The following is a 72,089-nucleotide window of genomic DNA, read 5'->3' on the forward strand; positions in this document are numbered from 1 at the left end:
CCTGGGCATTAAGTTATCCATCGTCGCAGGAGTAATCCTGATGTTTCAGTTGGACTTAATACCTAACCCATTTATTCCTTTGCCCATTCACTGTAAAAGTTGCCTAATAAATGACTACAATATAAAGTTTCAGTGTGTTATTGCAAATCTTGTTTTTATTATCTAAATGTCTTAAACTGTATTGGCTATGATGTGCACTGAGCTAGATGAAGCTAAACTGTCCTGAAGCTCCTTCTAACAGATTTCACCAGCAAGACCACAATGTCTTCTTTTTGTCATGAGAGCACCATGTGGGTTGCCAGACATTTGGTCGAAAAAAATTGGTCGACCAGACAAATGGTCGAACCAATTTGGTCAAAAACCAAATGGTCGAAATTTGTTTTTTATTATTTTAACCCTTTTTTTTTTTTTGGGGGGGGTCCCCCCCAACCCCCTTTTTTTCTCTAAAAACCCCTTTTTTAACTAAACGAAAACCCAAAAAATAAATATATAAATTAAAAAAAAAATTCGACCATTTCGTTTTCGACCAAATTGCGTCGACCAAATTGCAGTCGACCAGTTATTTTTCGACGAGTTGACTGGACACCCACCATGTGTGAATGGTGGAAGACCTATGAGGACAGTACTGGGCACATGCATACCATTGGGGCCTAAATACCACAGGGTTATTAGGTAAGATTTTATAATTGCAGAGTCCTTTGTTCTCTATCATGGCACATGGGCTGAACTAAAGCAGCATCAGAAGAGGGAGGTGACTCAAGTTTCAGAAGTTTCAGTTGGATCATGGCAGGGGGCTTGGTAGACATCAATCCACTACTTGGGTTATCCTTTGAATGGGGAGATCCCCCACACTGCTGGTTATCTGTTGGAAAAGTTGACAATTGAAAGCCCCTTCCTTAGGAATACAGATGGCTGATCAGAGAAGGGAGAGAGACCCTTGGGTATAGAAGGAACATTGGCTGAAAGAAATTTGGAGCTTGCCTGAAACAGAGGGCCAAGAGACCAGTACACCTTGTAAGGAGACAATGAGTCTGGAGACATCTCAGTATACTTCAGCGCGTGGGGGATGTGGCAAAGAGAAATCCAGGGCGGTATGTGTGCTCCTCTGTGCTTCTTATTTAGTGATTTTACTGTTTTACTCTGCGTGTTGTTTTCCTTTTAGGTGCTAGATGGTTTGCTGGGCTGTGGCGAGCGAGTGGGCACCTTCCTTCACTCACGTATTTTTATTTGGATCATAGCATTTATTTTAATTAATTATTTTAATTCTATTTGGTTTCCTTGTAGCTGCTTCAGCACACACCGGGGCTTGCGCTCGGTTACTACGCTAGTTACTGCAATCCTTTATTTTCTGAGCCACACACACTGACTGATCTAAGTGTTTTCACTGCCTATCAGCAGCAGGATGGGATTGGCTGTGGTTATAGCATGTGCCTCTTTAGAGATACAGTGCAAAGGAAGCACAGTAGACGAGCACAGCGGAAACGGGCTTGTCATGCCAAAGTTGCACCTGAGTTAAGCCAGTTTGTGCTCGTACGTGCAGAGTACGTGCAGGATGCCCCCTTTATACCTTCCGGCAATAAACTGACCCATGATGGCATATTGAGCTTGGCGCTGCATGGTACAGTACTGACTTCTGCTTTTCAATGTTTCAGTCTAGTAAATCCACATGCAATTACTATAATAATTGTTCTTTTATTATTATAATTGTTATTTTATAACGTGCTTAATACCAGAGATAGGTTTCTAAGCACAGGATCAGGATTCGTACCTGTGTTGCACTACTCTGTCTTGCTTCCAAGACAAACACGTTGCTGCTGTCTTATCCCCCCTCACCAATGAACCGCTATAATGGATACCTGGTTAATGTTATGTTATGCTATGTTATTGGGCATTTGTATAGCTCCGTTCACCATTGGTATGATCTCAACTTGCTGTGCGTTGATCACCCTTAGGGACTGTAGTCCAGGTCAGTGGAAAAACTAGGGTGGTAAGTAATGCATGTCTGCGCTCAGTATGTGTGTAGCTAGACCAATATGTTGTGGTGGGTAGCTGCATTATGATGCTAAGAGTAGTGCAGAGGTGGTGTGGTGCCGGTTCTATGCGTGCAGCTAGGCTGAATTGTTTTGGGTAGCTGCATCCCAGATGAGGTGGTTGTGACAAATCAACTTCTGGAGCACCAGTGGTCTAGGGATGAATATCAGTTTCTAAACCATCAATCAGCCCCACACCTCTAGTACACCAGAAGGGATCCGAAACAAAAGGGAAACACAAGTCAATTATAAACCTCATTGTCCAGTTTTGGTAATATGGACGGAATAGCAGGCTTATCTCCCCAAGGACGTGGGTCGCTGGTTAGTTGCAACATAGTGAAAACTACAATTATTTCCCAATGATAAAAAGGGATTTTTCATTCAAGGTGGTAAACAAATTTCTATTTTTATTATTATTCAACATAAAGTTCTAGTACACTACAAAATACATCCCAGCCTGTAAAGGAATGCAGAGGACAGAAGGAACATGGGTACACTCTGGATACTGAAAGGATGGCAGTTGGTAAAATATTAATCTCAATAGTTCAAATATACTTTGTTTCAGCACAAATGAAGCAATAGGTCATAAAATGTCACTAGGGGCCTTCGGAGAAGGACCAGGGGGACAGAAGCACAATGCAATCTGTGCATGTAGAAGTTCTTGGTGCTCGACAGTGTCGAGTCAGTTTCAGGGTGCTGTGCTGCTTCTGTGACAGAGTTCAAGATTGGAGACAGCTGCAGGTATCAAGTGGCAGGCAGTTCAGCGAGCGAGACTGGATGGACGGCTGCAGCCTGGCCTAGACAGCAGCTTGGGGTCAGGAATTGTTGTCTCAATTCTGGTTATCGGGTCTGAAGCGCTGGTCGAGGCGTCTCTGATGGTGTGAGTGACTGCAGAGTGACAACAGTCAGTGGTGCATTCGGGTGCAGCTCGAGGGGCTCGAGTGCCCATAAAATGTCCTTTAAGGTGGACGCTGGTTGATGCTTGTCGGTGCACTCCCCCTAGCTTCTTCGCTGGGCTCATGCCATCATTTAAGGCGAACATCCCAAAGCTGAGGAGAGTGTTGCAGGCACTGGCCATGTCCTTCTTTCAGTTCAGAGACTCTCTTGCACTTCCCAAGTAGGAAGCTTGCTTGCAGAGCCTAGCAGGGCATGCTGTGTGATGGTTGGGTACCAGTTCTTTGGCTGCTAGAAGGTCCTCTGGATTCAGTATCTCCTTCTGTTCCCTGGGAGACATTTAGGGGAGGGTTCTTACTTCCCTCTTAGAAATCCTGGCCTTCCTTCAATGGTGGAAGCTGTAAGGCAGACTGTACCTTCAGCCAGGCTCCAAATGAGTCATTCTTGTTACTCTTTGGGAAGTCTTTAGATGATCTGCTAAGAGAGGAGCTGAACCCTCTTTTAAAGCCAAATTGGCCCCAGTTATTGGTGCAGGCTAAGCCTACCTCTGTTATGTGTGAGGTCATAACCAGAGTGCTTTGCAACAGGAAACATGAACAGGAAAGGAAATGGGGTGAAAACATGTACTACTAAGTCACACCCATCTTCCTGTCTGTTGTGGATCAAAGGGTCTCACTGGTTAATTGAGCTCTCTGTGGTTCCTGATCAAACTGCAGGTCTCCCTTGAAGTTGTGGCATGATCGGACGTTCTGTCTCCATCAAATCACATATTTCAACCCCCTGAAAGGGGTCCTCTTGCAGGAATTGGCCACTGTAAGCATTTGTGCCAGACATGACAGTTCACTGCCCTCGATACCAAGGGGCGGGAGCTGACTTCAAGTTGACACAGATGCATATCAAAAAGGTGTTGAGTTTCCTGTCCCCTTTCTCAGCTCTGTGACTAGGCCACCCGCAGGCCTGCTCAACTAATCTCATCAGTGTGCTCTGCCACCAGCAGAACGGACAATGGGCAGAGCGGATCCATGGAGCCTTTGTCTGTTAATGTTGCTGGCCATGGCAGGAGGAAGGTTTTGCCTTCCCCTTTCTTGAGATGCTTTGATGTACCAGTGGCTGTCACATTCCAGCTGAACATGACACGGGGACTGCACTTTTAGGCTGTGTCCCCCACAGTACATGTGACTATGTGTTTGTTGTGCGGTGAGCATAGTAAAATGTGTGAGGATTAGCCCCACACATTTTCCGTAGGTTGATCTCCCAATATTCCATTTCATTACAACATTTTTAAAAAGTCCAGGTGCACACTCCCTGTGCGGATGGTCAAATTCCTCACAGTGGTTTTTATATATGAGATTCTGTGTGCAGCTAGGCCAATTTTCTCGTGGGGGATAACTGCATTCTAAAGATCGTTGAGGGGCGCATGGTGGTGTATGTGTGCAGCTAGGGCAAAATTAATCATGGGAGATAGCCATATTCTATTGTTTTGTGTTGCAGAGGAGAGAGTCAGCAAATTGGTAGGTATGTGTGAGTATCTCTGCAGTTGGAAGAGGTTCCCTGTTCCTGATTGCCTTCCTGTGCCAACCAAATTAACTTTTGCTCCCTATTATAGAGGTTTGGTGCTTTAGTTCACAAGGAACTTCTCGGTCTAGTGTGAACTCAATTCTGTTTCGGAAAGCATGGTCATACCTCTCAATCTCCTGTGCTTAACAATATCATCAATGTTGAGTTTGGCCATTTCTCAAACCCGCTGTACAAGGCTATTAGCTTCCCTGTTCTTTGGAGTGTTGGGTGTTTATATCTAGGCATGGCAGAGCTGTAAAGGGTTGTGGCCATTCCAGTGGTAACAGTCCTGGTGCTTTACTGGGCCAGGCGATTCCAGATCTACTGTCTGCCATCCCTGTGTCTACTTGAGCGGGAAATTGCTTACAAGCTTAAAACTTTCTCGAAAAGCAGTTACATAAAGTTCTGTTCTGTTCGAATTACAAGTAGTTCCTAGATATGTGGTTGGGTATTCAATGAACCTGAAAGGTCCAGTGTCAAAACCAGGCCGTGCTGTTAGTGCTGTACCGTTCTGACATTTTTAGGTGCAGTGGATGGCTGAGTATTCCAGGTTTAGTGTGCAGTTTGATTTGTAGGCAACAGCTCCTCGTTGAAACTTACAAGAGCTGGCCTTGGCAGATTCCTTACCTGTTATAAGAGTGTAGCCCATTGCCAGTGAAACAAAGCCAGCCCAGTCATAATGTTAGGACATTGCTCGATCTTTGGTCACGTATGCAACATCATTTAATTAACTCCATTCTGAACGTGTTTCTGGATGTTCTCTGTGTCAAGGAAACATGGCTTAAGGACTACTCCGGCCCAGCAGTGGCACTAGCCCTTCATGACAACTATTATATTCTCCACATGGATTGTATATCAGTGCATCAGGGTGGTGGGGTGGCCGTCATTTTTAAATCCCATCTTTCAATGTCAGTCATACCTTTCCCGAACAAAATCAAAATGGAGGCCCTTCTAATATGTTTTGCGATGTCAGCCTGCTTTTCTTCACATATATTAATTGTATATCAGCCACCTGGCACTGATCCGTGCTTATGTGATTCATTTTTAGAACTTGTGGCAACTCTGCAAGTTAGTTGTTCTAACCTGCTAGTTGTAGGCGATTTTAACATCAAGTACAATATGCCTGACTCACTGGCGGCTGCTCAGTTTTTTTTAGCCCATAGCCGATTTAGGCCCAAAACAGCATGTTTCTGGAGCCTACTCATCATCATCTCCAATGGCACCTGTTGTTCCTCAGGTACACAACATTGTTAAGTGTAGTTGACACTCGGCCGAGATTGGAATTGTTGTGGTTTTTGTCAATGACAAATGTAAAGGCATCCCTTCTGTCAATCTGACAACCCTATCTTGGGTGCTTAGTCTGGCAGCAGATCGCTTTGCTGCTTTCAAACCAGTTAGACGTTGTGGTTGGCCCTCAGAGCCATGGTTCACTGATGATTTGAGGGCTTTTCATCTAAAGCGGAGATAAGCTTTAAGTGGCGCTCCTCCAATTGGCTAAATGATAAGGTGTTACTAGGCCATCTAACTAAACAATATCATTAGGCTATACACCAAGAAAGTGGAAACTGCCCTAAACCCACCAAAAGAGTTATTTTCATTAGTTTAGTCAATTTCCTCTAATGCCTCTTCGTCAACTGGAGTGACTCCTACCCAATTACTCTGTAACTCTTTGTCTGACTTCTTTATCCCTAATATTGAGGGCATTCATAGAAATATTGAACTGGCTAGTCTGAGTAATGACCACTCAGCCTCAGCCACGCAGGAGGCTCTTTTGTCTCAGCCCTCTTTTCCTATGGTCAAACCCGAGGCAATATTGACTGCCTCCATGGGTCCTATATCAGCAGCCCCCTATGATCCTGTCCCTGTAGGGGTGCTCAAGGACTTTATATCAGAGATATTTACTTGGGTAACACAGACAGTTAATTTGTCATTCCGATCTTGCTTTATTCCGGCTTGATTGAAACAGGCCACTGCTAATCCCCTTCTCAGAAACCTACTCTTGACCCAGCTATTTAGCCTAATTTCTGTCCCATCTCACTTCTTCCTTTTTATATGAAGCTTTTGGAGACTCTGGCCTCTCCTTTTCTTAGTTCTTTTCAGAAACCGTCCGGTTCTCTTAACCCCTTTCAATGTGGCTTTCGCCCTGGGCAGGGAACTGAAAGTGTCCTGGTCTCAGTGCTGGATCACCTGGCTCGGCTAACGGACCAGGGAGGAGTGGGAGCGCTGATTTTATTAGATCTTTCTGCAGCTTTGGATACTGTTGTCCACTCCTGGCCATGGCTTGTCTTTCCAGTGATGTAATAGATTGGTTTGAATCTTTCCAGACTGATAGGGACCAATATCTTTCTCTTTCCCCTTTCCGCTCTGACTCCCGTTCTTTGTCTTGTGGAGTATCTCAAGGGTCCACTTTGTCCTCTATGTTATTTAACATCTATATGCAGCCTCTTGTTCCTCTCATCTATGCTTACAGCCTCTACTGTTACTCCTATGCCGGTGACACCCAGATTATGGTTCGATTTGATCCTAATCAACCTGAGCTGTCGTCACGCTTTAGTGGATGTTTGGCAGACCTGGGTTGCTGGATGAACAGCAATTGGCACAAGCTTAATGGGGACAAGATGATGGATCTGGTGGTGGGATCTTCTTCTGCTCTCACTCTTTGGACTCTTTTTTTTGGTACCTGCTCTGAGTGTCTTTCTAGCACCGGTGACGGCTGTAAAAAATCAGGGAGTAAAACTTTCTACCTCACTCTCTATGGCTGCCCAAGTAAGCGCTTTAAGCCAAGACGGCCACTTTCATCTTAAGGTTCCCTGTAGAGTGCTGCCTTTTCTGCCATTGTATCTACAGCCTTAGGTTGTAGCATCACTTCTTTTAATTTGGATTGATTACTGCAACTCATTGTTCTTGGCTCAGCCTCTCTACCTTATGCGCCGGCTGCAGTTACTTCAAAATCTGGCTGCTCGGATTTCAACTGATATCCCCTATGGTACTCATATCTCCCCAGTGCTTCATTATTTGAATTTGATTCCACTTGAAAAAAGGTTTGTATTAAAATCTCAATGTCTGGTGATTGCCTTTCCTCGAAATCAACTGTCTAGGACCGGAGGACTGGCTTTTTCGGTTGCAGCAGCAAAGCTGTGGAATGCTTTGTCACTCTCTCTTTGGAGTAATGAGAATCATTATGAGTTTAGACACGCATTGAAAACTCTGTTATTTTGATGTTGGGGTAATCCTATCACCAAGAAGCCCTCGGGTGAATGGGCGCTCAATAAGTGTATATAACATAACACAACATGATGGAAACACCTCTGAGCAGAGTTGTGATTTTTTTCCCCTGATGACATATTCAACTCCTGCTTTAATGGCTTAGGCACTAATTACAGGAATAGAGAATATCCATAGGGTTTGGGATTGGGTGGCTCCCTCTAAGCTAATAGTGAAGTTGTATCCTGGCCTATTACATGTGAATGAATTTACCAATTGATTTTTCTTGCTTTCCTTCTATAACGCAGCCTGGGGTGAGTTTTTGGTATTCGTCCCAACTTTCCTCTGAACACTTGGCTATCCTATCACAGAGGTTGCGGGTAGATTTGAGGGAGGTTGGAAGAGATTTCCTCAGAGACTTCCCGGATAACGACAATGACTCACTCTGAGAGTGAGGACTGAAACAGATGTGGATGAAAGTCGTGAATATGGTTTGGATTCATCCTTGAATACAGTGCTGAGCGAAAGCCTGCATAAATGTCTAGGAATGTTTGAATGTGGGGAATCCCATTGATCAGGTTACCCCTAAAAAGCTTGTGTTGCAAGCTCCAAATGTCCTTTGTAATATGAGAAGCTGCACCCATAACTTGTAAACCCAGGGATGAGCCTGAAGAAGACGAATCATGTGTAACGCTCTGCCAGATCGCAACCTTCAAGATTCCTTCTAATGGCAAAGCTCTGCTAGTATATTCGAACACTGAATTTCTTCATTGAGAAGAAAGAGGCCAAACCATAGTGCTTTCTTCCCTTGGTCTGGTGGGCACAGACAAGTTGCTAGCAGAAGAAATATTGCTTCTTGTACCTTCACTGACTTTCCACAAAGTGAGGGATGCAATAAAGAGAATTGATAACCAGCAGAGCCCATGACTTATGGTTACTGAAAAACTCTTCCTGCAACCAAGTGGGATATCTAGAACCTTTTGCTCTAGGAAAGCCTTGCTTGTTTCAGTCACTGAGCTGGCCTGACGATATGTAGGTGAGCGCACTTGCCAAGTCCGCTGATGATAGCAACTTAGCACTTTCAGGATGGAGGTTGAAAAGACACCAGGACCAGGCCCTCCCTATTCCCCCACCCTCCATTGCATCTCTGTAAGGACATTGGTAGGTCAACTGCAAGTAACCTGGGCTAGCCCAGCAGAGAGATGTGACCTTGTGCTTAATATGCTAAAAATACTCGAAGAGACTTTCCAAGCAGCTCATATTCATCCTTGTACCAACATCATAATCTTCTCACGACAGTGTATGAAGTATATTTTCATAATATCACTTTATGGACTTTACGTTATTCAAAGTAGTGTTGTGGTATGCTGTACTTATGTCTGCCCCACTACTCTCCTGGTATTTAACCATGGCTGCTAATACATATATGCCAACTTTCAGCATGTCGTTCAGTAGACACTCACTAAGTCTAGTTTTTTCTTTGCATTCTGAGCCTTGTAGTTTGGCCATTTCATTATAAAGCCAAGGGTACGAATCCAACAATGCAAAGAACAATACACGACTGTGTGAGAAATACCCAAATAACATGTGGCATGTCAACAAGAAAACTGCCACTAGTTGAGATGTTTATTTTTTATTTTTTTATTTAATGCGCATTTGTAAGACGCTTATACAACAAGAAATTGTGTTTCAAATAGCTAGGGAAAGATTGTGAGACCCTGGCTGCATAGGTTTAGTATGCGTTCTCATTCCCAGTACACAGGACTGAATCCTCCTAACAGCAGGTCACAGGACTGGCATTTGCCAACAGCACTCAAGGCACAATTCATATGCCAGCTCTCACTCCAAAGCGGAATGCTGAATCTGCACGAGGCAGAGTGAGGAAGCAGGCTGTACTGCAGCCACAACTACCACCTGTGCCCTGTTCTCTCTCCAGTTGCCTTCCATCTAGGCCAGCATTCCATTTTTATTGTATAACATAGCTCGTGCCAGACTCCAGCTTCTAAGCATGGAACCAAGCATGAAACCTGTGCCACTCGGCACTGTCTTGTTTCCATTACCTACGTGCTGTTCCTGAGCTATGCTCCCAGCAGAATACAAGAACAGTGAGATGCAGGGGAAGGTGAGACAGGCTGGGGCAAACAGACCTCCATTTTACAAATTATATTGACGCTGGGGAGTATTCAACATAGCAGGCATGCGAGGGAGGGCGAATTTTGGACAATTTCCTTTTTTGGTGGGGCAATTAGGTTCTCTCAATGTGTGACTAAAGAAGGAGACACAACTAAACCAGCCATTTCCATGAGCTTGCATGCCCTACTCTGACAATGCCACCACATTGTAGAGTGGAAGCAGCTGTTGAATTTGAGCTGTATTATGGTTTTCCCTGAATTGGCCCCATTAAGTGCACCTGAGCCAATCCACTAAGGGTTTGAGTGGTGCTTCCCCTTATAATTTCTTTACTAATAATGGGTTGAAATTGGGCATTTCTCAGCAAAACATTCAGAATCATTGGGTAACACATGAAATACTCCAGTAGCTTCCAGGTCATCAACAATACATAGGAGCGTTTTGCAACACGTTTTATTGCTACTTGCCCTCTCCCAACCATATATGCCCGCATTGTCCCGCTTTCAAGCAGGTTCATCCCAAATCAGATTGTAAGGTCATTCCCTTTTCATTGCTGGTTGTGTCCAAAGAAAGTAATGAGGTCTCTGATCTAGACAATACATTTTAGTATTGCCATGATAAAACATAATTTCTTGCTACTTGTGATAAAGTGATAAAAAGAAATAAAAAAAACATGAGGCCTGTCTCACCAATATATGCTCGCGATGGCCACCTTTCATGCCGCTAATGCCCAACTCAAATTCTTCACTCTGTCTCAATACATGCCTGCATGGCCCCCAGTTCTGCATGGTCTTGCTTTCGGGGCCCACAAACTGCACCTTTCACTTCGACACACACCCACACATACACACACACATTCATACAAACGGACATGCATACACATATATCTTTCTAAACACACTGTATTTCTTCTTCATGAGCCCTAAAGCAATCATTGTTAATTATTGCAGAGCTGCCATTGAAAAACGTGTGATCTCCTTAAACTGTCCAATGCATTTTTATTAAATTCAAAACTAAGACTCCCCCAGAAGAGATGTGTGTTAACTCCTGTTATTTAATCTGTTTATAGTCATTGTTTGACAATAATATGCTTCATGTACACAACACTTGCACATCAGAAAATCAGCTGTAATACTTAAGGAGGTCTGACGTTTTTAAGAGAAAGGGCTACTACTGCTGTATTGTTTGCCATGTCTGGGAGCACAGCTAGACTGAAACCTTGGGAATGGGGGATGGCTTACCTTTCAAATGGTGGAGTGAGGCTCTCTCCAGAGACTTTGTGTTAGCAGTGCAAACCTACTTGTATGAGGTCTCCTTCCAGTTCTCACCGATGACTGTTTTGGTAGCAGGCATCAAATTATCTGCAAATAGTGCAATTTAGAGGACAGTTGGCCAATGACATTTCCCCCAAAAAACTGATAGGATTTGAAGGCAAAAAGCGCATTTTGAATGGTACCTGCAAGTATGGCAGCTCTGTGGTTGTGATGTCATGCATGGTTGACCTGGTCTATTACTACTTCATGGTGTATTTCCATGGTATACTGTCCTTTGATCGCGGGACTTTTCATCGCAGGGTTTTTTACCGCGGATTTATTTTCGAAAAAAACTCATTGTTTTTTTTTGGGGGGGGGGTTAAAAAATGAAAAAAAATTGTGTAAGGGAATAAAACAATAAATAAAGTGAACGGGGGGTTTCGGGGGTAACCCCCCCAAAAACAAACAAAAAAATTTGATGGGTTTTTTTTCCGAAAAAAATTCGCGGTAAAAAACCCCGCGATGAAAAGTCCCGCGATTAAATAACGTAGAACCATTTCAATATGTATGGTACCATAATCCTATGGCAACTGAGTGGCTCTACAATTGGATTGTCTTCAAGGTGTCAGTGGGGCGTCACAAGGGATCTTCCAGGCAACAGACAGAAAATGTGGGCCCGGAATGTGTGCCATGTCATGGTGTCACCTCACAACGCATCATTTAGCCTAACATCACATAGCATGGCAATAATGACATAGAAACTGGATAAATAATGTTTTGCATGGATGTAAACAAATAAATGTGAACAACTATGATGTGTCCAATGTAAAAAAGGCTGTCCCGTTTATTGGGCGAACTATTGGGGAAGACATGGTAATACTAACCACATCAAAATCATTCTACCTATCACCCTAACTAACAACACATCTTTAAACACATCTCTAGCACCAAAACCACAGTTTAAACAATGGAATGTGCAGTTACCCAAGACACGTGTCTACACTAAATTTCCCAATACACTAGACTAATCCACTACAGATATACAAACACAACTCTCCACGGGCACTATAGACAATCACAAAACAATGTGCATTAGCAAAGTAGAGAGCACATGAATCACTGCTCCAGAAAACTCCCAAAATATCTAAAACGTACACACCACCGGGATCCCTATTTTTTCAGATCTGCGCACATTAACATTGCAACAAACTTCTACGTTAGTCCCCTACCCTTTGCAGATCATGAAATTCCAAGAATCTGTGAAAACGGCATATGGTGTGCTATACACAACTACATAACATAGGATAATAGGGCATATGAAACAGTTTTGCTCATTCTCTAGGCGGTCAGCACTCTGGTTGGCACAAGAAACTTTGGTAATTGGAAGCGACAGGGAAATACATTGATGTGGGCTCTGCCAACGCCAATAAGCTATACGGGAATCTCTGGCACACTGACTGGCAGGTACAACCATGCAATTTTCCTGCCAAATCAAGTTATATGGGACTGAGGGAGACCCTGTGCAACAATGTTATAATCCTGTGTGACAGCCTCACGGACCACTAACAGAGGAGCATGAGAAGATGTAATTTTGTCCGTTAAATGATTACATCTGCCCCAATGTAAGGGAGTCCTTTTACAAATAGCATGAACTTAATCACTTCTAAGAACTCCAATTTCTCAGTTCAAATTCACATTAAATGATGTGCCCTAGATCACACAATTTGGTTAAGCAGAGAGGCCAGTATTTTTACCCACTTGCAATTTAGGCACCTCACCATACACCTGCTGTGGTTTAGCTGGTAAGGATATGCATTTTGACTTTCAAGGGGTGAAATAATACTGTCTTAAAGTGTGTACTTGCGAAATACACAAATCACATAGTAAACCTGACTATATGTCAACAGTGCAATTCAAAGAAAGTAATTGATGGAGAAATGAAAGCCGGGACTGCGATATGGTGTCCCTGGTGATATGGAGTTGTCTTGTAACCCTATAACTGTACCAATGCAAGTCGCTATCCCCACTATTTCCCGCTCACCCTTCACTCCTTTCTCCAAGTTAACTAGAGATGATTCGGCCCCAAATCTTAGTGAAACATTGGAAGAGCTCTTGGGTTTTACCATGGCAGCCTAGATAACTCATCCAGTCCTGTTTTATCATTGCTTTCTGAAACTTGTATATTTGCTTTCTGTTGTAAATGCATGGATACAAGTCCCAGAATACGAAGGAAAATGTCTTTTAACTCTTGTGAGCTATGCAAGAGAAGACACAGCTTTCACAACGGGCTGCACTGATTCGCAGTATATGGGAAGATTCCCTTATATTTAATTAAATAAAGTGTTATTTGTTTGGCAGCGAAGCACCAGTGCCCGCCTCCTTCACCTTCTGATAGTTTCAGATGGTTTGCGGTCATTGAGTATTAAATGTTATAAGTGATGGTTGTGTGCTCAGAAAAAAAGCATTGGCAAAGCTATCAGTTTATACTTGCGTGGAAGCTTTCTGATCGGGTTTCTGAAGTAAGGTCAGGAGTGGTCTCCCCACATATTCATCAACCAGTTCTCTGCATCAGGATCATCAGGACAGTTCTGCTCTGAAATGACAATGCATGTTGCACTTGTCTCCGAAGCTGCTAAACTTTCATTTTCCTGATTCCATACATGTTATTGTTCTTGGCCTCCATAAGAAACATCACCAGTGTTCAGGTATGGCATAGAGTTAATTTCTTACGGACGTTGTCATTCTTGCTTATTTCCCTATAAAGCTACTCGTTCAGTGTTCCATGTCTTTTCAGTGACTACATTGTCGTCCCTTACTTGACTACTTTTAAAGGTGAATTATAAGTTGAGCTTGTCTTCTTATCATTCTGAGGAAGATACATCTCGACAATATGTTCAATTCTAACAGTTGGTACATTGACAGCTTTGGTATTGCCATTTCATCTTAATCTTGAGTTGAGCTCTCGTCACACTGTACAAGATGTCTTTGAGCTGGACACCCTCATCTTCCTGGACTTGAGGTAACCATGTTACTTTAAGAGTTAAGAAAGCTTTGTGATTAAACATAAGTTCAAAAGTGCTTTTGCCTGTCACTGTGTTTGGGGTAAGGCGATGTGCTGCCACGGCCAATAAGCAGCTTTATTTTCATCATCTCTGGAAGCAGCTGCTAATTGGAGTGCCTTTTTTCTAAATTAATTTGCCCCATCAACTTGGACAGTGCACTGGGGGTGGTATCCCACTGCTTTTGTATGTTTGATGTTAGCAGTTTTAATGAATTTGACCATTTGATGTGAGTTTACCTGTGCTCCATGATTGGTTATTAGTATGATTGGACAACCCTCCCATCGAAAAATGTTTTGCAAAGTACCGATAGTGGTGTCAGTGCTGATACTGTGTACAAAATGCAATTCAAATCACGTGGACAAATAGTCCAAAAGTATTGTCCTGTTTTTTCATTCCATGGGTATATTCTACATTCTGGAGGGCTCCTATGAATTCGAAGTCTACTTTTTGCCGTACTGCTTATGTAGATTTACTATGTGCAATGGAGCAGGGCCAGGGCGCAGTACTTTGTTGCTGATGACACATTCTGCACATTTTTGTAGAAACTGGTCCTCTTCACTGTCCATTCCAGGCCTCCAGTACATTTCACAAAAGATTTGACAGTTTTGAGTCCAAACTAATTTCATTAGCTGAATTAATAAATGTCTACCGTAATGTTGAAGGAGGTATACTTTTATAATTCCTGCACAGTAACATATTATCAATAAAAATTCTGTCAACAACTTTGCAGTACGGTTGTAATGCATATTCTATATTACATTCCACTAGCTATTCTTTCTTTGTATATTCCTTGACTTTGGCCAGTCTTTCGTCTATCTTCATTTCGTGCTCGCACCTTTCCTGCAACAAACCTTCATCTTCCAAGAAATGCCTTTTCACTTTGGAGTCATCAATTGTCTGGACATAAAATCAGCTTGGCAGTTAACTCGTGCTGGGATGTACTGTACTGTGAAGGTAACTTCATTAAGTTTTGGTCACACCTGAATTAAGGATATTAACTAATGGCGTGTGAATTGTAAGCAATTTGAAAGTTCAATTCCAAATGTTATCTCTGAAATATGAATTAGCTCCTGCAGATGCCAAGATTATCTTTTCTATTACTGAATAATTGCTTTCAGAATGTCAGAGTGTTTTGGGACATTTGTGACTATATAGGTCGGAGACTGTATGCACTGGCATCAATTGCTATCAAAGTTACCAACTTTAACGTCAAAAGATTGTAGACAAGAAGCTGAGGATATGTCCTTCCTGTTGACGGCAAATGCATTTTCGGCATCACTAATCCAAATGTAATATCTAGTCATCACTAGTCAAATGTAATATCTTTCATCAACAATCTGCACGCTCGTTCAGTCCTCAAACGTGATGTTACATTCAGCAAATTCAGGGGTCTGCAACTTTTGGTTCTCCTGATGTTTTGGACTACAACTTCCATTAGTCCTAGCCAGCATAGCCAATGGATGAGGGATCATGGGAGTTGTTGACCAAAACAACTGGAGAGTCATAGATGGAAAATCCCTGAGCTAATCCTATATTGGACTTCAATTGATCCCTTTAATTTGCCTCTGTGGTAATTTCTTTCAAGCGATTAGCTTGAGGTTTAACTCCTTTGTTGATACATTGTAACCTAAATATTGAACACATGTTTTTTTCAAAAAGCAGCACTGGTCTTTCTGTAATCTGAGTCGTGCCCTTTGTAACTTCGACAGTACGTTCTCTAAGTTGTTATTGTGATCTTCGATGGTTTTTCTGTAGATTAGTCTGTCATCCTAAAAATAAGCCACTCTGGTGATTTTTCTAAGAAGTGAGACCATCATTCTCTGAAACACAGATGCAGGAGAAGCCGAATCAAAAAGTGGTCTTGTATATCTGAAAATGGTGAAAGGAGTTACGAATGCTGTCAGCTATTTACATTTATTATGTATCAGTTTCTGATAATATTCCTTCCTCATGCTGAATTTTGTGGAATTCATAGCCTTGCCCAACATAAGTACCAAATCTGAAATGCTGGAAAATGGCTATTTGTCCGCAATTACTGTGTTATTAAGGTTGTGAAGTTCTACAAATAATCTACATTTCTTGGGATTCTTTGTTCTTGATAAAAACCACTAGGTTTGGCCATTCGCTAGCGGCACTTCCTCAATGGCCCCTTGTTTTTGTAGTTCATGGAGTAACACTTACAATTCTTCTCTTGCAGTTGCAGGTATAGGCCATACGTTGTGCTTGCATAGCTATGCTCCCGCATGTAGTTTTATGTTATGGACATAGCCTTTCAGGCCTCCTAGATTATTGTTGACTAACACGTATTTACAAAGTGTTCCCATGAGGTTTTCGTTTATGGACATGAGATATGCTGCATTGCACAGAGCAATTTTGTTCTCAGTGTTCGCTTGATCATCTCAGCTTAATATAAGTGCCCCTTTCTTCATCACATATAATTTGGCTGTCCTATATTAGAATGCTCTGATATTTCTTTTGTACGCCAGAATATTAATCTTTTCTCTACTGTACACGCCAGGATTAATGTCAGTTCTTTAAAGTTTTATTTGGGCCGTTGATACAATTACTCTGTACATTTCTATAAGGAGTAGTGTGTACTCAGAACCCGAATACGCTATCCGTCTTATTTGTTTGCTGTCAATGCTGATGTTGCATTTAGGCTTTTCTCTCTTCTTTGTGCTTCCTGTGACATGTACTGCAAGTACTACTCCATCACTGTCATCGAATGACTCACTCGTGGTGTATTGGTCTTCTAGTGTTAACATTTGCTGTTTATTTCCAAATATTCATTCTTAAACCATGTGCCCCTTTTGAATACACAATGTGCACAGTATGTCCCTTGCTCGACATGGTCTGTGGTTTGCTAAATTATGTTTTCTGGTGAATCTGAAGCATCACCTTTCTCTAATGTTTTGGTTATGGTAGAGGTGCTTTTCTTAAGCCTAATTCATCTTTCCTTCCAACCACCTGTGTAGCTGATTGCCCGCCTCTTTGCACCTTAGTCTGCCATAATGCTGACTATCGTTCTTGCTTCCTCCAAACTTGTATCTTTCGCTTTCAGTAGTTTTCCCAGTATTTTCAAACTTTTTCCTTTCACTATTATCATGTCGCTTATCATCGGATCAGAATAGCCCTTGAAATTGCACACAGCTGATCAATTACGAAGTTATCTCTAGGTTTGTGCTGCGATTGTTTCCTAGTGTAGAATTCAAAAGTATGTATGCATATGTTTACTTTGCAGTCAAAGTGTTTCTATGACCTTTCTAGAATATATCATTAAGTCTCCCAGTTACACTCTTTTTTGCAATATTTAAAAAATGCTGTGTTCTTCACCAACCATGTTTCACAAACCTGGCTTTCTTCATGGCTGCAGTTAAATTAGAACCACCTGTTGCAATTACATACATGTCAAACACTGGGCCTCATTATGAGTATTCCGGTCCGGTAACAACGGTGCAGGTAAACTACCGGCAGTGTTGTTACCGGACCGGCATACTCTGAGTTCTGCGGGCGGGTGCCTTTCCGCCCACCAGGTTTAGCTTGGTGGGTGGAAAGGCACCCGCTCGCAGACTTTGACAGATTCCCCGGCACTGTTGCACACAGTGCCGGGGCATCCGTCCTCCCCATTCCCATTGAGTCCTGGGGGACTCGAATGGGAATCGGGAGTCATTTTTTCCCGGCACCTGGCGTTGGGGAATTACCTGGACTGGCGGGGTTGTAATGCCCGGGTTATTCCCCAAAGCCAGGAGCCGGAAAAAACATGACTCTGGCGGCAGCTGTGCCGTTTTTACCAGCACGGCTACCGCCGGGGTCGTAATGAGGCCCTCTATCTTCCATTGTCTCTAGAATATAAGGGTTTTAACTGGATTTTTGAAGAAAATGAGGTGTGGACTTGCATGATTGCATGTTATTATTATTATCATTATTTTTATGCTATGTACAATCCTAGCTTCAGGAAGCAACGGAGTGCTTTACAATCTGATGCGATGAGACTGGGCTACAGCAGTTCTGCCTTGCCTGGCAAGGTAGAAGGGCTGTGGAATGCGTGTTATGCCTCAGGCGGGCCGGCTCATGGCCCCTTCTCCTGAGACATACACCCATGACATGAGTAGCGATGGCTGAAGCAAGATCCCCAAGGCCAGAGGCTGCCTCTCAGATATGACAGAGAAACCATTTTGCAACTGCAGCAATGCCCCCCCTTTTCTCTCCCATGGACCTGTTTGTTACTATACATGCTGTTTTATGGGTGAAGAATGGTTTTAGCCACTCCATTTATATATAGGAATGAGCCACGTCTGGGATGGGGTGGAGTGTAGAGCAGTGAGCAGCCCTCCCATGCGCTGATCTATGTATGAGTTCCCGCGGGGTCCTGGGGGAGCTAATCAATGATGTAAGAACTTGATTAATGTGCAAGGTGCACTTGGAGTGTTGCCTGTCTTTTCCAGCAGGCACATTTATGAATGCTGCCTTGGTCAGCTTCCCCCCTATTTTTTATTTGCTTGACCCTCATGTTCACCCATGGCCCCGCAATATTCCCTACTTCTGCATGACCTACATCCTTCCTACACTTCAGCCATGGCGCTCCTCTCTTGTGTTGGTGCTTCCCATGCTCATGGCTGCGGCCAACCCAGTTGATTACCAGTCATCATTGTTTGTGGGAACAACGAGAAATAAGGGGTGAGAGTTTGTATATTGTCTGTTTTAATGGACTAACCATGTTGCTCATTGACTAGACTTGGGAGTGGTTTCGATTAGTTTGTGGGGGCCAGGATGTGCTATACATAGGCAGCCCGTTTGTCAGAGTGTAAACGATAGCTCAGCTAGTTAAAGCACTTGTTACTGAGTCCTGTGTTCTGGAGTAAGCTCGAGCAAGGTGCCATTTGAAAGGCTGTGGGAAGTTCAAGGATTTTGCTGAAATTATTGAAACATTAAAGTGATAATTTAGTAAAACCAATAATTAGTGAGCAAGCCATTGTGTGAAGACTCGTTTCAAAGGTTTCATGTGGCACGTGTATTCCCATTGCACTTGCACACATTCAGCTTCCTGCGAGGCGGACAGAGTGTGGCATGCTGCTAAAGTAATATTCACACCTGATAGAGGCACACCAGCTCAGCCGGGTTGTTATTAATGTTACAGCTGATTACACTAAAGGAGCAGGTTCCCTAAGGACCATTCTTTATCGTTGGTGAGGGATATTTATTAATAAAAAGGCGCGCTGCTTATATTCAGCTATACTTTTGGTGGTTTAGTACGAAGGGATGCGTTTTTTCAAAATCTCAGCTGCGATAAAACAATGTAAGGGGTATGTATGGTGTTGATTGAGTGCATGACAGGTTTGGAACATTTGTTTATAAATGCATCTTGAAGGTTCTGGCCCAGGGAAAAGAGGGTGCACAGCATATGGCTTAGTCGATCATGTGCTGTTGTGACAAGAATTTAAATAATGTAATAAGCAGGGGAGTTGCTAGGTCTGGAAAAGACCCGGGGCTAAGCTGATGTCGGAACTGTTGGGACTGGGGGCTAGCTAGTCTTTTGGCTGTAGCTCCTGAGATTCTATCTGGGGCTACAACCAAAAGATCAAGGGCTATAGCCCCCTTAGCCCCCCCCCTAGCAACGCCCCTGGTAATAAGAATGGGTTGGAATAGCTGAAAGTACATTCAAATACCTGCACGTGGCAATTGAGACATGATAGGAGCGAAAGAAAATTGCAAGAGGTTTAAAGTCCATTGCTAAATAGCGTTTGTAAGGCCTAGAACAAACTCATTGTTTCACGCGGATGGGTCGCCATTATCACAGGAGGTGGGGCACATGTGTGTAAATATTTAAAACGACAATAGCGAAGTCCAACGGTATTATTAACTACATAGAAAACAAAAACAGACTATTCCTTGTATAACATGATACATTAGCCCAACCAACCTAAATACATTGCTGTCTGCGGTGGTGGTGACAAAAGGTACCTAGGCACGCCTTTAGTTAGAAGGATTATTGACCTATGGCATGCACAGGTTTCTAATTAACAGAAGATAAGACTGCAGGTGTGTTCTTATGAATTGAGGCCGAGAAGGCCCATGTAACGTAAGTAGTCATCAGTTTAAAGGGAAACAGTTAAATAAGTTAAAGTGAGTAACTGATTAAACCCTTCTTATGCAGCATGATTTGTACACATGACATACTAGTTTGACATGAAAACAAAGAAAAGTTTGCTTAATGTGGATGTCAAATTTTCTTACCGTCTGGTATAACAATGAGCTGGAAGTTTGTGACGATGAATCTCCATAGGTTAATGTATTACACAACTTGTTGTAGTGTCTGTTAAAGTGGTGAATTTGTAGTGGTGCTAAATAGAAGAAGTTTATACTTGTAATATATTGCATGCTGGGACTTATAGTCTGATTTGGGAGATGTGTAACAGAGCTTGGGTTATGCTTTTAGTATAGAATTTTGTTAGGGAGTTACATCTCAGGCCGCCACAATACATTTTTCAAGAACATTCATTTTAGACCATATTATTGCAGGTCTTGAAAACCAATTATGCCAAGTAAAGCTTGGAAGGTGTGTGATCAAGTGCTGAAACTGTTCAGCCAAAGTGCATGATACTGGGCAAAATGTTCAATCTCATTCTGACTTAACTGCACAAATGAGTCCTCATAAGTGATTTCATTCACACTATATGAAAAAGACACCCTAACGATGGGGCAGATTTAAAGATTTTAGGACCAAATGGTGTCCCTTCATGCTCCTGTGTAGGTGGCCTAGAATGCAGTCATCTAGAATTGCATGGTTGTTGCATTGGCCCTCCGTCAGTTTCCTATCACTTGATTTCACAAGGAGATATAGGGCTACATTACGAGGTTGCCATATCCGGTGCCCGATATCCCAGTATTACGGGCAGTAGCAGAACGGTAATTTCCCATTCTCATGTTGTTAATGGTGCCAGTGCTTCAGTGAATTATCTACGGGTAGGGGCCGGAACTACCGGCAGGTCTGGAAAAGGTGCCGGTATCCGTTGTTACCGGCACCTTTATGTGGACCAGCATGCTCGTAATGAGCCTCACAGCCATTCAGTGCACAAGCGTGTATAGCGGGGGAATGCAGAAGAACTCTTTCCATGAGCTGTCACTCTCACTCCATGTGCTGCCGCTCTCTCTCTCTTCTATGTCCTATCACTCTATCTTCTAAGTGTTGTCTCTCTCCCCATGCGCTGTCCCTCTCACCATTGTCTCTCCAGCCGCTGTCACTCTTTCTTCGCACCCTTCCTCCTAGTGACCTCCCTCTCCCTCCTACCCTGTCACCCTTGAAAATATCCCTTCTTGCACCCTCATTCCATCTTCACCAAATCTCACCTTTGCTTGCAACCCTTACTTTGTCTCTCATCCTTCCTCTCACACCGTCGCTTGAACTCATATCCTCTCACTCTCACCCTTTCTTGCTTATATTTCCTCTCACTCATCGGCGAAGAGAACCTCTCTCAATGGTTTCCTCCCTTTCTCTATTCCCCTTTTCATTCTCTTGCACACTGTAAGCGATATTCAATCAACACTACAGCCAAGTCAATGCCTAGTCTGGGATGCTGAGGAAAACCCTTATTAATGTATTTTTATGTCTAGTTCAGTACTCTGGATGACCACCCTTGTATAACACCCCCCTCTTAGAATCCCCCTGACCCCACTGACCCAAGAAGTAGGTTTGTTTTGCAAATTAAAAGGTTTATTTGAGAATTTAAACAATATATATTTATCACACTTTATAATAAATTAATATCTAATAGTACACTTAGACATATGATGTTGATCAACAATGGGTAATCTGGCACTAGCACACTTCTTTACAATCAATGAGGAGTTAGTATAGGATGGATAAAGTAGCAAAAATACTTTTATGATTTCAAGGGAAAAGCAATGAGGAATAAAATGCAGTACAGAAATACTTGATATGATTTCAGCAAAAGATAAGATAATCACTTTTTCTCTGGCAATTCACCCCCCTCCCCTATGCAATGTAAGAAATGGAAGGAGATGGAAAGAGGAGCACACAGTTCTCATGAATGTAATCAAATACAATACAAAATTCAGTTCCCCCCCCAGCAAGCTTAGAGGAAACAGGTAGGAGTTTGAAACACAGGCCCAAAATGCTTTTTAAATGTGATGGCAATGGAAGGGAAAATGTGCCAATGATTTTAATTCCCTCTAGAGATTCAGGGTGAGTGGGAGATGCGTGTTGGTATCAGTGCAGGCTCACTTTAGCAATGCTCTATGAGTTATTACCAAGTTGCAAACGGATTTTAACAAAGGAAAGAATGGAGCTGCTATTTTGACAAGTGGAGAAATTGAGCCAAAATCGCAAATCGCGGTAAATTCGTGAGTGCGTGAATCGTGATTGCGGCAAAACTATAAGGAGTAGCAAGTCGGTTTCTAAGCTTTCAGAGGAAAGTTAAATCTCGTTCCTAGCCCAAACGGTTCCAGAGATACGGACGATTAAATAAAGGTTGTTTTTCGGATTTAAAGTAAAACTCAAAATGACAGGTGACAGCTTGCAGCTTCAGAATTGACAGGTGACAGTTGTGCAGCTTTACAAATGACAGATGACACGATTTCTAGGAGGCTGGTCTACTTAGGTTAAAATAGTTTGGATTAGATTATTTTAACTAAGAGATTGGTTCTGCACAGTTCTGCTAGGTACTCACAATATAAATTTGAACTAGGCCTCGTCACGGATCTGGTCAACACGTCCGGCTGCAGTTCTGTCTGCTCGGCGGGTCAATCAGGCAACGGTTCTGCTCACAGCGATCTGGGTCAGCTCTGCTCTGCTGGTCTAGCCTCTCTGGATTCAGCGGCCTCTGGTTCTGGATACTGCTCTGCTTGCCGGTCCGGATCAAGTGGATTCTGGATGTAACACTGCTTTCTGGGTACTGGCAAGAGTTCTTGGCAAAAGAATTCAGACAGCTCGCCCGGCTGTGGAATAGTTTGCAAATGATTTTGAGGCCTGCTGACAAATACTTTTGCTTGCAGTGGGCCTTCTTGGTTAAAAGTTCTGTAGTCTCTGTTTAGCTTGGAAGTCTAAGTGTTGGATCTCTGGATGTGAAGTCGTCGGTCAGCATGCTCCGCAGCAAATGGAATTGAATGTCTCTACCTGTCCCAGCAGTCTCTTTTTATGTGTTTTGAAAATGGGTGTGTGCCTGGGCCTAGCTAAGCCTGCCCCTCTCTACTTGTCATTGGCCCAATTCTCCCCTCTCCCATGATTGCGGGAAGTTAATGGATTGTCATCATGATGAGGTCTGTTTATGGGTCAGAGGATCCTCCCCTGGTCAGTTTGCCCACAAATCTATATTTGATTCAAATACATCTTTCCCAGATATACAATTTGTTGAAATTACATGTGCACATTATATATTCCTTATGGTCCATGCTTGTCCGCCTCTGATCTTCCTGGGGGCTTGCATTCAAAAATGACAACATTTTGCGCTTTTTAACTGGTTTTGCAATATCGGACATTTACCCAAAATTACACACATGTGCGCAAGGAGTATGGACATTAATTGATGAAGTGTCAGATTTTTAACATGCAGACATTTGGAGTGAGACCCTATTTTCCGCTAGCGACCCCCCAGAATACACCACAGGGTCCTAACGCCACTCAAAATGTTCACAGAAAAATCACAAAAATAATGATATTACTTATATAATTCTGACAAGTCCGCACTATGAGTTATCTATCTTTTTAAAATTATGCCCTGGTCAAAAAGGGGTGTGGCTTCCCACATCACAGGGTGGAATAACTGGTTTATCCACTTCCCCCAAGCCAGCTTGTTCACAGAGGCACAGCTGCCCCCCAGTTTCTCCCAAGAGGAAGCTATTTTACGACGCCCCCAATATAACATTTGCCTGAGTCCAGGACAGGCCTTTGTTCAACTCCCTGTAGTCCCCAGCTGCTCCACCCCTAATCTAATCAGAGAGGTGACAACTCCTTTTGGCAAGGGGCAGCAGGATGCAGCTAGGCCTGGGTAGAGTGGCTGAACAGGTTTCTCCTGTCGGGGATAGTTGTCAGGCAGAATCCAGTTTCACTAAGCCAGGTTTCAGCGAAATGTCACTTTTTGTTCCCAGTTTTCTACATTCAAATCAAACTGACAATTTGTACCTATACATTAAATAATTACTTCCTTCAAGTCATTTCAGAATATAGTTTTACATTGTATCCACCTCTTAGCAAGTCTTTCCTTGGTCTGGTCTTGTTTCATTTGTTCAGTTTTACACAAAAGTCTGGTGGTTTTAAAACGCCGACTTTCTGATAGTGGTGAGTACTGGTAATGCAACCATTTTGGGATTAAGAAAATGAATTCCCCACAGTTCTGGGGTGCTTTTGGCAATCAGCATTGCCATTCCCAATGGTTTCAGGCTACTGTGTGTGTAGCCCAATGGTGGTTAGGCAGTGCCCTCCTGTGCTCACAACATAGGCAAAAATGGGTGGCAGCCTATTCTTCATGTTTTCCCTGTGCACTCTCTGGGGAGTTCTGGCCATCATGATGTTTTCCATGCCAGTACTGCACAGTTTTATTGTAGGGCTTGGATGCATGGGTAAAAACATCCCACAAGCCCCCCCTCTTGCGATGGCCATTCTGTCCTTTCGCTGATGGAACTCGCAAGATCTGGGATGTTCGCCTCCTCTTCTTCCAATTCCATGGATGGCACAGTTCAGCATCTTTATCTCCCTCCAGTCGATCAATCAGTTCTCCTTGCTGGTCCTGATGGGAGGATTGGGCGGTACCCAGGGCCCCTCGGGTCTCTGCTCCCGGTCCCCGGTCATCCTCCTTGGTCAGTCTCCATGGTTTCATCTCTCCTAGGATGATAAAGCAAAGCGGCAATACACATTCCTAGACATTTTTCCACCACTATTAATGGTGTGGCGAACATATACATTTTATGAATCAGAAGATATGAACATATACATTTTCTTTTTTAATTTAGGAGACAAGAACATATATATATATATATACAAGGATCACAGAATTGTATATGCTATATGTGGAATATTTTAGGGTTGGAACTGAATTACTCTGGAGCGGCCCCCTCTGGGATTCCAGTGGATTCCTCAAGTTGTTGCAGAGTGTGCCTGGGATGGCAACACTTTAGCTGATTTATATGTACCCACTTGTCTTCCCCCTCTGCCAAACCGCCTTTGGGGATGCGGATCTTGTAGGCCACAGGGGAGATTTTGTCTATAATTTCAAACGGTCCCTTCCATGTAGGCAAAATTTTCCCTGTTTGCCCTGGTTCCTTTGGAAATTGTATAGATAGACCCGATCACCCACCTTATATTCCTTTCGGGTCGTTTTTAAATCATAGTGGGTCTTCATGCTCTCGGCTGATCTTTCTAGATTCCGCTGAGCATAGGCAAAAGCATGTTGAAGGTGTTTCCTTAAATTCTCCACATACTCATGAGTTGTGGAGGCATTTATCAGTGTCTGCTCTTGAGTCCTGCAGAGCAAATGCTGGGGAAGCACCATCTTGCATCCAGTCATCAACTCAAATGGTGACATTTTGGTTGCAGATGAAGGGGTAGATCTGATGGCCATTAGGACCAGAGGTAATCGGATATCCCAACTTGGCCCAGAATCTGCCACAAACTTTTTTAAGATGCTCACAATGGTTCGGTTATATCTTTCCACTGCTCCAGATGAAGCTGGCCTGTAAGCAATGTGTAGCTTCCTTTTAACCCCCAGTATCTCCCACATCTTTGTCATTACTTCACTGGTGAAGTGGCTACCCCTGTCTGACTCAATCCTTTGAGGTAGACCAAAACGGGAAAAGATGTGGTTAATCATCAGGGCAGCTGCTGTTTCTGCCTTGCAGTTTGGGGCTGGGAGACATTCCACCCACTTGGTAAACAAGCATGTAACGGTCAACATGTACTTGTTTCCTCTAGACGAGCGAATTACAGGGCCTACAAAGTCGATTTGCAAATCTGACCATGGCAGTGTCATCCCCCTCTTTTGGAGAGGCGCACGGTGTGTGAGGGATGATGGCTGAAATTGTGCACACACAAGACACCCCTTCAAGTATTGGTCGAGGTCCTGCCCCATGTGTGGCCAGTATGCAACCTCTCTTAAGATTTCCAGTGTTGTGTGAAACCCCCTATGACCAGCGGTGGCCGCATCATGGGTGTGACTTAACATCAGGCTTCGGAATGAGGTAGGGACCACCCACTGATCGTGGCCAGCTTTGGATTTCCTTACCAGCAAACCGTCTTGGATTCAGAACATTTTTGGACATTTCATCAACACTCTTAGGTCCTCTTTCCCAATGTAATCAGTATCCGTCAGGGGAAAGTTCTCAGGGTCCTCAAGGTGTTGGTAAAACTTACCAATAATTGGATCCCCCTTCTGAGCTGTAATTAAATCAGCATCAGGGGTCTCCTTACTCCATTGTGCAGTTGAAAGATCATTGTGAGCATTTGTCTGGGACCTAGTGATTCTAGTGACCTGGATTTCCCCCAACAGGAACTCTATTTCTATTAGATCCCCTTGGATGGCCCCGGTTTTGGCCAGCTGATCAGCTAAGTCATTTCCAGTTTTGTCCGGTCCCTCTACTTTGGAATGACCCTTGATCTTTTTCCAGTAGATGGTCATCCCATTCGATGTGACCAGATCATCAATATTTTGGATTAACTTCCCATGTTTCAGGGGTTTGTTATTAGCGCATAACATGACTCTGGTTTTCCAGTTAACCAGGTGCTCCACGAACCCGTTCCGTACATAATCCGAATCTGTGATTATGACCAGTTTGTGGAGTTGATGTTGGACAGCAGTGAGGATTGCCTGATGCACAGCCATCAATTCTGCCACCTGACTACTTCGGGGACCAATTTTGTATCCAGCGGAGGGTTCTGGGAACTCCTTCACCCATGCATTCCCTACGCCAGCCACCAGTTCTTTCTCTACGTCGTTGTCAACATGGTAAGAGCATCCATCCACATAGACAGTGGGCATTCCCTCACACTTGTCTTCTTCAAAGACTTTGTGTGGGGAATTAAGGTATGCCTCCATGTTGTCCTTGATTTTTAGACTTTCGTCCTCGAGACAGTTTTCTCTGGCACAATCATGCAAGTCAGCCAGACCTTGCGCCAGGGGACTCTTCTTGTTTTGGCCATAACTGACCTCCACATGAAAGCCTTGCATTGACAGAATCCAGGAAGTAATTCGGGAGTTACTCATATTTCCGGCCCGGATTCTGTCACTCTGGAGATATTGCAGAGGCTGGTGTGGAGTCTCCACTATGATGTGTTCCCCCTGGATAAACGGGCGGTAATTCTTCAATGCCCACACCGTTGCCAGGAGTGCCTTCTCACAATCGTTGAATTTTTCCTCCACAGAGGATAAAGTTTTGCTTGCATAGGAGATTACTTTATTGACCTTGTCATGCTTTTGGTATAATACTGCCACCAAGCACGTATTAGAGAACCCTGTCTCCAGGAAGAACTCCTTGTTTCTGACAGGGTAAGATAGGCAAGGCGCTTGTGAGAGGCTTCTTTTGAGTTGTCTTACTGCCTCGGATTGTTCTGGACGCCATTCCCACTTGACCCCCCCCTTCAGGAGATGAATCAGGGGTCTAGTGATCTCTGCGTAGCCCTCAATGAACTTTCTGCTGTAATTAGTCAGTCCCAGGAGGCTCCTTAGTTCCCGCAGAGTTGTGGGATCCTTCAGTTTCTGAAGTGCTTCCACTTTCTTTTCCTGGGGACAGAGACCCTGAGGAGTAATCTCATGCCCCAAGAAATTAACACGGGATCTACACCACTGTGCTTTCTGAAAGGAAAGTTTTGCTCCGGCGGCCCTCAACTGTGTCAGAACATAACGGATCTCCGCTATGTGTTCCTCCACAGATGAACTTTTGATGAGGACATCATCTACATAAGCCAGGTTACCCCTCGCACCCAGGTCGGGCATGGCCTTATGTAGGAAAATGTTGAATTCATTGCCGGAGTTGAGGTATCTGAAGGGAGTCCGGGTCCATGTGTACTGCTGGCCCCCAAAAGTAAAAGCCAGTTTGTATTGTTCCTCCCTACTGACAGGCACGGTCCAGTATCCATTGGTCAGGTCTATTGCTGTGAATACCTGTGAGCCCTGAATCTGGGCCAGCCCTTGGTCAATGTAGGGGAGAGGCCATCGGGAAGTATGGACCCATTTGTTGAGCTCTCTAAGGTCGGCGCAGAGTCTCCACTGGCCGTTTGGCTTCAATATTCCCAGCACCGGATTATTGAAAGTGCTGTGGACTGGACGGATTATTCCCCGGGACTCAAGGTTCTTAATTATTTCAGTAAGGGACTCCATGGATGCGAGAGGCAAGCGATATTGCTTCAAAAACACTGGAGTCATTCCAGGGTCCGTGGGAATTGTTGTGGTTTGGATGTCGGTGCGACCACAGTCATATGAGTCTACCGGAAAGAGATCTTGGAAATCCAAGAAAACTTGCTTCTGTTCCAGAGTCACGCAGGCATCAGCTAGGTTGACTCTCTCTTCCACCATCTGCCTGAAGCCTGGAAAGACTTCTGGTTTGGCTATCTCAGCGGCCTCCTCCAGCTGGGTGGAGAAGTCCCTGGTCAGAGTACTGATTTGGACTGGAGGCTTCAGGTGGGAAAGGCAGCCCTCATGGACCTGGAAAATAACCTCATCCCTCCTGAAGTCACAAGTCACATCTTCCTTACCATAAGGGCAAGAAGTGTACACCAGGAAGTTCCCCCCATGCCGGGTGAAAATCCTGTCTGGTGTTGTATTGTCCTCACTGTCACTGTCAAAACAGTCCTTGGGGTTTGGTCCTAACAGTTCATTTCCTAAATCAATGGAGAAATGTCGGTCATCAATCGCCATTCCAATAATGGTGCCTGCGGCTAGAGTAATACTCTTTAAGTCTCTGTTATCCACCTCTATTGGAATGGTGTCATGTTCTTTGTTGACTAATGGTGTTGGGTTTACCCCTAACCCTTGCTGTTGGAGAGAAGCATTTAGATGGATATAAGGATCAGGGTTTTTCAATTTTTGTCCTCTTTTAACTTTCACTTCCAGAGAGAATTGTCGGGTCCTTTCTGGGATGTTGACTTCCTCTTTGATCTGAATTTCAACTGCATAAGGTAGTAATTGAGCTGACCTAAATGCTTTTTCTGGATCCTCAAAGCCCATGGGATTATCCGCTAATCGGGACCAAGCTTTGAAGTTTATAAGGTCCAAACTAATGGCAAAGCGATTGAGAATGTCACTGCCTAAGTAAAAGGCGGCAGTGACGTCTCGCACGACCCAACAATTATGGACTATGCTCTTGTTGCCAATGGAGATTTTGAGCATACACCTGCTTGGCAGGAGATGTTTGGAATTAGGTGCTTCCAGGTCCATTTCCCATGTGTCTATCAGTTTGAATGTGGGAATGGCTGGATCTTTTGGGAGTTGGCGGAACATGGCTTCGCTGATGAAGCTCTTACCGTTGTTCACACACACTCGAGCGAGAACAGAGTCCTTCCCATCATTTAACTGAACAGGGATGAACAACTGCTCTCCAATTTGCTGAATATCAGCCAGGCTCTGAGCTGATTTCACATCTTTCTGGACTATAGGAGTGGAAGCTTCTGATTGTGGATTAGTAAAGAATTTCAGGGTGTTTCCTTCCAGTGTGGAATACCACCTTAAACTGGAAGGAAGGTTGATTTTCAGAAATAGAGAGGACCCCCCCATCACCAGTCTGTTGTCCTACTGCTATTACTGTCACGTCTGGAGTTTGGTTGTTCTGGAAGTGAAATTCTACTTGGTCAGATTTTTGTTCAACCATGTGGCAGGTGCCGTTTAAACTAACATGGTTGACACTCTGTTTTAATTTTCTGGGTCGGCTAGTCTGGGTCCAGAGGACCTTGTTTACACAATCTATTAGGGGTGACAACCTTCTCAGGAGGTCATTCCCTAGTAAACAAGGGGTGCCCTCTGGAGTCACTACTATGACCGGGTGTTTCACCTTGTGTCGCCCAATTTTAATGTCCAAGTCTGCAGTCCCCTCAACGGGAATTTCCTTCCCGTCAAAGTTCTGCAGTTGTCCAGGAAGAGAGGTGAGAGGAATTCGGTAATTCTCCCCCCTTCCTGCATTTAGTTCATCAAAGGCCCTTTTGGACAGAAGGGTAGCTTGGGATCCAGTGTCCACCAGTGCCAAAATTGTACCCTGCCCCTGTACTTGTACCGGGGCATAATATCTTCCCCCCTTCTCCTCAAGGGGGCACAGATAATGCACATTTTTGGACAACTGGTGGGCTAACTTTCTGGTTTTGGACATTGCTAGCGAAGAGACTTGGGCAGAATTCTGTGGAGAGCCTTGGGAATCTGAAAGAAAAAGTTGGCAACTGGAGATCAGAGCCATTGTGGGTTCCCCTGGTTCCGGTTCTGGGCCGCCCCCCCTTTTTGGAGGCAGTCATCAGGATGGGTTTGATCCTTGGGATTTTGGTATTGTCGGTTCTGGGATGAGATGATGGGCTGCGGTAGCTCAGTCTCCACATCTCCCCAGTCTGGATTGGAATCCCTTGGGACCCATTTTTCCTTGGGAGGAGTTCCCCCATCTCTGAAGGAGAAGATCCTTTTCCCAGGGTCTTCTGAGGATCTCTCTCCCTCAAATTGGAAGACCTGTACCTCCTCCACAAAGTGGGTCTGTTTGGGTTCTTTGTTTCTCCTACCCCCCCTCTGCTCCTTGGGAGGCAGGCTTTCAGGGGCAGGAGATTTTGTTTCCGGTTCCTGGTTTTCCAGGGGCTGCTTACAAGTTGGGAAGGAAGCTTCCTCCAAGGCTTTACACCCCCCTTCCCCTTGTGCCTCCTCCCTGGGAACCTGTGGGTTATCGGGGTGCTGCCCCCGTCATTGTTCTGGAGCACCAGGTCCAGAGTTTGGGGCATTCTGCGGTGGCATGCTCATCTGAGGGTTCTGTTGAGCCCTCAGTATGTGACCCAGATCCCGTGCCATATTTTGGACCTGGCGCTCAAGTTGTTTAACCCGCTCAGGCTGATACAGGGCTCTATTTTCTCCCCTGGGCTGATCCCGGGAAGGGTAGCTATCCCTTCTCTGGTAATACCCCGGATTGGGAAGATTTGGGTACCCCTCCACCCTTGGTCTCCCCTCTCCCGGATTAGGTTGTCTGGGCTCAGGGAATTGGGGAAAGAAGGATGGATGATTTTGGGGTTGGAAATTGGGTGGATACCTGGGAAAAAACTTCTGGCAAGGATTTGGTGAATTTCTGCCCTCCTGGGGGAAGTTAGGAGGGAAGTTCCCCGGGTTAGGCGCTTGGCTGGATCCCCCCCACCTTGGGCTGGAGGAGTCCACACATAACCCAGGATGGGTCGGTTTCCCTTGTAGCGGGGACTTACATAGTCAGGGGAGCGGGAGACCCCATTTGTGGGACTACCTCCTCGACTCCCTGTCTGTGAGTGGCCCGAGGGCCTTCTGGGCTGTGAATTATTTGGTGCAGGCAGGTTTTTAGGCCCCCCATCTCCAAATCTAAAATGGGGGCAACCTTTACCTCTGCCACCTTGGCAGCAGCAGGGGTGCTGTTGGTTTTGGGGTTTTTCGGCGCGTTATTTTTATTTTCGATAGGCTTCTGCACCTCATTGATCCGGGTAGCCTGTTCAATGACCCAGTCTAAAGATCTTTTCTCATGAAAATCTCTCACGAGCTGGGTCATTATGTATTTGGGTAAGGCATGGAAAAACATATTGATAAATTCTCTGCTATCCGTGCGCACCCTTCTGGTGGTCTGCGCAAAAGCACGTTTTAATTCTTGCACAAACTCTTGTGGGGCCTGATCCTCCCCACATTGCAAATTGTAGGCTGCCTTGCGAGCCACTTGAGGATTTCTGTGAACAGAAAACTGTTTCAAGATGGCCGCCTTATAGGTGGACCATCTTAAATGATTTTGGTCCTCCAGCCCTGCAAAGAAACTGCAGTATTCTGGGGAGAATGTCCATTTGACGTACTGGATGCAGCTACTGCTGTCCTTCAAATGGAAAGTCTCCATCATTTGCTCATAGAGCTCCAAGTGTTCCCAAACAGAATACTTGGCGTTCTTATGATAAGGCGTGATGACACTCCTTATTGCCTTTATTTGTTTCAATAGGTCCTTAAGCAAGGCCCTTTTTGCCTTATTGGCCTTTTTGGTTCGGGTAACCCTGGTCCATTCATCCTCCGACTCAGAAGCGCTGCTCCCAGAGGTGCCCGTCTGATCTTCCAGGTTTTCCCGGATTCTGCGAGCCTAGGAATGGCTGGCAGAATGTGGGGACCTGGTCTCCTGTGTCCTGTGACACTCAGAGGAGTCTTCAGATCCCTCCTTGCTACCAGGATTTGCTGGGTATCCCCCCCACTGACCTAACTGGGCAGAGGTTTTCAGGATGCCCTTAATGGGCCTACTCTCCTGGGGTTCCCCACTAAATTGCACTGTGCTTGGGTGCCCATACCCGGATACCCGCCCATCCATTCCTGGGAGGTACTGGCCAATGAGCCCCATACTTCTAGCTGGATAGTAATCTGCCATCCCCGTGGCCCTGGGCTCATGTGCGCGAGGGGACATGGGGTGGCAGAGTCCAGGGACTGGGAGAGATGAAGGCCTCTGGTACTAGGGCTCCTGAGGTTATGCTCAGGAGTTTCTCTTTCCCAGCGAACCTCATCTCTATCCGCCCCTGCTTCCTGTTGCAATGCAAGAGCCTGCGCTTTCAGTTCCTCAGTTAAGGCCTTACTAGACTCTACCAGTCTCTCCTGCATCGCTACCTGTTGCTGGAGCCTATCATTGTGCTGACAGAGAGCCTCATTTTCTCTCTGTGCCTCCTGATTGGTCCTGGAGTACTGTGCCAGTCTATGCTGCAGGAGGGTTACCTCCTGAGCTGTGTCCCTATTGGCCTGCTCCTTTCTTGCCAGAGCATCCTCCACCCTCCTGGTGTGCTCTAACAAGTTCTGGTGTTCTTTTTGGAGGTCACCCAGTCCCTGGAGGGCCAGGTGATTTTCTTCCATTTTCCTTTTTAAGTGGCAGACTTCCTGGCCTAAGGTATCCCTTTCCTGACTAAGAGCCTGCATCTGTGCCGCCAGGTCGTCCCTTTGCCTTTGGAACGTACCAGCTTTCTGGCACTCCTGATCAAACTCTGCCTGGGTATCCAGGTCTTTCAGAATCAATTTATTGCTTTCCTCTTTCTCTCTGTCTAATCGAATTTGCAGGGAGGCTACCTGCTCTGTGCATGCCCTGCTGAAGTCCAGTTGTTGCTCCAGCTTTTTCTGACTCTGCAGAAGGGAGTCCAAACCTTCTTGGTACTCCTCCTGCAAGGCCAGAAATCTGGTATCCTGGTCTGTCTTTTCCTGTTGCAGTATATCCATGTCCTCTTTTATTTTAATGATATACTGCCTACTATCATTTTCTGACTCCTGGCTCCTCTGCAGCCTCTGCTCAGAAGAGACCAGGTCAGATTGGGCCTTTTCTAACGCCATCTGTTGCCTATTTGCCAGGTCTTGGCCTTCAGCACATTTGTCCTGCATGGCTCCCATATATAGATACAAATATGCCGCTATCCTAACCATCTTTTCATGTTCATCTTTAACTTTAGGAGCCATGTATAATTCACTCAGGGCCACATGCAATGGACCCTGATCTCTCTATATCTCTGAACCTGTTTCAGTGACCTGTTGCGCGATTGCCTGCAACCAGACCGTTTGATCCTGATGAGTCCACTCACCTCTCACAAATAGCTTATGTAAGAAGTGCTCTCTGGCTATTTTCATATCTACCAAGGTCGTCATTCTGGAATTTGAGTTCCTTCCTGATTTACAGAAGTTTGTATTTTATTTTGCAAAACATACCGTTTCCTTAGAGCGTTCCTTTGAGGGTTGCTTTCACAGTGTAAAACAGCGTGGTGATCTAACTGGATATGTGTATCTGGTCAGTTGGCACACTGTATTAATCTGCACAAATGGTAAATCTAACCCAGAATATCCCGGCTCGAGCCCCCACTTTTGTAAGCAATATTCAATCAACACTACAGCCAAGTCAATGCCTAGTCTGGGATGCTGAGGAAAACCCTTATTAATGTATTTTTATGTCTAGTTCAGTACTCTGGATGACCACCCTTGTATAACACCCCCCTCTTAGAATCCCCCTGACCCCACTGAGCAAAGAAGTAGGTTTGTTTTGCAAATTAAAAGGTTTATTTGAGAATTTAAACAATATATATATATCACACTTTATAATAAATTAATATCTGATAGTACACTTAGACATATGATGTTGATCAACAATGGGTAATCTGGCACTAGCACACTTCTTTACAATCAATGAGGAGTTAGTATAGGATGGATAAAGTAGCAAAAATACTTTTATGATTTCAAGGGAAAAGCAATGAGGAATAAAATGCAGTACAGAAATACTTGATATGATTTTAGCAAAAGATAAGATAATCACTTTTTCTCTGGCAATTCACCACCCTCCCCTATGCAATGTAAGAAATGGAAGGAGATGGAAAGTGGAGCACACAGTTCTCAGGAATGCAATCAAATACAATACGAAATTCAGTTCCCCCCCAGCAAGCTTAGAAGAAACAGGTAGGAGTTTGAAACACAGGCCCAAAATGCTTTTTAAATGTGATGGCAATGGATGGGAAAATGTGCCAATGATTTTAATTCCCTCTAGAGATTCAGGGTGAGTGGGAGATGCGTGTTGGTATTAGTGCAGGCTCACTTTAGCAATGCTCTATGAGTTATTACCAAGTTGCAAACGGATTTTAACAAAGGAAAGAATGGAGCTGCTATTTTGACAAGTGGAGAAATTGAGCCAAAATAGCAAATCGCGGTAAATTCGCGAGTGCGTGAATCATGATTGCGGCAAAAGTTTAAGGAGTAGCAAGTCGGTTTTAAGCTTTCAGAGGAAAGTTAAATCACTTTCCTAGCCCACACGGTTCCAGAGATACGGACGATTAAATAAAGGTAGTTTTTCGGATTTAAAGTAAAACTCAAAATGACAGGTGACAGCTTGCAGGTTCAGAATTGACAGGTGACAGTTGTGCAGCTTTACAAATGACAGATGACACGATTTCTAGGAGGCTGTTCTACTTAGGTTAAAATAGTTTGGATTAGATTATTTTAACTAAGAGATTGGTTCTGCACAGTTCTGCTAGGTACTCACAATATAAATTTGAACTAGGCCTCGTCACGGATCTGGTCAACACGTCCGGCTGCGGTTCTGTCTGCTCGGTGGGTCAATCAGGCACCGGTTCTGCTCACAGCGATCTGGGTCAGCTCTGCTCTGCTGGTCTAGCCTCTCTGGATTCAGCGGCCTCTGGGTCTGGATACTGCTCTGCTTTCCGGTCCGGATCAAGTGGATTCTGGATGTAACACTGCTTACTGGGTACTGGCAAGAGTTCTTGGCAAAATAATTCAGACAGCTCGCCCGGCTGTGGAATAGTTTGCAAATGATTTTAAGGCCTGCTGACAAATACTTTTGCTTGCAGTGGGCCTTCTTGGTTCAAAGTTCTGTAATCTCTGTTTAGCTTGGAAGTCTAAGTGTTGGATCTCTGGATGTGAAGTCGTCGGTCAGCATGCTCCGCAGCAAATGGAATTGAATGTCTCTACCTGTCCCAGCAGTCTCTTTTTATGTGTTTTGAAAATGGGTGTGTGCCTGGGCCTAGCTAAGCCTGCCCCTCTCTACTTGTCATTGGCCCAATTCTCCCCTCTCCCATGATTGGGGGAAGGAAATGGATTGTCATCATGATGAGGTCTGTTTATGGGTCAGAGGATCCTCCCCTGGTCAGTTTGCTCACAAATCTATATTTGATTCAAATACATCTTTCCCAGATATACAATTTGTTGAAATTACATATGCACATTATATATTCCTTATGGTCCATGCTTGTCCGCCTCTGATCTTCCTGGGGGCTTGCATTCAAAAATGACAACATTTTGCGCTTTTTAACTGGTTTTGCAATATCGGACATTTACCAAAAATTACACACATGTGCGCAAGGAGTATGGACATTAATTGATGAAGTGTCAGATTTTTAACATGCAGACATTTGGAGTGAGACCCTATTTTCCGCTAGCAACCGCCCAGAATACACCACAGGGTCCTAACGCCTCTCAAAATGTTCACAGAAAAATCACAAAAATAATGATATTACTTATATAATTCTGACAAGTCCGCACTATGAGTTATCTATCTTTTTAAAATTATGCCTTGGTCAAAAAGGAGTGTGGCTTCCCACATCACAGGGTGGAATAACTGGTTTATCCACTTCCCCCAAGCCAGCTTGTTCACAGAGGCATAGCTGCCCCCCAGTTTCTCCCAAGAGGAAGCTATTTTACGACGCCCCCAATATAACATTTGCCTGAGTCCAGGACAGGCCTTTGTTCAACTCCCTGTAGTCCCCAGCTGCTCCACCCCTAATCTAATCAGAGAGGTGACAACTCCTTTTGGCAAGGGGCAGCAGGATGCAGCTAGGCCTCGGAAGAGTGGCTGAACAGGTTTCTCCTGTCGGGGGTAGTTGTTAGGCAGAATCCAGTTTCACTAAGCCAGGTTTCAGCTAAATGTCACTTTTTGTTCCCAGTTTTCTACATTCAAATCAAACTGACAATTTGTACCTATACATTAAATAATTACTTCCTTCAAGTCATTTCAGAATATAGTTTTACATTGTATCCACCTCTTAGCAAGTCTTTCCTTGATCTGGTTTTGTTTCATTTGTTCAGTTTTACACAAAAGTCTGGTGGTTTTAAAACGCCGGCTTTCTGATAGTGGTGAGTACTGGTAATGCAACCATTTTTGGGATTAAGAAAATGAATTCCCCACAGTTCTGGGTTGCTTTTGGCAATCAGCATTGCCATTCCCAATGGTTTCAGGCTACTGTGTGTGTAGCCCAATGGTGGTTAGGCAGTGCCCTCCTGTGCTCACAACATAGGCAAAAATGGGTGGCAGCCTATTCTTCATGTTTTCCCTGTGCACTCTCTGGGGAGTTCTGGCCATCATGATGTTTTCCATGCCAGTACTGCACAGTTTTATTGTAGGGCTTGGATGCATGGGTAAAAACATCCCACAACACCTGCATCCTTTCTCGCATCCTCAATTGAAACTTTGGGCTCACCTCCTTGCGCCATAATGCCTATAAATGGAATATGAAAAGAACAGCACTAAACGCCAAAACGATTGGCTTTGCCAATGTTTGTTTCCTGTGTTGAAGCATTGAAATGTACTTTGTGTGCTAAATATTGAAACCAATGGGTGTTTTATATTCCACAATGCAAAACTCTCAAATGGATACATGCCAGGTGCGTGCAGCTCATCTGTGGCTTTTTTTTCTTTGCATTTGGGCACCTGTTGAGTGGCCTTTTCTGTTATGAGTGCAGGACAACAAGTTAAGGATTGCAAAGAAAAATACTTATTGGTAAAGCCATCAGGTCTGGCTTTTACAGTTGTTTATTATATTGTACATGTATAGGTCTGAATGCAGTAAATTCGTCCTTGCCTACCTAGGAATTACTTAAAAAAATTAAAAAATAAATGCAATTTATTGTTTGGAAACACAAAGGACATTAAAATAAAGCTAGTAAAAAAATAAAGTACACCACCATAAACTGAAATGTCTACACTATGCCTTTTTACTAAGATATTTTTAAAACATAAGCATTTGGTATGCAGCGCACAAGTGCATTTATGCCTATCAATGTATAATTCAATAACATCATCCAGTTTTCTAGTTTTTCCCTTTGCAGTTCTTGTCTGCGGTGCTTCTGTTTTGTGCTCAAGTGCATGAATCAGTCCCTTCCCTTCTCCCTTGCTTATAATTTCTCCTAATTCACTCTACCCCACTTCCTTCTGGCAGAGCTCTCAACTTTGTACATGCCCTCCGTCAGAAGGCCACCCAGTCCTATTTTTGCATGGAATTCTGGGACTCGCAGTTTCTCAAATTTAAAATGTGAAACAAACAAAAAAACGAAAAGTCCCAGGATTCAAATGAAACAAGTCTGGGTGGCCTTCTCGCTCATGGCAAGTGGTGTGCTTACTCTTTGTCCTTCCCTTTCTCAATGCATAATTCTCCTCTCCCCTTTCTCATCCCCCACCCAGCAATGACTATTTCTTCTCATCTTCCTTTCCCCCTCCCTCGCCTCTGTGCCCATGTTGGTGGGCTTAAACCATCACCATTATTCTCCTGCATTTGTCGGATTTAATCATTGCATTGGAGGGGGTAGAATTCTCCTTCTATCCTTGTCTGGTCTTTATTCCCCGGACTGTGCCCAATTAATATAGATCCCAGCACTAGCCCAGGCCTAGAGAGTTCACAATTTCATACGCGAGAAATCCTTCGAGTGACCTTTTTTCTTGTAATTCCTGGACTTATAGTTGTGTCTTTTCCATTTTTATTTTAGGATTACAAATTCCAGACCCCCAGAATACTTAAGAAATAATGGGACTCAATGGTTGCTTCAGGCATGGAATGGGAGAAACGTGAGAGTTCTAGGCCTATGTTTCTGACAGCCAATAAGTGCAGACACATCCTATAACTGGGCTGCACCTGTGTGTCACCTCCTGTATTTGCCCCTGAAGGAGCAGACCCTGCAACAAGGCACTAGAGGGAGAGTACATAATTTGACCAAGTCTTGGACCGACTGCTAGTGTGTGGATGTTTGTGTGAGAGAAAGGGTGTGTATGTGTGGGGCGTGGTTCCCCTTGCAGGGGTACCTTTAATTGGTTGTGTGTGTGATGACCTGTCATTACTGCATGTAAAAAACGGCATATACTTGATTACTTGTATGTGAGATGGCCTGTTTGTGGGATGTCCGTGAATAAACCTCAAAAGGAAGGCCCTAAAACAAGGATGTGAAGATAGAGTTCGATCTTGGCTTATACATGTGGTAGTCACTATCTGTTTGTGTTGTGTCTCCTGTGTGTGTGTGTGTGTATGTGTGTGTGTAAGAGAGAGAGGGGCAATGTGTGTGATTGCTTTTGTGACTACCTGTGTCTGAGAGGCAGCCTGTATGTGTGGCTGCTATGTGTTTGTTTGATTGACTGAATGGATTTATGAGTGAATGTGCTACTTATGTGTGAGATCTAATGCATTTGACTTTATGGTATGGCCTTTCATTATTGCATTTGAGTGGACTACATGTGTGAATGCCTGCTAGTGAATGCTGGCATGTAATTGCTTGTGCTTGCATTATTTGTTGTATGCTAACATATGCATGTTTGAATACAATGACGGTCCTGTCTTTAGTGTTGTAGTCTTTATGGGGCTGGATTTTAATTGGAGGATTGGGTTTCTACTAATGCATGCAACTGTTATGGGTATCATGCATTTGGAATGCTTGGGAAAACATTAAAGGAACCATATAAGTATATGATTCCACACTTGATTTACAATAAGGAAATAAAATGAATTCGTTATTTTAGCTCATCTAGTGTTTGAAGGAATGCGTGTTTTTATCCTTACATTTTTTTGTATATAACTAATTCTTGTTTTATATGTTGTTGCCTCAATGGATGCATTTCATTTACAGAGTAGCTCATTTTTTGTCTTATTAATGGTCTTATATTGTATGTATTTTAGGACTGAATGTCTAAATAGATTAATTACTCTCCACAAATAATGTTGTCATGTATTACTAATAAAGTTGATTATTTTGTATGTCATTGTTGGATTAAATGCATTGTATTGTATTTTGGTTTGTTTAAACAAATAAAAAAAATTAACAGACTCAATGGATAAAGAAATGGTGAGGGAAGGAAGTGTCACTGTTGACTTTGTCACCAAATTCCTGCATGTGTCTAGCACAATATGAACATTTTCCCCAGGTAATGTGTTTTCTCAACATAGCAATTAGCCTCACAGATAACTGAATGAAGTGCTTAATTTGTAGAAATGTACGTGCTAGGGGCCATATATTTTCTATAGCACTTGGGACACATCGGGAGGGCAACTCCCAGCCCATTGCTGCCAACACACATGATTGTTCCCCCAAAGTGCTTGCATATTAAGGGTTAATGCTGCAACTCGCACTGACTATTCTGGGTGATGGATGCACTGTCCATGGAAGATGTGCAAGTTCCAGATGTCAAAAAACATAAAATCACATAACATACTGATTTAATAGAAATGTTTAAGTGCTTCTTTAAACACATCATCATAGTTAACATGTTTCTCGGATAGTATAGGTGGCAATTGGAACATGTTGACCATCTATCCACAGAAAAATGAGCAAACGTGCTTTCCTACTAAGCTTAATTGATTGACAAATGCAGGAAAGAATATTACTGAACTGTTAAACTTGTCTGTCAAACATTGCAGTAAATCCTTTGTATATAGGTTGAAATTCATGAAAAAGAAACTCCAGTGGCGTTTTCCCTGCCCTTTCCCCTGTGTTGGTGCTGCTGGCTGTTGGCTGTCCTCTGTTTGCCAACCCACACTAATGTAGTGTTGGTGCATATTGCAGTAGTGGAGGAACTCCAATTGTATGCAGGAGGACTGGAGAAAAGACTGCAGGACTGGAGAAGTTTGTAGGTGTGGCCAGCACAAGCACCAAGCAATTTTACCTTCCAATTCATTGTCATAAATGAACATGGATAACTACCACTCTGCTGTCTACGTGGGCCATCAAGTTCACGAATAATGATGTGCCGACACAGGGAGAAGAGAATGTGGCCAGTGCACACTGTTGTTGCTTGTTGTGTGACAACTGCTGAATGAGATTGTAATAATAAAGTTGCCAAAACAGAACATAATAATGAGACTGAGTCTGAGAAAATAAGTGCCACTGCTCAGAACTAAGTCCCTGGGTTGAGACCTGGCAAACAGCCCCACAAATTAACCACTGATTGAATATTGATAACTACAAGAGACTGTCTGAAAACCTGGAACTCAACTCTCTCCATCAGTTATTCTCAGGGCTTGGGAATAGGAGTCATGGTCATTCAAAATTCGAATTAATTGTTGCTGTCCTCACCGAGTGGTTCCTCTTTGGATTTTGAGGAATACACATGACAGTTCTAAATCCTCTTGTTCCATTTCCAGCTTTTGGGGATTCTGTATGCCTTCTGCAGTCAGGCAGCACTTTCCTAGTTCTTAGTTTCAACGGTTTTCTAAATACATTCCCTTAGGCTAGTGCTCACCGGCAGCGAAGGCATTATTCATACGCACATTACACACATTTTTGCAATTTTTCAGAAGCTTCACAGAGTTCTCAAGTCGCACTGTTTCTCCACCACATATTTCTGAAAAAGCTCTAAGGGTATTTTGCCTAGTTAAGGTTATTCTACCTGCTGCCTTGGGAACTCTCTCCTTGATTTTGTAAGTGTCCTTCATTCTCAACTTAAGGAATTGCAAACAGGCCACAGTTGTAGCCACAGTGGTATATGTTTTGATAGAATTTTTGTGCAAACGCCTCTATGGAGGTCAGGGATTTCCCTCCTCTTAGTAAGATCTAATATCGTGACCACCTTGTATTCCTCTTCACCAGTTAAATTCTGTTGTATTACAAGGGCAAATAATGTTCAAGTAACGTTTGTTGGACGATTCTTCTTTCTTCCCACCGATATTGGGTGGGCCTTGGCCCCCATGCTATTCCACTCTGACCTCCACAGATAGCTCTTCAGTCGCAGTGCATTCCAGGTTCAAAATGTGTGGGTAAAGAAATTGCAGCGAGTGTTGGTTGTCTTGCTCTTCTTTTTCCTTCCTGTAGAGGCTGGGCTATGGGCTATATGATATATATGATATATGATATATGATAGGTTATTTATATTGCGCTTAATACCCAGAGGTTTCTAAGCGCGGACCCAGGGATCAAACCTGTGTGGCTCTTTGTCGTCTTGCTTCCAAGCGGGCACGTTGCCACTGAGCTATCCTCCCTCCTCTCAACCTAACCAAACCCTCACGCATCATTGGGCAGAAGAGCACTCAACATTCACAACAAGTGTGGTGCCTTTAAGGGCCCTTCTCTGTGAAATGCTCTCACCACAACCACATAGTTTCTGGGAGCCAGTCATGCATACGTGTCAGGAAAGTGCTCCTGATATTAATGCCTGCAAGCAGGCTGGACAACACATTTTTGTGCTACTCTCTAGCCCCACCTCAAACACACAGGTCACCTTTGATAATAAGGTGACCTGTGTGTTTCTAAAAGTGTGCAATGAAACAAGCACATTCTCAGCATTTCTTTCATTTGAACTACTTTTGAGAATCTCCCCCCCTCCAAGCCCCCGTTTGTAAACAAAAACGTGTAAACACAGGTGTTACTCTTTTACGCTGTGCTTTTCCACTTTTTCTTCCACTCTGGGAAATAATAAATGATGCCTTGAATCTATTTCTGTCATTGCAATTTAAAAATCTCACAAGGTGGTTTTTACTCTGTGATGTGACCAGGTTGGTCTCTGTCTGTTTTCAGGAATTCATGATCAGTTCACTCCTGTAGTCATTGCATGAGTGCTCAGGTGGTCTTTAGGAAGCCTGGGTGTATCGCCTGCCAGTTTAGCAGCTCTTAAATACTGCTGGTTGCTCGGTTTGTGACTATTATCTATTTTGCTATCCTAGCCGGCAACATATTCAGTGAGTTACAAAAACACTATATAAGTGTATTTCCTTTCTCTTTTCTTTTCATTATGCTAGCAGTCTCCGTATCTTGCCTGCATTCCAAAAAAGTTTTTTTTTTCATTTTAATAATTACTTTTGGTTTGGAGCAAAATAGCAGCCTGATCCCAAACATCTTGAAATTCTCTCTGCATTTCCTTCCATGCTCTTTGACGAATCTGTTTCAGAATTAACATTGGGTAACACATATTTATATGTACTCTGCTCTATCGACAGTAGCCTTCCCTTCCATTTTAAGGAATCTGAAATGAGGTGTCTTGTGTGTTTGGCCTTCACATTAGTTAGCATTGTTGGGCCTCCTTTTCCTCTTCTTTTTTTTAATTTATTTTTTTATTTACATGTTAAGGTTTATTACAAACCTTTCATGATAACACTTCTTTTCACAGAGGATCCCTCCCTCATCAAAATAAAAATAAAGAAAACATTTCCCCCAAGTTAAAATAAAATAAAAAAATCATTTCACATAGATATCAATCCCCACGCAATTCGTCATTTATCTACCTTATGACATCTTCACATCATCCTCCCCGTTCATTCTATCCTTGGATTTATCATTTTACAACTGTACAAAAGCCATTCTAATTCTAGAAGTTCCATCAGATATTTAGTTGCCGCCAAGACCAGTGCCACCTTTTTCCCCTAAAATGAGCATTTCCCACCATTCCTCATTAGTTAGCATCCTACATTGGGATGTCATCTTGCTGTAATACTTTTTTTCTAATCTTAGTCAGAGCTACACAGTCCAACAGGAGATGTTTGCTGTTTCCAGAGAATCCTGTATTTTACAAAATCTACAGCAAGGGGTTAATACTTCAATCTGGTTCCTTGTCCAAGGGACCTCTTTCCTGGGGAGAGTATTTAATCTCAGCCTCGTGAATACATTCCTATGCTTGCAACTAGGAAATTTCACAAGCTATTTTGGCAATTGATTAATTGACCTTTGCTCAAACTTCAAAATATGAGATAATATATACGTTGATCTTTTTTCAATGGTATTAATCCAAACAAGTCTCTGCAGTTGGATTTTAGCCTTGTCTGGATTATTTAATAGAACTTCTTCCTTTAGGTCCAGTGCTTCGAGATCCTCTATACACCTAGCTTTCCAAGGATCTACTGTCCCATCCTGTAGCTCTTTGGTTCCGATCTTATCACTCCTTAATACGTCCAGAGGTGGCGGATTATGCACCCTTGTGTATTTCCTGTATAAACTCATAGACTTGCATTTAACCATAGAGTGAAGGGATTAGAGTCCTAATTCATACTTGAATAACGCAACAGATAGATAATTCAGGAGATCCAACACTCACCTCCAAAAAAGGCCCTCCAGGTTATTCCAGAAATTAGCTGGGATGTTTAACACTTTTTCAGCTCCATATAACAGGATTGGAGTAACCATTTGTTTATAAAACATTATTATGGGTATGAGCGTGAATTTTCAGAATCTTTTCTGCATCATCTTGGTCTGGGTTGTCAATCTGGTGCATTTCCACCTGAGCTTGTCTGTCCATGACTATTAATTTACATTATTGTTCATTGATACTCCCAGAAACGTTATTAACTCTAGGCATTCGATTTTCTGAGCACCTATGAACCAGGTGAATTTGGGTCTAGTTTTCCCCCTTGCATTTGTAAGTATCAGGATCTTAGATTTAGGTACATGTATTCTCAACTCTTTGGTCTCACAGTAGCTGTTCAAATTTGTAAGCCTCCTTTGTAGGCCTATTGGCGTTTGATCAATAACGACCAAATTGTCTGCATACAAGACCCAGGGGATGTACAGTTTATATAGTTGAGGAGGGAATGCTATAACCCCTTCATGACTGGCCGCGATGTCTGAGAGAAACTAGTTAAAAATTGTGGGTACCAGAAGACATCCCTGCTTTAATCCCCTATACGTTGGAATTGCACCTTATAGAAGGCTTTTAGCAGTCATTCTTTCTTGAATGGTTGTGCCCGAGTAGAGACTCCTAATGGCTTCCAAAGGAACTGGGAGGCATGCCCACGCTAGTAGCTTTCTCCATAGTTTCTCTCTAATGATATTATCAAAGGCTTGCGCCAGATCTATAAACACCAGATAAACCTTCTGTTTGGTTTTAAGTGCTCTTACTTTAAGGACATTTAGAAGAAAAAGATTCAGACTGGTTCCCACACCTGGGACAAATCCTGCTTGTTGTATATCACTATGTCCTGATTTACGCACCCATCTATTCAGGTGTTTTAATAAAATTAAAGCAAAGATTTACCCCAGGTGTCTAGCATGACAATAGGTATATAGTTGCTCAGGTTGTCCCTTTCACCTTTTTTTATATATAGGGACCATCAGGGCTCTCCTCCCCGAGAGAGGAATCTGTCTGGCTAAAAGAACCTGCCTGAATAAAATCATGCAGAAATCAGTCAATTCTTCTGGATTTTGTTTGAGGACATTGTTATTTAGGCCATCTGGCCCTGCCACCCTTGAAGGATTTAATTTCTTTATTAGTTCCACTATGTCCTCTCTGTCAAATTCAATTGACCAATGGATGGAGTCTCTTTTGAAATTCATAGAGGCTATCTGATCCAATCCAGCAAAGAGGTCAATGAAATAACAGATCCAGACCTTCTCGGGGACTGCTGATGAAAGAGAAGCCAGTTGGAATATGACATTGTTGTTGAGTAATGTCCACTGATCTCTAGTGTTGTTTATGGCAAGAGTCTTCATTTTAGTTTCAGAGTCCTCTTGGAAAAGCTGAACTTTAGAGGCTAAGAGCCCATTTTTGTAGCAGTGTTTCCTCTTCTTTTTTTAACATGTCTGTCCCCATTTTGCTGGTGATCTATTCCTCACAGATCTGATCTTCATGTTCGTTTTATCTCTAGTTACCAATTTGAAAAGTGTAGCATCTTGAAGTTTTGTTTTATCCCCGCTGGAATTCCAGGAATACACTAGAGTATTCAACCCTGGTATCTGACTCCAACATCCTTTGTAGTTTAGAGGTCACATCCCGTATGTCCTTAGACAAGAGTCTTAGTCTGTCCCACCCCTGGTTAACCTGCAGAAGGTCCCTAGCTGTATCCCCACTTGCATGTACCCATCCCAAAAAGGTAAGAGTCAGGATGGAATGGTCACTATTATCCAAAGGAGTAACTTCCAGACAATTTAACCATTCATAAAAATCCTTAGAGTTAAAGATATAATCCAGATATGCAGTATGTGGGCCCCTTGATCAAGCCACTTTACCCAGGATGTCACCTCTTATTTACCATTCAACATGCTAATATCCTGTTCCTTTAGCTCCAATACCCATTGAGCCGCTTTCTTAGCTTGGTCTTTGATAATTTTATTCCCTTTTCATCTAAGCACTTGATGTTCAAATCTCCACATATCAATATGTGAGTGTCGTACCTTTCTAAATTTATTTTGTCAATTGCTTTAATTACAGTCGCCACAAATTGTCCTTCCCCAATTCCTGCCGGATTCCAGTATAAGTTCAAAACAGACACTATCAGTGGAGCATGACCCGCCTCACTTAGCCAGGACATGGTCACCAGTTGGATAAAAGGATTGAGATTTTTGAAGTCTAGAATCCTACTTACGTGCCATTGCTGGGGTAAAACAGATGTCAAATCCCTCACAGATAGGCTTGGACACAATCCGTGTTTCCTGCATACAAAAAACTTCAAAAGAAGCTAAATCCATGCCTTCATCAATGAACAGGTGCATAAAGCCCCTGGCATTCCATGAGACCATACACAGAGGAGCTCTTTGATTGTTCTAGTGTTATGAATCAGACAACCGAGCTAATGATGCTGCCAGCCATCCCCAATCAGACTCATAATCTACTGGTTTCACATTCAAACGGGCGATCTTCACCTTCCTCACCTCACCCATCTGACATCCAAATGTAACTTTCAACCGAGCCGCCCCCCCACAAGGACTCTTGCTTCGGTAGTAGAGACAGCCTTCTCCAATGGTAAATTGGATTGGCCCTTTGAAACAGCTTGGTTTGTTAGTTTCCTTGTTGGGATTTGTTTGCTTCTGTCTTGGGGTTGGTAACATCTTCCTTCGATTAACTCAAAACTCAAGGGAAGAAGTTCCTTAGGTGCGTCCATTAGTCACCAATATTGAGTGCAAGTGGCCAGTCACCCAGTCCAGATGGCCCACTTGCACAAACTCTACAATCCTGATGTCTTTTGGGCCAATAAACCTAAGTTTAGGCGAGCAGTGGAGAAGCTTTAGAACATTTTTCCTGTTCATAATCAGGCCATATCTTTCCGGTATCACTCGTTCAGTCGTAACATAGAAGTTCTTGGCATCCCACTACACATCTGAATTGTTCCTTCCATGCACATCTCTCTGTTCTTTACATTTTGAGGCACTTTGGTAAGGGCCAGTATCAGAGATCGTGTTCCCATTTTGTAGGGATAGTCTTTTTTGCTACATAGTGCGAAAGTGGCAGAAGATTTATAAGCCTGTATGGGCATCCAGTGGGAGTGGTGAATCTGTTTCCTTCACCCCTTTCCTTGGTTGTAAGTAGTCAGGCTTTGCTCAGGCTCTCCCACGTCAGACGTTGTATTGAGTTGATCACCCCCTCCAATGGAATCTCGTCAGAGTAGGTCGAGAGATTCAGAAGTAGAAGTATATCTTCTTCCGGTATGGCTTAATGTATCTTTAAGTCAACTTCCATTCCTCTTCTAACCACCAGAGCCTGACGAGGACCCATCAGATCTTTCAACAGTCTTTGTGTGTTTGGGAGCAAAAGATTCCTCAAGAAGGCTCTAGAGCCGCAAGGATGGCTTTTTTTAGGGGATACTGGTTTTTGGACTTTTATGTTTATGAGTCGATATATTTTGTGTCCCTTGTGCTTCCCGCAATGGCTTTCTGAAACACAGAAAATAGTTTGCACTCCTCAATGATCAGGATCACCTTCTGGGAGGCTAGCTCCAATTCAACATGATTGACAGCGCAATTCCTAATTGTTAAAGATACTTTTCTATTTCCCTCATCGGCTGCAGGGACAGTCCTGGTCTTCATATTTATTTGAGTGGGTCTTTTTAAATTTCTTGTGGCTCATCCCGAAGGTATCAGGCTCACCTTCAGCTCCTCCCCCATTGTTACCTTTGGGGGTTCTGAACCAAGTTTCTTGTAAATTTCCTCCAGTAGTGGATTATCCGGCTGCAATGTCTGATTCTGTGTTCTATTCTGAAGCCTCAGCAATTTCATTTGCTCCAGAATTAAGGTCATAAGTGTGGATTTCTTGGCCATCTCCCATCTCGCAAGGTCAAACAACCTTCCTTGCCACTGTGCTGCAAGCTCCGCCTCTTTGTCAATCATAGTCTGAACTGCTCCAACTAATGATTCCAGGAATATTAGTTTGGTGAGACATCGCCAATAGAGTGGCTTGATCTTTGATAGTTTCTTGCAGGGTTTCATACTTCACAAAGGGGTTCACAGCCATCGCCGGGGCCACCATGATCAAGTTCTGGAGTTGAGTCTGGTCCATCCCTCCTGTCATAAGAGGTGACATCCCTCGTCTAGAGGGCAACGAGTTAGCCTGAGAGTCACTTGAAACAGATGATTCTTATATTGTGCCCCTATGGGAGTTGGTAGGGGATCCTTGAAGATCCAGAGGTAACCCACATTGGTCTTCACAAGCATGTACAGGAGCAGGCACGGCTGGAGGAAAAGATATTGCCCCCAGTTCTTCATTTGCTTTGTGGAAAGTGTACTTAGACCCTCCCCTCAGCATTAGAGCAATACTCGTCAGAGTAGGTGACCCCACCTGTTTCCTACATAGGGCAGGTGATGAGGTGACAATTCCGTAAACCGACAGAGTCTTCTCTGGTGTGAGCGTGTTGTATTAAGTACCTGTGAATGCAGTGCTAATCTCATCACCAGCGCAGTGTGCTGTTGCTCAAGTATCAACCCCGGAGACAAGGGTGGGTGTAATGGCTGAGTCCTTGGTATTGCTTCCAAGGTGGGCATGATTGCATATTCAGGAGAGTCAGGTCTTTTAAAGACATCCTCCAGATATGAATAATTCTCCTTCGAAGTGAGCCCATCATTGAAGTGGTGCCCCCCTTCTCCTTGCATTTCTTAGGCCATCCATTCACTTGCTTCACTGCTCCTGTTCCGTTCGCCCAGATCTTACAGTTAGCTCCAAAAATGGGATACCATAATCAGTGTAATTTTCCCTTTGCAATGTAGGGTCACTATGCTTCAACCCCTTATCTTGGTTAGCTGTGATTTGGTATGTAGCTGAGCATTGTTCCCTTTCTCGTGGAACAGTCACAAACGGGGCCTTGGTTAATACTACCTCAGCCCCTTCAGCTTCACCTTCAACTTCAAAAGGCACATTCGGGCTCAAAGGCAGATTTATTCGTTCTTTAGTGCCCAGTGCAGCCACTTTACAGTCCAACGCGGATGGGTGTGGTGGGACAGATGAAGAAAAATGTAGTCGAACAGGCTCTCCCGGACATCCGACCTCGCGTGTTTGATTTGGATGATGCAAATTTGATTCTTAAAGATTCTTTGCCTGCTGTCTTGTATGGGGGCCCATTTGCAATATGTTATATGGATCTTTTAAGTGATCATATGTTGAGGTAATAGTTGGTTGGTTAGTGGGGGGATAAGGGGAATGCTAAGTAAAGAGGTTCAAATACACGCTGGCCCTGGAGGAGCAAACAGTCAGTTCCTGCCTCAAAGGACAGCCGGCAATCCCAGTCGTGACCAAATCTCAGCGAAGTCCTAGCTGTTAGTGATGGGAGACAAGCGTCTTTTTATCTCCCCGCATCCCTCTGTTCCTACTTTCTTTTGTTCCACTCTTTCCCACTCCTAGAGCTGCAACGCACTACAAGAGGAGTCTTTTCATCAAAAGTCGATAGCAAAAGTCAATCCCCTTAGCGAAAAGCTGTTGGTGGTGAATAGTTGTAGAAGTAGCCCCTCGGCCCCCGCAGCCCTGCACGGACCACAGGGGCTGCTACTTTTGCTACCCTCCACTTTGTTCGGCAGAATGAGAGATTTCCAAAGCCGGCTCTGCCTACAAACAGCAAGCAGCAACAACAGACTCAGCAATTTGTCCTTCAGAGTAGTTAGTATTGTTGGGCCTCCCTTTCCTCTTCTGATGTTTGCCTTTGGATCCTCAGTCCGAAGCACTTCTGATTTCCAATGAGGGGTAATAATAAATAGGTGCTATCAAGAATATCAAGCAACCACATTTAAAGAAATGCATTCATTTTGTCTCCGTCAGCATTTGTCTGCACATACAACACAAGTGTGTTGATGTAGATGAGTTTGATTTACACTTGCTTTGCCCAGACACAACCCCCATATTTCTCTAATATTCTCTAATGTAGGCACTTTTCTTACATAACTGGTCGCTTTTTTATGTTCAGAAAAGTAGTTTTGTCTTTGATGTTCACCTGATTCGCCATCATTCTTCTTCTCAAAGAGTTTAGCACACCAAGAGAAATTGTAGATCCTGCTGCTTCCAATTTCTATTTAAAAGCATTTCTCCTGGAGTGAAGCACTCTGACCATTTTGTGCAGTGCCTTTTTGGTTTATAACAATATTACTCCTGGCAAAGTTACTCAAGGCTGACCAGGTTGTTGTACAATGTTATTTTGATCTTCCATACAGTATATTCTGTTGATAATCTTTCCCATTTCTTTTTTGTTTGCAGATCCATTTCACAAGTGCTGATTGAGGAGAGTGAGGTATCATTCTTGCTACAAGAGGCAGACATAATTTTACAATACTGGGCCAGTGTTCCAAGCGCCTGAGTACTAGTGCCCCTGGATTATTAGAAGCTTAAGAGACTGTTGTGATGTAACCCTCTTCCCTAAAGAAATTGGCATACATGAACCACTATGGATAACCAAGCCAGGAGCTTCCTGAAAACTCCACCTTGATCTTTGTGATAGGTGGTTCTTGTTGAAGCATCTGTTTACACATTTATATTAACATAAACCAACTCTTGAGCCAAAAAACCCTACCAACATTTATCTGGGAAAGATGCTCCTTTTAAGTGCACATATCGAGAAATCCTTTGTGAGGTTATTTCTATGTTGTCAAGGGGATTCATTTGCAAATACAAATGATGGGTAAATGGTGGCAGGATGTTTTGGCTCAAGAGTTGGTTTATGTTAATTTACATGTGTAAACAGATGCTTAACAAGAACCGGAACTACGTGATTTGGTCATGGCAGAATTGTGGAATTGACCATAGTCAATTTCGCTGCGAATTCAGTTTTACTGCATCCAAACCCCGCAAATCCATGCCCCCTCATTCCCCCAGTACATCTCCCCACCGCCCCACTTACCTTCCAGGCATCCGCTGCCATCAAGGTCATCAATACCAAACATGCGGAGCGGGGGACACCCACCAGTTTGTCCCCCCACACGCTTGCTGCTGCTATTATTTGCATTCATATTTTATAACATTCAGTTTTACAATCCAATATCCCATTTCACATTTTAAGAACCAACTAACAAAACAAGCATTGATGTGGAATATCATTAGGTTTTGCTGGGAATCACAGACCTCCTCATCTGAAGCACTAATCTAAGGAATGTTCACAGGAATACTTTCTAACGTTGCTTGAAACTGGGAAAAATGCACATGATTAACAAACCAGATGCTCATTGTATAAACAAGCCTATAGCGAGAGTAAGCAAAGTGCTATTCGAGCATCCAGTTTTAGAAGGTCTCATTGAGCTAAATACTCTATTTCCATTATTGTAGCCAAGTCTGAGGAACTACTGTGTGTTATGATAGGAAAATAGAGCATATATTTCTGCATTTGTGTGAATAATTTCCTACTCATTTTAGTTGACCTATATGGGGTTGTAAGCAATCAGGCACATAAAAGATTTGTTTATTTATTTGCAAAACAAAGGGGGTCTGGGAGTCTCTCTACCAGCACAAACACGCCCATTGACCTGTTCTTGGGTTGATGGCCACTAGGAGAGTCTCAACCAAGTCTTTAGCTCACTGTCCCTTTCACAGAGGAGAAATATCCCTGCATATCAGTCTTTGTCCTGCCCAGGGGCAGTCCAGCACCAAAATGTTAAGCAATTTCTCTCTGAACAAGAGTACCAGCAGTAACCCCATACACGTGTTTCAGCCTTGTTGGGCATTATCAGTGAGGTGGAGCTGTGCCTCTCTGAGAACAGTGCGCAAGGGGTCCACATCTGGATTCCCCTCGTAACTTAGAGTGGGACCCAAAGTTATTTCATATGCAAAACAAAGGGGGTCTGGGAGTCTCTCTTTAAAAATGATTATGTAGCTGCTCCTGAATGCCCAGTGTCTCAATTTCATGATGACAGCATAGATGTGTAGACAGCATGGAAGAATAAACAGCATTCAATTGCACTTTCTTGTATATGTCCACATTTTAATTGACCATAGGCAAATGAAACCATACAGGCTGTAGTACTATGAAAATATGAATGGCTCTACTGTGATAACATGTAAGTTGGCCACCATATAAAAAGCACAGAAAATGGCAAACCATTCAAAATACAGAAGTTTGACTAATCTTGGAACTAAACACATTTGACCACACCTTCAAGGATCTTCACAGCATGAAATGGCTCAAATTGCAGCAAGCTTCTGTATTTTGAATGGTTTGCAATTTTACGTGGTTTTTTATATGGAGGCCATTGTACCTGTTATCACAGTAGAATTCAAGACACCGTAAATCACCGGAAATGTTTTTTGACACTTTGGCCCAAAGTACGTCACCAACAAATTTGGTTTTCTATGTTCAGTGAGGAATCTAAAATTTTCCTCCGGTAGCAGGACCCTAAAATACTATTGGAAAAACATAGGTGGAGGGAAAACAATTGCCATTTATAGGTACTGAAATCTCGAACAACTATACACTTGATTTTAAGCTTGAAAAAGAGTGCCTAAAATTCATACTGTCACTAAAAACATTTTTTTTCTGAAATGTTTTGCAGTTGTGACTGGCCTCCCATTTCAATGCTGTTGACTGTAGTGAGTGACAATCCTAGTTCTAATCCCCATTACTGAGCATCCATAACAATGAGAACAAAACGGCAACACCTTTATTTGTTCCATCATTTTCTGGTCCTCCCAACTTTGCCTCCCTACATATACCCTTACCCCGTTTTCACTTTTGGTGAGCTGAACCAACTGTTTCTGAATCTAGCGTGTTACAAAACCCCAACAAATAAATAAAGCACAAGCATTTTTATTCTTAGAATATTCAGAAAAGCTATGAACTAGATTTCCGCCATAATCCACTTTGAAAAAGGTTATTTGAGGATTGTGTTTGTTTTCACTGACATTTGATGCATTCTGAATTATATTGATGTACATTGTGAAGCAAATGTGACAAGATATGTGCACTGTTGCTGCTCTACTGTTTTCTGTGACTGTCATAGTTTACTGTCAGAGCTGGTGAATTTAAGTGGAGGGGTGTAAATATGGCACACAATATGCCAGAGCTATAAGTAAAGCGAGGGGTCCGAACCAACAAAGGGTAGTTCGGGTGGAGGGCGGCAGTCCATAGAAATATTTTTTAATATTGGGTAAAATGGTGCACACTTTTTGTGAAATATCGGGTAAAAAGCCAGACAGTTTGCAATTGGTTTTGTAGGGTAACTCCAAAGCAAAAATGCAATAGATGCAATTAACCAACAGTGCACATGAGCATTTCCCAACACATTTTGATGATGCCTTTGCCCACAATATATGCCAGTATAGATAATTGTTCACACTGGCTGTGTCATACATTTCCATGCTGCCTGCACCAATTGATGGCAGAATTCCTATATAGGAACATACGCATGTTTGCTTTGCACATGATGCCAGTAATTATGCCATAAAATAACCTGTTCACACTGGCTCTGCTAATATATGGCAATATCCCACATAGGAACATACACCTGTTGGCTTTGCCTTTAGAAATGCCATGTCACAATAGAAAAACATGTCCAAAATGGCTGTGCAATGTAGTCCAGTCTAGACACATACTAATACTTAGCATGTTTACTTTATCCTTGATGCCAGTAGAAAATGGCAAGTCAAAGTAAGAAATAGCTAGACCGGCAGCACCAAAATGCCAGTCAAGCCATGTAATAACACATGACATGCTTGCTTTATCACAGATGCCCAGAATAAAAAAGACATGGCACAGTAAGAAAGGGCTAGACTTGCTGACCAAAATTAACAGTTAGACTATGTAATAACACATACCATACTTGGTTTATCATAGATGCCCAGTAGAAATGTCATGCCACAGTAAGAATGGGCTAGACTGGGTCCCTCGAAAACTCAGCCTAGTCAAGTAACAACACATGCCATGCTTGCCTTATCATAGACCCCCAGTCCAAAATGTCATGCATCCATAGGAATGGCCCAGAATAACTCTTCAAAATGTTAATCTAGCTAAGTAATAACACATACAATGCTTGCTTTATCATAGATGCCCAGACTAAAAGACCTTTCCACAGTAAGAAAAGGCTACACTAGATGCCCCAAAATTCCAATCTAGCTAAGTAATATAACATACCATGCTTGCTTTCCAATAGATTGTCATTAATAAATGTCATGCAACCATGTTTCCCTTTGACAGTTCAAGCCAGCCCAGGAACACAAACTCAGCTGCAACACCTCTATGATGGGTGAGGGTACTGGTGGGTCAGCACTTCTTTGCCCATTATGGATGAGCCCCCCCTGATAGTTTAACTACCATGTGCACTTTTAAGAGCTGTATAAAGTGTGACTGCACATCAGCTATGCCAGTTTATTGTGTCCATGCGCGTTATAAATGCCACATCATAGCATATCATATAATTCCTTGGCCAGTTAGGGATCATTAGGTGTGTAAGCTCTGATGTTCTATTGTGAAGCTCCACCATTGCATATAGTCTTCATGTTTTACCTGTCACTAGTGAAAAGCTATTAGCAGTAGATGCAAAGGACCCTATTTGAAATCTGCAACATCTTGGCTTGAACGTTTTACAAAACAAACATAAAAATTAGGTCAAATAAGTTTGTAGAGCTAGCATAAATAAAATGATGCACCTTGTACCTTGTACACATTTAGCATGCATCTCTATGGAGAAAGCGCTAATTTGGGAACTGTCTGCAGTGGTCTAGTGTTCGGCTCGCTCACCACGCCTCCGGGGGATCGATGCGTACATGTACGCGTCCGTCAGTGACCTCGATGCGTTGCAACCCTTGCTTCCGCTTCGGGTGAAGATGCTGTGTTGCTCCCTCCGAGCTTTGTTGTGAGTATTCTGGTGCTGTTTCTCTCCTCCTTTTCTGTCTCACCGCTCCCCTCTTACCTTTGTCCGTGCTTCCTGCTTGCCGCCTTCTCTGGCTTCTGCCAGCCTCCTGATTTTGTTTTCCCTTTCCTGCAATGTTTCGGCTCCGCTCTTTCTGTTTACCCGCTTGCTGACTACGTTCCTCCTTAGTTGCTACCTTCTCTTTCGAAGTTGTTTGGAATGCTCGTCCTACTCGGATACTTGAAACCTGCATATTCCGAGTCACCGGAAGAGACTGCTGGGAATTGTAGTTACCATCTACTTTGGCATCTACTGTGCTGCGGAGAAACATTTTACCAGGGTTTTTTTAGCCACGCTTGTTCCCCCCTGGAATTGGGAACGGACTCCCTGGGGGTCCAACTGCCAAGCAGATAGCTAACTGGCAAGGTGGCCTCCAGAAGAGTCCGTCCTAAAATCTGCAAAAAAGGCTAGACATCGCCTGGAGAGAAAGACGAATGATACCCACGGAGAGCTCCTCAGAAGGACGTAATTCAGGTGAAGAGGATGAGGAGGTGGTGATTCTGGGCATTGACCAACTCAAAGAGTCTTCCAAATCTGAGAGGTTTGTTGCATGTTGAGAAGTATCCCGAACATTTCAAACAGACACACACACATATCCACATATAGCTGGGGTAAGCATTGCAGCCTGCTTAAAAAAAAGAAAATTAGATACATGTATATTTTATACTTTTTATATTGTCTACACCATGGAACCTAACCACTTGCCCAATTTCAGCTTTGTAGCATTTTGGGAAGTCTCCTGAACATTTCAAAAAGGCACACACACATATCCACATATGGTGGGGGTAAGAATTGCAGACTGTTTTTTAAAAACGAAATAGAAACATCTATATGTTATACTTATTACATTGTCTACTCCATCTGAACATTTTGAACAGGCACACACACACACCCACACACACATATCCACACATGGCAGGGGTAAGTAAGCATTGCAGACCGCTTAAAAAACAAATTAGCAAAATGTATATTTTATACGTTTTACATTATATACAATATGAAACCTACCCACATGCCAAATGTCAGGTTTGTAACATGCTGGGAAGTATGCTGAACATTTCGAACAGACAAACACACACATCCATATATAGCAGGTTAAGCATTGCAGCCCGCTTAAAGAAAGGAAAATAAGATAAATGTATATTTTATATTTTTTATATTGTCTACATCTTGGAACCTAACTACATGCCCAATTTCAGCTTTGTAGCATGTTGGGAAGTCTCCTGAACATTTCGAAAAGGGACACATACAAATCCACATATGGCCGGGGTAAGCACTGCGAACCGTTTTTTAAAAACAAATTAGAAAAATGTATATTTTATACTTGTTCCATTGCCACCATGGAAACTATCCACATGCCAAATTTCAGGTGTGTAGCATGTTGGGAAGCATGCTGAACATTTCAAACAGACATACACTCACACATATCCACATATGGCAGGGGTAAGCATTGCAGCCCGCTTACAAAAAAAGAAAATAAGATAAATGTATATTTTATACTTTTCATATGGTCTCCACCATAGAACCTAACCACATGCCTAATTTCAGCTGTGTAGCATGTTGGGAAGTCTACTGAACATTTCGAAAAGGCAAACACACATAACAACATTTCACAGGGGTAAGCATTGCAGACTGTTTAAAAAAAACAAATTAGAAATTATTTTTTTAAAATACTTTTACATTGTCTACTCGATGGAACCTACTCGCATGCCCAATGTCAGCTTTGTAGCTTGTTGGGAAGTATGCTGAACATTTTGAAAAGGCACATATACACATATCCACATATGGTAGGGGTAAGCATTGCAGACCGCATAAAAAAACATTGGGAAAATGGCTATTTTGTACATTTACCATTGTCTGCACCATGGAAACTAACCACATGCCCAATTTTAGGTTTGTAGCATGTTGGAAAGTATGCTGACCATTTCGAACAGAGAAACAGATATTCACATATGGAAGGGCTAAGCATTGCAGACCGCTTAAGGAAGAGGAACATTCAAAACATTTATATTTTATAGTTTCTGCATTATCTACACTATGGAACCTACCCACATGCTACATTTCAGGTTTGTAGCATGTTGGGAAATATGCGGAACATTTTCAAACACTCACACACACAACTCTACATATGACAGGGATAAGCAATTCAGACCAAATGTCTTTTTATGCATTTTACATTGTCTACACCATGGAACCTATTTGCATGCCAAATGTCAGGTTTGTAGCATTTTGCGAAGTCTGTTGAACAGTTTGAACAGACACACGCTCACACATATCCACATAAGGCAGGGTAAGCATTGCAGCCTGCTTAAAAAATAGAAAAATAGATAAATGTATATTTTATCATTTTTATATTATCAACACCATGAAACCTACCCACATGCCCAATTTCAGCTTGGTAGCATGTTGGGAAGTCTGCTGAACATTTCGAAAAGGCACACACACACATAGCCACATATGTCAGGGGTAAGCATTGCAGACCGTTTTTTTAAAAAAAAAGGTATTGGAAACAATTATGATTTTATACTTGTTACATTGTCTACTCCATGGAACATAACCACATGGCCAATTTCAGCTATGTAGCATTTTGGGAAATATGCTGAACATTATGAAAAGGCACATACACACATCACACACATGTCAACATATGGCAGGGGTAAGCATTGCAGACCATTTAAAAAAAACGTTTGGAAAGTGTACATTTTATTCATTTTCCATTGTCTACACCATGAACCTAACCACATGCCCAATTTCAGGTTTGGAGCATGTTGGGAAGTGTGCTGAACATTTCGAACAGACACACACACATATCCACAAATGACAGGGGTAAGCATTGAAGATCACTTAAAAAAAGAAAATAAATAATTTTATATTTTATACTTTTAATATTGTCTACCCCTTAAAATGTATGCTCATGCCAGTTGACAGGTTTGCAGCATGTTGGGAAGTCTGATGAACATTTTGAAAAGGCACACACACATATAGTAAGGGTAAGCATTGCAGATGCGTAAAAAAAAGAATTTGACAAATTTATATTTTTTAATGTTTACATTGTTCACAGCATGAAACCTACCCACATGCCAGATTTCAGGTTTGTAGCATGTTGGGAAGTATGAAGCATGTAAGCATGTAAGCTTGTAAGCTTGAAGTTATGTACCCTTCATATGCCATCTTCATGAGATGGCATACATTCATCAACTTCCCGGGGAAATGACGTTCCTGTAATTATTATGAGAGATTTGCCACAATTTGATGGACAATGTCATTGCAGACACTATTTAAGAGACATGTACCATTTCCTGTCACCTGCATTACTACAAAAGCACAGTTTTGTTTCACAAGCATGACTTCAAATGTGAGTGCCGCTAATGTCAGTTAGAATGCTGATATTGTGGAAAGTTAAGGAACAATGAACTGCTGAAGTTTACCTAGAACTAGAGCAGAACTATGGCACGAAGAGCCATATGGCAGGGGTAAACATTGCAGACCACTTAAAAAAATAGGAGAAAATATATATCTCATACTTTTTACATTTTCTACACAATGGAACCTACCAACATGCCACATTTCAGGTTTGTAGCATTTTCCAATTCATAGCAACTAGATGCAAACGTGATGGCCATGTCCTAGCCACCTGGATGACAGATCCCTGGGGACTAGCGGGTGATACACCTTCTGGTTTCTCACAACACATACTTTCCAAACAGAAGTACTGCTTTGGAAAACATGTGCCTGTACGACATGGACCAAACTACTCCTACAAAAGCAATGTTATGCCAGATGAGACAACTGGCAAATATGTAGTCTCACCTTGTGAAGGAAGCAAAACTTGCCATGCCCAGCCTAATTAATCATATAATGTTTTAATTGAAAACTCCACAACATAGTGAACTTTATTACTTGGCCCTATTGCAACTTTTAAAACCTTGCAGAAAAGAAGAAGAATTATTAGGTGACCATGAAACATTTGAATCTGCATTCAGGGCAAATGAAAGCAATATAACAAATGTGAATTTTAAACAATACAAACAAATGTTGGCCAATGAACACCACAAGAGGAAACAAGTGAAGCTCTACTAGATAAAGACACTCCTGAAGGCAGTCAAACTTCTCTTACAGGAAGAACCACTTGGAGAACCACTCCTTCTAAATGAAGCCGAAATAGACATGACTCAGGTAGAAAATACCATGTATCAATCAAAACAGTCCAAACACATGAACATGGACTTCAACATAAAACCAAAACTTGTAGTTGTATAAATTATAAACCTCTGCTCCTGTATGTAAGTGGTGAAGCTGGTTCTGGCAAAACGTTCTTAATAAAATAATCAGCACATTTTTACAAGACTTATAAAATAACCTTTCAGCTGTTGTGACAGCCCCCACAGGTCTACCTGCCTACAACGTAGGAGGTGTAACTTTACACTTACTACTTCTTCCTAAATTAGAACACTAAAACAAATTAGAATACTACAAATTATCAGCAGAAGCTGCTACTGAAGTACTTAGAATTCTGAAACAAATGAAAACCCTCCTGATTAACGAAGTAAGCATTTAATTCATCTCAGAATGCAAGAAATCCTAAAAAATGACTGTAAAGAACTGTTTGGAGGAAAATACATTATTGTTTTCGGAGACCACATACAGTTAACACTGGTAAAAGGTCAACCCATTTTCAAAATGTTAGTTCACAAACAATGCATGATACACCGGGCAGCATTGGAAATGTAAAATTCTGGCAACATTTTGCCACAGAAAATGAACCCAAAACATGCATCAGTCTTCAGGTCTAACCTATGCTAACATTTTAAAAGCATTAAAACTGGTCTGCTTACTAGAGATCCACACTCCATCTTAAAAACTAGAGTAATCCATGAGCTGTATGGACAAAAGACATCTGCCCCTGATGTCATGGAACAATTAACTCAACAAATTATGAAATGCATGTCCTTAATTCATTTATTTTTATTTATTTTTGCATTTGTACAGCGCGTGCAAACCCTCAGGCATCAGGCATAATGCCTACCCTTGCAAGCTGTAGTCAGTTCAATGATACAATGTTGCAAAATGAAATGCAACACATAGTGCATATCAGCTCCACAGACAAACTAAAGGTGCACGGCATGACGCTCATTATGTGTCAACAAGCAACATCACGACTAAATAGATCAGAAAAATGTATCTCCAACACAGCTGGATTAGAAAAATTATTAACTCTGTGTCTAAACTGCAGAGGAATTCTAAAATGTAACCTTGTTGGAGAACAAGGTTTGGTCACTGAAGCAATTGGTACAGTTGTTGGATTCCAAACATATCTACATGAAACATTCAGTTTGTCAACATCCACTTTGGCAAACTTATACAAGTTAAAATAGGCTGCACCATGGCATGTTTCCTTCTTTTCAAAAGCATGTATATATGCAGAGAACAATTCTCTTGCAAATGCTGTCACCATTCACAAATTGCAAGGTCCAACTCTAGATCATGCACTGATTGACATTGGCAGCACAGTTTTCAAATAAGGTATGGGTTACGTAGCACTTTCACATCTCTGTACACTTGATGGTCTATTCCTAGTTAGCTTTGTTGCAAACAAAGTCAATGCTGACATTCCTTGCATCCTAGAATACAACAGGATATGTACACTGTACACCCCATCTAGATATGTATCCTGTATCTCAAAAAACAAAACCTTTATAGAGAAAACTAATAAAAACAGACCCCTTAACAGATCTCCCTGCAATACCACCAAACACAAAGAACTGCTTTTCCATCAAATAATAAAAGCACACAACTCTCTAGTCCAAACACAACTGCAGATCCATCAAAAGACAAAGGGCCTCATTACACGGATGGCGGTAAGGATTTACCGGTACCGGTATTTTACCGTATCGGTAAATCCTTACCGCCTTACTACGAGGTCCCTTTGCGGGTTGGGGAATTTAATGCCTGCTTTTTGCAGGCGTTAAAAACCAACCCGCAAAGGGACCCAGGGAGCTAATTACGGTACCGCAATTTGCGGTACCGTAATTAGCGCCTTCCCCATTCCCATTATGCCCTATGGGGCAAAAATGGGAATGGGGAAGGGCAATGGTGGAAGGGGGAATTACCGCCCCACCAACCTTGGAATGGGGCGGTAATTCCCCTTTCCGCCAAGGCAGTGCCGGTATTTTACCGGCATGAACCATGGCGCTAATAGCGCCATGGTTCTCCGCCATCCGTGTAATGAGGCCCAAAGAGACAAATGAGTATTGTCAAACAATAACTGGAGACCCATCAAATGATACAGAGGCACAACTCTCTGGTCCATTTAAATTCAGCAAAGCTATGCAAATGTAGCAATCAATCTTCTCTTCCAATTGCCACCAATTGTTCACAATATTGTTCATAATATAAACAGCTCAAGCTTAAACAGTTGTGTTTGCAAATGGTCATCCTACATAGAAATGCCACAAATAATCCTGGCAGCACCTACAGTGTCTCAGGTATAAGGCAATAATTGAACTATTGTGCAGGAATGGTAACATTCACCATGAACACCCAGGATGGTCCACAAAAATTCCTAATGTATTTACTACAAGTACTAGAAACCAAACATATCCCTATTTATGAAATCTTCCAGATTTCATACACATGGAAACATACATGCACTCTCTGCAACCATGTTTCACAAGAATACATCCCTAATTAACAATTTGTGTATGTATCCATACCATATTCTGAATGCATTCCATTTGACCAGCTTCTGCAGAATACAAATCATAGCATAGTGTGCTCTTTTTGCAATTTAATCACTCCAGCATACAAATAAACTCACGTGGCCAACATGTCATACTAATGTTTCTAAAATACAATGCAGATGGTACAAAAAATAACTGTAAGCTCACTAGCTTTAAACACAGCCAAGTATTTCTTGGCAATAAAACCTTCACAACAGTAGGCATAATCTACCACACTGGTGTCACAACCACTGCAGGCCCCTATACTGCATATGTCAAAAGAGAAGTGGTTGGTTTGAATGTAGCAACAGTTTTGTTACTCCGAAACATAGTTTACCAGCAAATCTAACAAATGCCTATCTAATATTCTTGCAACCCAAATTTACTCAATAAAGTATAGTACAATACGCAGTTAGACTGCTCCAACTGGTATCTAAGTACTTTAAACATACCCTTCATTGCAACACACTTTAAACATGCCATCACACTTATACTTACAGAATACATCCACAGCACTACAATAGTACTTTTAAAATCCAATAGAGTTAGAAAACGCCAACAGGTATCCAACTACTTTAACCATACCCTTCATTACAATACACTTCAAACATGTTATCACACTTATACTTATATAATATATCCATACTACTACACACATACATTTTGTAACATGTGTATACTTTAAAACCATGTAAATGCAGAAACTGTATGTAACTACAGTAGGGTTTTTATAATCCACCATGGATTTTTTTTTTCCAATGACCCAATGAACACGTCATGGTAATACAAAAAAGTGCACCATGCACAAATGTTGTACCAAACATAGTGCATACAATGTCTTATTTATGAGGGTCAAAAAAGTAAATCTTTATATAAAAGTGTATGTAATTAAAGGGTTTTAAGTATCTAGTTTAACAAATGATACTTTTCTTTCTTCACAGACAAACAACCACAGATTCCATAAGCAGTGCCACAATTGTGGTACAATTACACATGCCATATACACTTCAATGATATTGTTCCCCCATATTACAAATACTGTATACTCCCCCTAGAGTACTTCTAATTACTATACACATATTACTATGGTCGTGGTCAGTGTCCAGATTCTTGGTGGTTGTAGCCACTGGCCATGACCACAACAATAGAATTGAACAATTTCATAAATACGCACAATACACCTTCAAATATCATACCCCCCCCCCCAATCTCAATAGTGTCCGTGTACACGTTCACCCATGTCCACAGCTTGGCAGCAGACAGTACAATTGACCACAAAATTGGCGGCATCTGCACAGCCTTTATCACCAATAAATGCAGCTCGATATTAACTTTTTTCCACTTGCAAACCCTACCTAGACCCACTTTCAGTGACAAAATACTCCCAAATGTATTTTCCAGGGTTTTTCCCCACAGCGCTGTCCACGGAAAAGGACAAAGGCTGTGATCCGCAGATCAAAAATGGAGACCATTTAAAAATATGGCACAGCTCATGTTTTTCAAAAGCCAATCAGCGTGCATGTTTGATGACTGTGAACACCACACCACCCTGTGATTGGTCCAAAGGTGTCCGCGGATGCGGAACCAGGAAATGAGTCAGCGGAGCAGACGCAGATATCACTATTTATTTTTACCTACTTTTGGTCATTTTTTTTAAAAACTACTAGGCGGATTTACACCAAATTTACAAAAGGTAGCCTTTGCGACCAAGCTGCTGCTCCTCGTGCAAGTTTGGTGCAAATCCGTCAAGCGGGTTAGGCTGTAGGTGTGAGCAAAATTATTTTTCCATTATGTCTATGAGGATTTAAAAAATGTATAACTCTGCCCCCTTGACGAAACCACACCAAACTTGGCAAAATCATTCAGAGGTGGTCATATACTTTTATTTGCAAAGTTTGGTGAGCCATAACTACATATCTGCTACCTCAGGCCATGTGATATATAGTACAGAAACTGCTGTAGCAACCCTGTACTTATGGTTAAGTTGGCTTTCCCATGGGAAGAAGCAGTTTATAATGTTGAAACCATTTGACGAGTCCTCACAAAACTTTTCTAAAAAGATCAGGACGCAAATCAGAATTTGTGTTAAAAGTTTGGTGCAGTTTCATCCAGGGGGGTATAGGAGAAAGTTGTAAGGAGGTCCATAATGTTTGAAATCCAGATAGACTTAAATGGGATAACAATGTTGCTTGTGACTACAGCCAGATCCACCAAAGCACCAATTGTGTTAATCTGTCCAGTGGATTTTTTAAAGATGGCCAAAATGTAAGTAAAAACAATTTGTCACATCTTGGTTCAGTCCACGGAATCACTTCGTGATTCTGTGTGTGTGGATGTTTAAGGACCAATTAGAGAGCTGTGTGACATCCGTGGACATCGTACAAGGGCACTGATTGGTCAAATACAAGAGGTGCATCAAATACTTTAATAGGAAAGCCATGTTGGATTTGCAAACTGCACTGGTAGCCCATGAACAGGAAATATTTAAAAACACATTACACTGGCCTTGCCAAGGAAACAACCTTTGGGGAGTTGATGGGTGGTGATGATGGGGTGGAATATGTCTATAAAAGGTCAGAAAAATTGAGTTTTTTCTTTTCAGATGTCCGGCAACATCTCAGATGTTTGGGGACATTGCTGTGATGTTCGTGAACTTGACAAAGGTATATCAATTGGATTTTCCATTGAAAAACACTGTTAATAATGCCCTTAAGTGGGTCCTTACACCTGCCATTCACCTCCTGGGTCTGACGTGTGTCTTTTTAAACAGAAATGTGTTTTACCATGTCAAAGGCAATCAACAGTAATATCTTTTGTGCCACCTCAATAGTGAATTGAATCACCAAGACATTAAAAAATGTTACTTTTTTCCAAATATCTTCGATTAGATTTTAGAATTTAAAATTGAGTTCGCTGAGGTAACATTGCACATTGCACAATTTAAACATTGAGAACATATTTAGTGATGGTCATATTGTACACCAGTAAATAAACCCTAGCAATTTCATAAAATCTGCATAACCCTGACACTACAAAGAGGCTTCAAAAACACATCTTTAAACTCTGAGTGAGGCATTTTAAAAACATGTACTACTTCCCAATTGTATGCTTTTAAATGACTCACCTAGAAAATTACTGGGACTTACTTTTAGACTTCATGTGCCTAATTTCGAGAACATCGTACATTCAGCACTGATATATGAGTAACGTGTGCTTTATTAAAATGCATCTGTCCGCGGGCACACCTAGAAATGTGAATTGTTTTCAGAGAATACTTGCATGTGTATTCGCTGCTGCCAGTTTTACAGTCCTTAGATAGGGCATCCAGCCCAGGATATTCATGCATACTATTCCTACACACAATTGAGTTTAATCTGAAAATGCTCTATTTATTTCACCGTGAGAATGAACTGTGTGTGTTTGTTTCCTACTCCTTTCACATTACACAATTTGATGAACAAGTCTATGGGAAATGAATGCATTGTTCAATTTCTGCAAGATACTTCTAAGTATTTCAGTGAAAGGTACTAAAACCTGCATTTTGTCCGATTCTTACAGGATAACAGAAAGATTACAATCTACACCATAGAGCTCATTTAACAGGACTTTTTGAAGCATGGCCACACCCCTGCACAGCCTGTTTGAGGGACACCTTCTCAGAGTTAACCTTCGGGACTTGGACTCTTCTGCAGAGACAAATGAGTATTTGCTGTCACCTGTAAACTGCCTTTCTGTTTTGCCTGTACTATCACAGACATTTCAGCATGTCTGACTTGGCAGACATTTCCAACACACACCGGACACTGCGTATTAATGTACAATAAGCATTATCTGTATTGCATTTCAGTATTTCTTGCTGTGTACAATCTGGCACTTAAGCTGTTTTCATTTGTTCTTGGTTTAGAAAAAAAAATAATATGTAATAGAAAGATCATCTCCCTTTTACAGTTAAAGATTCTTTCATCACAGCTAAATGTCCTCCAATGTTCTGGAATTGCTGGCTGTTCTATGCTTTCATTAAACCTGACGCTATGTTAACATCCTGACACATGTGAGGCACCCTTGACTTTGACACTGCATCCACCTCCTGGCAGGGTATATATTAGCAATGCATATATGCACAACTTGATCCAGCTGAGAGTAATTGAGCCAAGCTAACCATCATACCATTGTGAGCAGTTAGTGGAAGGAAGAGAATTAGCCTGCATGGTAGAGCTTTCACTCAAAGGACAGCGATGAATCCTGCAGAAGAAAGGAGATTCTCCTAAATGGATCCATATTGATCACCTTGTAGTGACGTGAACGAGGCATGTCTTCACCATTATGCAATAATGACGGAAGAACATAAACGAAGAAAGTCATTATCACAAAATGATAATGCAAAAAAGTGACAATTAAGAGGTTTTCTTATTAGCAATAACAATGAAAAATCCATTCCATTATTACATCACGTGTTTTTTCTATTCCTTAATGAAGCCATTAAATTGGTTTAAATAACTTTACACATTAATTCAAATGTAGAGAGTCATTTCTTTCATAGAAAAGGGCACTATGGGTTTTGTCTTGATTTTTATAGTAACTATTCACTTCCACGATTACATTGTTGAACTCATTTATATATATAGATATAGATATATCAGAGTATAAGCACGTGTACATGAGCCAAAGTGCAGGTTTACATGACAGAGTAGAAGCACTATACATCCTAAGGCAACTGCTCCCTATAGCGATGAAAACAGGCAAAGCTACTGCATCAGACAAACATGCAGGGACAAACATACATCTGTCCTTGTATTATATTGTTATTTCTGATCTGCATTTTCGGCACTGTATGACGTCCAAAATCGAAGTTTAAAATGGGCTGCTCCAATTTTTTAGGCACGTTTCCAATTTTTATGGTGGCTATTTTGATTTGAGCAATTTCCCATTCATAGATTAAAGCTATTACAACAAATCAAAGTGCTTGTCATTAACATCCTGCGACATGCAGCAGGTGCTAATGGCAATGCTACCTTTCTTGGCCTGTTAACTGGGACTTTTACCTTTGGTGCTGTGGCTCTATCGAATGATACAGCTCATCACAGAAGCCGTTATTTCCAAAAGTGGGAATGCATATGATTTCCAAGGCTATCTTCTATCAGCTATTTTAATGAAGACAAAATAAATGGTCCAATCCCTGCATTGCCTAGGCCATTATCAAACAGAAGGGGCTGATGAGGCAAATAACTCTCTCCAATGTAGCCTCTTCCATTGTGTTGTGAGAACCCATGTATGTATGCATGTATGTATATGTTTATCTGATTTATATAGCACAAGCCAAGAAAAAAAGCAAGCATTGGATCACAATACAATAAAATGAGTGGAAGTCGAATTGTCAGTCTATGATTCTCATTTTTCCTTGAAGGGTTTCTTGAAGAGCAAGGTCTTCAGATATTTCCTAAATGGCAGGCGGGTGTTCTAGAGTGTGGCCGAGTAGGCAAAAACTTGTTTTATGGTCTTCTCTTGTTACACTTCTTGTATTCCATTCTGGTGATATCTAACATTGTGTTGATCTGCTGAGATGGTGCTCTTTTCATCTACGTATGAAGATGTCTTGGACATTGAATCTTTGCACCTGATGTAGACTGTATTGGCGGTGATGCATGCTTGAAGGGGTAACCATTGTAGTTTCTTTAGAGTGAGGGGAATGTTGTCAAATTTCTTAATTTCAGCTATGAGCTATATTATGTCATGCTGAGCAGATTTCCGGGGTGGCAGAGTACTGCGGGTTACCTTCCAGGGGAGCATTAACACCATCCAGGAAGTCTTGCTGCTGCTCTACTTCGTCAATCTGAAAGCTGCTGTGTCTCCAAGGACTGACACAGAGAGGACCTGGTTAGGCGCCCTCTTCCTGAGCTACGAGGGACCATTGTGCACCAGCTGATCTTTGCCAAAGCTCCCTGGTAGACAGACCTAGGACAGGCTGCCGACCGGAGAAGGGGACCGTCGCAGAATCACAAGGAGAAGCACCAGGATATTGTTGTCCATCACCGACCGGAGCTGCCGTGCTCCCTTTGCCTAAGTAACATTTGATCCAAGGACACTCTCTCCTGCACCGTTGACCGCTTTGTCCTGCCGGAGAAAGTTGAGGCCGCCGACGTGCCGGGTAGCATCAGCTGGTGGGTTTCCCGCCACCTGATGACCGTAGAGACGCCAGAGGACTTGACGCCCTTGCTGGGCCACACTTCTTCACAATCTCGTTATGGTCCTGAACTATCGTCATAGAGGTGCCCCGCAAGCCTCTTCCTTGCAGGACGCCAACGTTCCATCATCGCCGAGCACAGCTATGAACGAAGCTGCCTCCTTGCTGTCGTCGTTCACCCCTTTTTCCTCGTGGGAACTCGACGATCCGTGGCTCCTGCCTTAAAGGGAGCCGCTCAAGAAGGATCCGGCGACGACCCGATGACGAACTCTGCTATTCCATGTACATTGGGGTGTAGAACTATTTTAGAAGGTAAAAAGACTTCTAGAACAATATATGGACTGGGCTTGTGATATACTTTACAGGTTGCTCAGGTGGAGGGGATCTCCACACAAAACTGTGTCTAGGTAATGGGGCCAGTATTCTGCCAATTGTTCTAACCAACTGCTTTCCTCCTATGTCTATTGTTGGTTACCTCTATTAATTGATTTGTGTGACATGTAACCAGAGTACAGTTGATGCACTTTAATGGAATCTAATAATAATTGTGGTACCACATAGAACTGTATATATTTGCCATTGTAGATTCAATGAGCACAAAGTGAGTTATTGTGATTGTGTACATAACCTTGAACTTAATTATATAAAGACTGTGTTTTAACCTTGAACTTAATTATATAAAGACTGTGTTTTAACTAATACAGTGTGTGGAGGGGGGCTTTGGGACGATACTGTACTTAAGAACCAGCCTGCATCACCTCATGAGAAGCTAGGCCCTGATTGCTCGTCCATTGCTACCATAATAGAGAATCTTGGCTGGGGTCATCTGTGCCTCTCCTCTACCATATAGAGAGCAGAAGTACAGACCACCCTTCCAGTCTTTACACCATGGCCACAGACTATACCTCAGTCACCAAAGGTATATCACTATTTTTTGCACCTACATTATGTCACGTTTCCAAAAATAAAACACAGACACATCAACAAAACCATACTTTCGGGACCTTGCCAATGCTCCTTGCACAAGTTTGCTGCAAATCCGTCCATGATTTATTTTTCGAGACGTGTCAAAATGTACATACAAAAAATAGTCATGTAACTTAGCACCCACTTGACAAAATCCATTCAGACTTTGCACAAACATTCAAACTTGGCCCCATAATCTTTCTGAAAACCTTTGTGCAGATTCTTCAAATGGCAACAAAGTTAACAGCCATCTAAAAATGTAGAGACCCTGCTCTAATTGCACCCCCTCTTCACAAAATGCCAACAAACTTTGCAAAAACATTCAAATTTGGGTCTAAAATCATTTTACAAACTTTCGTGCAGATTTGTCAAAACGGCACCAAATTTAAAAGCCTTTAAGATATTTTGGGACCACCCCTTCTAATTGTGTCCCCTGTTGGTGTAAGAGCACCAAACTTTCTATAAACATTCAGAGTCAGGTCCAAAATGATATTGCAAAATTCCATGCAGTTTCATTGAGCGGTGCCAAAGTTAAAAGTCATCCAAAACCTGCTTTTCACCGACCTTGTAATGCAGAAATATACATGAATGTCCCCGAACATCTGAGATGCTTGTGAACATCACAAGAATGTCCCCAAACATCTGAGATGTTTGCAAACTTCGAAGAAGAAAAAACACTTGATTTATGGCTTTTCATGGCCATATCCCATCCCATCCTCATCACCCCTCGTGTCCCCAGAGATAGTTTTATTTGTTTGAAAAGTGCAATGCTTTGTTTTTTAATATGTTTTTACCACAATGTCTGCAGACTACGGGCGCAGTTCACGAATCCAACATTTGCATCCGTTTCCAAAGTTTTGACGCACCTCACATTTTTCACCATCCAATCAGTGGGCACGTACAAACATCAAGTTTGCTGAGGATTCGTCGAACAGCACCAAAGTTATGTGAAGTTCCTATGAATTGAGCAACTTAACCATAACTACAGTGCCGCTACCACAGGCTCTGTAATTCAGTTTATATTTTTTAAGAAAATGGAACACATACTTTATTTGCATGGAAATTCAAATGTTTTCCAATCACATTCTTCAAAATGTCTTTTTTCTATATTTTGTATTTGTATTTTATTTTGGCATTCCTATGATGTCATATGTCAGCACCCGTTTTTCAAAGTGCACTTCACCAGTAATGGGCTGCAGTGCCCTGAATGATTGCATGTCACATGTTGTGCCTGCAGAGTAGATGAAAGGGGTCCTATTTTGGGGTTGCACTTTGAGGGTTTTCATAAAGCTTGGTATTTAGCATCTCTTACTTGTATATGCCTATTACCTTCCACTTGGTGGTAAATAAAAAAGCCACCCACCCACCTTTGTCTGAAATCTTGGCCCACCGATATATCCTGATTCTACTATTATTTGCTTTTTTCAAATAGATAAGTGATAGATTTGGAGTTGGAAGAGGTATAAGAGAGGTAAACACTGAAATAGAGAAGGACATCTATGAGTTTTAGGGGATGAGAGCCTCCCAGTAACCATGTTGCATAACATAGACACTGACATGATATTGCTCGCTGTGAAGTGAAAATCACAGAATCGTTTAGGAGGGAGACAGGAGATGACATTCATGGGTTTTAATTGATGAACCAATATTGTTGTTAACAAAGCAAAATGGCAGTTGGGAGAATTGTTTTGGAGCAGGGTATTATAGTGATTGGCTGTAATCGTGTGCAAACCTTTTTGACACATTAGAGATAATACCAGTTCAGAAAATACATCTGAAAATTGTTTGGAGGCATTCATTTTATATTTGTTGGCTTTAACTAAGTTTGACATGCCATCATTTTGAGAAAAGAAAAAAAAAATAGAAAATAAAAATTCTCAAACATTTGGGAGGTTGGAAATTACATTCACTGATTACACTGAATGTGATAACTTTTTGTTACAGATGAAATACATTATTCATTTTGAAGGTAAGGTCTTACAATTATTTTGGGGGCAGCGATTGATTACATTCAGTGTCTGTATGGACTATGCCGAATATTTGTGTTGAGACAAATTCCTAGTTGTGGAGAAACTTTCTTGGAAAGGTTTAGAGGTAGATTATGTGTGCTGTTTCTAACCACTATGTGACTTCTTTGAGATGGGTGAGAGAAAATATCAGAAGATGAAATACAGGTGCAATGTTTTGTGACAGGGGAAAGAAAATATTAGTTCAAAATAATTTTGACAAGACAAAATACAAATTTGAAAAACAAATATTGTAGAATTATGTGGAGGAGAGGGATTACATTCAGTGGATGTAACTGAGTTTGTTATATGTTTGTGACTGTACCAAATTGCAGGAGTGAAGGAAACATAACATCATTTTGCAACAAACGAGAGAAAATACTAGTTGCAAAGATTTTTCATGAGGCACATTTTTAGTTATGAAGAAAAAATCTTAGCAATGTTTGGAGAGGGAGATTGCATTTAGTGTCTCTAACTGATGATGCAGAACATGTGCCTTCTTCTATTGGCTAATAGTACAAGGAAGGGGAGCATCCCAGTGACAGTTGTGTATAACATTCATGCACATGGCATGTCTTCTCATTGGGAGGAGATATAAATATCTTGAGAGCCAAAATATCTGGAACATGTAAACGTTGATAAACCTTGTTTTACATTAGCCACAGAAGTTACTATGTGACCTTGTGGTGCCGAAATTGTCTGCAATAAAGTTTTGAATTTCACATTCCGAGCACCTTCTGCACAGGCGATCGTAGTGTATTCTCAGGCTTTTCAGTTGATGAGCAGGTACATCGCACGGTTTCTAGGGCAGAGGTAGGAGCATTGTAGAGTTCATCAACTGATGAACCATGACATAACACATATATTGTAGGGAAGCATGATGCGCCAGGAGAGCTCATTCACAGTGCCGAGTATTTCTTATATAATGCTTCACACCCATGGGTCTCAGAGTGATGAAATAACAGAAGACATTATTATCCCACAGAGTGGTACTCAATTTATATACCTCGGAAGGATGAGTCGACCCTGCCGGTATTCGAACCTGCCACAGCAGGCTGCCCACAGATATCAGGGGCAAGGTAATAACTCACTGTGCTATCTGACAGGCTATGTTGTTACTATGACTTTTGCTATGATGTACTTGAACATGTGGACCAGTGGACAGATCATTAACTACATGGATGTG

This window comes from Ambystoma mexicanum, chromosome 7q (assembly GCF_040938575.1).
Source record: "Ambystoma mexicanum isolate Mex_15411 chromosome 7q, UKY_AmexF1_1, whole genome shotgun sequence".
Taxonomy (NCBI): Eukaryota; Metazoa; Chordata; class Amphibia; order Caudata; family Ambystomatidae; genus Ambystoma; species Ambystoma mexicanum.